A 69,112-nucleotide genomic window follows, 5' to 3' on the forward strand; every position below is an offset into this window, starting at 1 on the left:
CGGCTTCATACCCCCCTGACTCCACAGTTGAAAGTCAGCAAATCTCCTGAAGCTGGGATGCCAGAAGGTCCGGGTGCTCTGTATCTCCTGAAGCTACTTCTTAGGATTTTTAAAAAGAATTTATTTTTTAAAGAGGGATGGAGAAAGAGAGGGAGAGAAACATCAATGTGTAAGAGAAACACCAATTTGTTGCCTCTTATACATCCCCGCATCGAGGGGACCTGGTCTGCAACCCAGGCATCTGTCCTGGCCAGGAAGTGAACTGGTGACCTTTTGGTTCACAGGCTGGTCCTCAATCCACTGAGTCACATCAGGCAGGGCAGGATTTTCTTCTTTGTCAAGGCTGCAGGATATCCTGTGAAATGAATGTTCTTTCTCCATTCGCCTGTCGATGGGCATTTGGGTGGTGTCCTCATCTCGGCTGTTGTGAGTAATGGTACACGCAGTGAACATGGGTACAGAAAGAAATGTCTCTTGGAGAGGCCGATCTCAATTCTTTTGGGTAAATACCCAGAAGTAGAGTTGCTGCATCACAGGGCGGCTCTACTTTTAATTTTCAGAGGAACCTTCATAATGTTTCCCATAGTGGCCACACCATTTTATACTATGACCAACAGTGAACAAGAGTCCCAGTTTTTCCAGATTCTCCCCGATACGTGTTACAGTTTAGTTTTTTTTTTGGAGTAATAGCCAGCTTCACCGGTGTGAGGTGACATCTCATTGTGAGTTGGATTTCTGTTTCCTTGTTGATTAGTGATGTCGAGCATTTTTTCCATATACCCGCTCACCATTTATATGTCTTATTTGGACAAGTGTCTATTCCAGTCTTTTGCTCATTTTTTAAAAAAGATTTTTCAGTTTTCCCAACACTGTGTGTTGAGGAAACTGTCCTTGCCCCCTTGAGTATTCTTGGTGTCAATGATCAGTTGACTTTATATACTTGGGCTTATTTCTGGGCTCTGTGTTCTAGGCATTAAAAAATATCAGCCACCTGCCTTGGCTGGTGTGGCTCAGTGGATTGAGCACTGGCTTGAGAACCAAAGGGTCCCAGTTTGATTCCCACTCAGGGCGCATGCCTGGGTTATTGGCCAGGTCCCCAGTAGGGGGCGCGTGCGAGACAACCACACGCTGATGTTTCTCTCCCTCTCTTTCTCCCTCCCTTCCCCTCTCTCTAAAATTAAACAAATAGAAAAAAGGTATAGAGTGCTAAATCCTGCCCCCATCCCTTCTTATAAACACAGCAACTACACTACGTGGCTTGCGTTGTCTGGAGGCTTTTGTACAGAAACAGCAAATGTGAAGACACATTGTTTTCCTCTCGCCTTGAGCTGCGGGGCTGGGCTTCTGCCGTAACAGTGTGTCTCCTTGGCGTTCAGAACACTTGGTGAATCCTTTAAAACTCTTTTTCCTGTTACAAGCATCGGAGACCTGTAATGCCTGGTTTAGTTCTCCAGGTTTGTGAAACACTGTTGAGATAATTACACACCGTATAAAACAATGGCTGGCGTGAACATGACAGATGATTCATGATGATGTTTGCCGCTGAAGTCTTTCGGTCTGGGAGAGGTCAGTGGGAGGCGTGCTCCCTCCCCCCCTCCAACCCACCCAAGGGACATTGTTACTCCTTTGGGCCAGAAAAAGGATCCTGAAAATACAGCCAATACGATCGAATGCAAAATGCACATAGGAAGACCAAGGATGATGACAACTAATTTTCCTGGAGCGCTTCTGATGTACCAGACATGCTTTTATTATAACATTTTGTTCTGAAGTAGTCCAAGACTCACAAGGAGTTGCAAAATAGTACCAGGCGCTCACATAGCCCTCAGCGGGGACACCTTTCACAACCACAGTGCATTGCCAAGACTAGAAAATTGTCACTGTGACAGTGCTGTTAATTCAGATTAATGATCTTATTTTAATGTCACCATTCCTCCTTCTCTCTCCCTCCCTCTCCCTTTCTCTCTCTCTCTCCACCTCAACCATTACAAGAAAAAATGCCCTTGGGTTATTCTGTAAGAATCCCACCAACCACACCCTTCCCCCAACCCTACGCCCTGACTTTGAGGATGTTGTAGAAATGGCATCAGACCGTCTGTGACTCTTTGATATGAGGGTCTCTTTTCCCACCCGGCACCATATCCCTGAGATCAAGCTGTCACACGCATCTGTGTGTATTCCAGATTCTGTAAACACTAAAAAGATACTTTGTGCATGTATGCACCATCATTCACAAAAGCCTGCAAGTTATAGGTTGTGTTAATAATTTTATTCACAGGTGGGAAAACCGAGGGCAGAGCAGTGAAGTAACTTGTCCAAAGGCACACAGCAGGTAAATGGTAGAGCTGGGATTTGAACCCAGGCAGCCTGACTCCGGGGGGAGACAGAGAGAGAGAGAAACCACACTTGCTACTAATGAAACTTGATGGCTTAGTTTCCTTCTATATAACTAAAGACCTGCTGATTTCACTGATGGGCATATATTTAATAGGATTGAAAGCAGGGTCTTGAAAAGATTATTTGCACACCCAGGGTCACAGCAGCACTATGCCCAACAGCCAAAAGGTGTGAACAACCCAAGTGTCCAAAATGTGGCATATGGATGCGATGGACTGTTTGTTGTTCAGTGTTGAGAAAGAAGAAGGTTTCGTCACATGCTACAATATGGATAAACCTTGAGGACATGATGCAAAGCGAAAGAAGATAGCCACAAAAAGGTGAATACTGTATGATTCCACCTACATGTGCTGTTGTAAAATAGTCAGCCCTGGCTGGTGTGGATCCGTGGATTGCGTGCCAGCCTGTGAACCAAAGGGTCCTGCTGGTTTGATTCCCAGTCAGGGCACATGTCTGGGTTGCAGGCCAGGTCCCCAGTAGGGGGCGTATGAGAGGCATCCACACATTGATGTTTCTCCCTCCCTTTCCATCTCTCTAAAAATAAATAAACAAAACCTTTTTTTAAAGGTTTTATTTATTTATCTATAGAGGGGAAGGGAAGGGGAGAGGGAGAGAAATATCAATGTATGGTTGCCTCTCATGAGTCCCCTGCTGGGAACTGGCCTGCAACCCAGGCATATGCCCTGACTGGGAATCAAACTGCAATCCTTTGGTTCGCAGGCCTGCACTCAATCCACTGAGCTATGCCAGCCAGGGCTAAACAAAATCTTTAAAAAATAAAATAAAAGTAGTCAAATCCACAGGGATAGGAAATAGAATGGTGGGCACCAGGGGTGGGGAATGAGGAATGGGGATTTAATGTTGAACAGGGTACAGAGTTTTAATTCTGCAAGATGAAATAGTTCTGGAGGTCAGTCAGGCAACAATGTAAGCATGCTGAACACTGCTGAACGGCACACGCAAACAAATGGGCAGAAGGGTACATGCTCATGGTGTATGACTAGTTAGCACACTTAAAAATTCAGTGTGAAAAAAGACGCCCTGCTGGGTGAGTTGGTTGCAAAACCTGTGACACCTCATGGGGTCGGTTGCAGAAGCCGTCAATGACTAACTGTGGAAGCCGGTGATGGCTCTCGTAATCGTTATCACTGGAGGTGCATGACACAGCCCTCCCTGAAGCTTTCTCCAACTTCTTTCTTAAGGTGCATTGTTTAAAAAAAAAAGCTATTAAAAAAACCAGCACGAGTGTCTGATTGTGACATTGAGCAATTTCATCACTCTCTGCCTACTCCCTCGGGCCTATGTTTGGGCAGAGTGATTTCTGGATGATTTTTCCATAACCCAAGTCCAAATTACAGAGCATGGTTGGATATTTCATTTCACTGTCTTTGAAACCACCCCACCAGACTGTGCTGTTATTCTTGCCATTTCACAGACAACAATGTTAACATTAGGACCCAGTGCTTTGGCCTTGTTAAACAGTTAATTAATTTACTTTTTTAGAGAGGGTAAGTGAGGGAGGAAGAGAAGAAGAGAAACATCCACGTGTGGTTGCCTCTCGCGTGGGGACCTGGCCTGCAAGCCAGGCATGTTTCCTGAGTGGGAATCGAACCAGTAACCCTTTGGTTCACAGGCTGATGCTTGATCCACTGGACCACACACCAGCCAAGGCACGTTGGCTTTTGATAGCTGTATGCCTATAGATGTCTGCTCCGTTATGTCTTTCTAGTGTACACACAAGAAATGTCAACATTGGTTTATTTTTTAATTTTTAAAAAATGTATTGATTTGAGAGAGAGGAAGAGAGGGAGGGAGGGAGAGAGACAGAAAGAGATTGATTTGTTGTTCCATCTATTCCTTGGTTGATTCTTGTATGTGCCCTGACCAGGGATTGAACCTGCAACCTTGATGTATTGGGACGACATGCAAACCAACTGAGCTACCCGGCCAGGGCCAACACTGGTTTATTTTTAATGAGAGACAAAGACAGACATTTGAGAATGGAGCCCGGTTCTCGTCTTCACTTCACCTGGTAGGGTCCTGACACAGGCTCCAAATTCCCTCGACATTTTCACCCCCCCACCCCCGCCCTGGCTAGTTCAAGTTCACAGGAGTTAAGACTCAGTTCAAGCTGCTCCTGGTTGTTTTGTTGACCCCTCACTTCTCATCACAACCGTTTCTAGGGGTTTCACTCTGAGTCCTTAGGTCTGTAACTTACACTTTCTGGCTCTCTCTCTTTAAAAAAATTGTAAAAACTTTTTTTCACTTACAGTTTGCATTCAATGTTAGTCTCAGGTGTACAGCGTAGTGGTCAGACAATCATATGATTTACAAAGTGTTCCCCTTGATATTCCAGTGCCCAACGGCTGACGACGGCGTGTATTTCTGTCCAATGTTGTTGGCTCCAAATGCATCTCTCAGCCACCCGGCGCTGCCCCTCCTTGCTTCCTTCCTGCGTTAGAGACTGAAGTGCTTCTCAGGGTCCCAGGTCCCTTCCACAATCCCCCTAACTGCGCCCCCCCCCACGCACCCCTCACCCTGTCAGTGTTATACCCATCCCCCAGCCGGGTCTGCGACTGTGTGTGTGAGTGTGTGAGGATGCGTATGAGTGTGAGACTATCTGAGTGTGTGTGAGCATGCTGTCAGAGCGCATATGTGAGTGCTGTGTGCTTTTGCGTGAGTGTGCATCTGTGTGTAAGAGTGTGAACACGGGCGACGAGAAACCCACCTTCAGCCACACGGTCAGAGACCAAATTCTGGCCTGGCCAGTGACCCCGCTTCTAGCAAGCAGCTGCCCCTCCCTCCCTCCCTCTTCTCCAAATGCATTCGTTGATTTATATTTCTTGACAGAATTCCTCAGAGCGACGTGCCCCAGCCTGTGTTGCAGAAAAGACTCAGGCACAAGGGGTGGGCCCAAGAGGCTCTGCCCGATACCCTCTTCCCCTGCTGGGGGTGGGGACTCAGTCCAGGCTCACCCCCACCAACCACCCTGTCCCTCCGCCCCCCAGTCCTCCCTTTGTGAGAATCCCCGCTGCTGCCAGGTTTAAAGCTACCACAAGAGTTCACAGAGGCATTTTGATGAGGATGGTGAGGGGTGCAAGGGGCTGGAGTGTCTTCCCACTCTTGAGGGCAACGACCCAGTGTTTTCATCCTCCCTTGCACACTCCACAGCGAGCCCTTCTCGGCCTAACCTCTGCTGCCGGGAGCTGCAGAACCCGAGGCCCTTCCTTGCCTGAAACCAGTCCCCGCCCCTCGCCGCTGAGTGGAGGAGAAATGAGGGGCGGAGCAGGCAAAAACCAATAGGGAGCAGAGAGGCCTTTGCAGTGGCCCAGCAGGGGGCGCCGGCCTCACATTCTGGAATTCTCTTCCGGCCACCACCTCCCGGGCTGTCTCCCACGCTGCTTCTCCTCTGTGATCTCAGCTACCTGCCCAGAGAGGCCTCTCCTGATCAGCCAATGAAACCGCTCCCAAGCACTATCTTCATAATATTTAATGCACCCTCCCCCCCAAATATTAAACACGTATTTATATGTGTTGCCTTTCTGTTTCTCTAGAAAGGAAAACAGGCACGTGAAAACAGACTTTCTATGACTTGTTCAATGGTGTCGTCTGGGAACTGAGGACAGTGCTCATAGTAGGTGCTCAATAAGTATTTGTTGAATGAATGAATGAATGAATGATTGTCTAGGGGTGAGAGGAGAACAGCTTAGGGTAAGCTGGTGGCAATGAAGATGGGGAACTCAGCCACTGAGAATTTCGCCAGGCACATGTCTGATGTCCCTCCCAACACTCTTATCATGAACATTTTCAAGCATCTGGTACAGTTAAGAGAAATATACCGGCAGCCCTGGCCGGTATGGCTCAGTGGATTGAGCATGAGCCTGCAAACCCAAGCGTTGCTGGTTAGATTACCAGTCAGGGCACACATCCTGGGTTGTGAGCCAGATCCCCAGTAGGGGGCGCACGAGAGGCAACCACACATTGATGTTTCTCTCCCTCTCCTCCTTCCTTTCTTCTCTCTCTGAAAATAAATAACTAAAAGCTAAAAAGAAGGAAATATAGAGCAAATACTCATGTACCCACTACTTAAATTCCACCATTAATATTTTACTATACTTGCTTAATCCCATGTCTGTTGACCTTGTATCTTATTATTTTTTTTTAATTTTTCTTTTCATCTTCATCCGGGGATCTGTTTTTAATGATTGTAGAGAGAGGAAGGGAGGAGGAGGAAGAGGAGGAGGAGAGAGAGACAGGGAAAGAGAAACATCAATGTGACAGAGAAACACTGATCAGTTGCCTTACATCCATGCCCTCAACCTGAGATTGAACCCACAACTTTTTGTTGTATGGGGCCACACTCCAACCGACTTAGCCAGGGCCAGGGCCATCCATTTTAATTTTGACACATTTCCTTAAAAGTCACAGACATTGGTACACTTTGTCCTAAACTCTCAAACACATGTCACTTATTACAATTCAGTTTTTTTTGTTTATTTTTTAGGTGAAATTCACATGCAGTGAAATCCACAAAACTTAAAGCTTCCTTTTCAGTGAGGTTTGACAACCGTACACCCCTCCGCACCCTGAATCCCATCAGTGTGGAGGACATTTGCCATTAACCCAGGAAGTTCCCTCCTGCCAAGTCCCCATCGGTCCCCACCCCAACCTGAGGCAAGAGGGATTCCACTTTCTTCCCACCATAGACTACTTTTGTTTGCCTTGGAATGTCCCATTAAGTGGAGACAAAAGGCTTCTTTCTTTCGTCTGAGGTTCGCTCAGGGAGTAGCGATTTGTTCCTTTCGACTGCTGAGGAATATCCATTATTTGAACACAGCACAGCTTGTTCATCCTTTCTCCTGTCGATTAACACCTGGGGCTACTACAAATAAAGCTTCCACCAACAAATGTTTGAGTAAAAGTCTGGGTGGGAACCTGTGCTGGCGAGTTTCCTTCGGACAAATGCCTCCAAGTGAGGTTGTTGGGCGTAGAGTAGATTCTGTTCAGTGTTACAAGAAAGTGTCAAACCTTTTCCCAAAGTTGTTACACCATAGTAGGCTCCCCGCATCTCTGGAGGGGAATTCTGAGTGTTCTCCATCTCTGCTTCCTTTTGGAGTTTGGGCATTCAGCCATTGATTGCATGGTTTTAAGCTGCATTTCTCTCACGCCTAATGATAATGAACAACTTTTCATGTACTTATTGGACATCTGTATATTTTCCCTTGTAAAGCAGACCTATGTATAACTTCTTCTTCGAGAGTAAAGGGGTCCTGAGATATTCTTATTGCCTTCATCTAACTTTCACAGGAGAACAACCTTCTCAGGTGTATTAGTTTCCTACGGCGGCTGTAACAAAGACTACAAACTGAGTGGCTGAAAACGGCACACATTTATCTTGTCACAGCGCTGCAGGCCAGATGTCCACAGTCAAGGTGGCGGCAGGGCTGTGCTCCCTCTGAGGCTTTTTCCTTTCCTCTTCCAGCTCCTCGTGGTGGCCCTCAATCCTTGACCACTGGAGAGAAAGAGAGAGAGAGAGAGAGAAGAGAAAAGAAGGGAAGAAAACATTGATCAGATGCCTCTTTGTATACGCCCTGACCAGGAATCGAACCCAAAACCCAGGTATGTGCCCTGACCGGGAATCGAACCTGCAACCAGCGTTTTGGTGTGTGGAATGATGCTCCAAGCAACTGAGCCACGTGGCCAGGGTGGTCTTCCCTGTTCTTTTATCTAAAGACACTGGTCTTGTTGGATTCAAGGTCCACCCTGCTGCAGTGTCACCTCCTTGCAGAACTGCATTTCCAAGTAAGGTCACATTCTGAGTTCCGGGGGATTAGGACCTCATCATACTTCTTTTGGGGGACGCAATTTAACCCGCTCTCTGAATTACCCCCTGGGCTCCATCTGGAAAACAGTGATGCCTCCTGCAAGCGTTAGAACATTTCTCAGCACCAGCTCTGGGGCAGGTACTGGGCATGAGGTGGAATTGTCATCTCGGCGTTACAGGTAAGGCTCCTGACCCTTCCATGGGTACAGAGGTGAAGTAGCTCGTGCACAACTGGCCTGGGAACAAAGGCTGCGAAACTCCAAACCTCACGCCACGCCCACGGCTTTCCCAGGGCGGTTCTTACAGGGGCCTCAAGGTGGCGCCAGAGAGCAAACGACGGATTCCAGCACCTGGCGTTTAAAATTCCCTTCTTTGGGGCTCCTGTCAAAGTTGTAAGCGTGCACGAACAACTAGGGTATTTTGCTAAAATGCAACTCCTCATTCAGTTGGTCTCAGGGGGAGCTAAGAATGTTCGTTCCTAACAAGTTCCCTGGGAATGTACGAGAGATGGGGCCCAAAGGCTCTCTTCTAATATTCCTGATGATCACAGAAGCAACTCGCAGGCCCAGTGCCCTGGCCCTTCCGCCCTTTAATGCTCACGGTTGTCCTGCGAGGTGGCTCCATCCACAGAGCAGGAAATAGATGCAGATCTGAATCCAGCCAGTCGCTGCATGCGACACTTCTGTGGTACGGGATGGGCACTGTCCGTGGGGGCCCCACAGCCAGGGTCTGGGGTGGGGAGAGAAGTGGGGGGATCTGGAAGTTGGGGGGAGGAGGTAGAGGGTCAGCAAAAAACACTCCTCCACCTTGGACTGCCCCTTCCCCCGCAGTTCTCACCACGGAATTCTCTCTCTCCGTATACTTGTACATGTATCTCTATCTTTCTAATTTTAGTCCGTCTTCCATCTTTCTAAGTTTTTCTTCAGAGCCTTTCTCTAGGATTCTGCTTCAGCCTCTTTTTTTTATTTTTTTAAATCTTTTTTTTTTAATTTTTTAAATTTATTTATCTTTAGAGGGGAAGGGAAGGAGAGAGAGAGAGAAACATCAATGTATGGTTGCCTTTCATGCGTCCCCTGCTGGGAATTGGCCTGCAGGGGACTGGCCTGCAACCCAGGATTGTGCCCTGACTGGGAATCGAACCGTGATTGTCTGGTTCACAGGCCTGCGCTCAATCCACTGAGCTACACCAGCCAGGGCTCAGCCTCTTTTTTAAAGTTCCCCAAACTGCAGGCTCTCTCTCTGTCTGTCTTTCTCCCTCTTTCAATCTGAGTTCTCCTTTCAATAGTTTCTAGTCTTTTTTTAATGCTCTCAGGCTCTTCCCCTCCTTGTCTGCCTCCCTCTCCCTCGCTGTGGCCCTCCGTCCCCAAGTGCGATTTTTTGTTGGCTCGGGGGTGTTGTGGTTTCAGAAATGGAGCCGGATACCCCCAACCTCGCTGCCCCTCGGCCTGCTGACTTGGGAACCTCCTTCCTGAGGTTTCTGTCAGAACCTGGAGTGGCAGACACAGTGAGGTGTCTGGCACTCAATAAATGGGAGCTGTCGTCATTGTTACTATGATTGCTAACAAAAGATAAACCCACAGCCAGCCTCTCTGCAGCCGGCAATTCGATACTTATCTGGTGTGTGGAACGCATGTGGAAAATATTCCCACTAACAAAACTGAGGCCACTCCCTGACCTCGGTTGCTAGCCAGGATCAACCACCCCAACAGCGAGGACGCGGGGTGGAGGACGCACCAGGGTTCCGGTGCGACCACACCCCATGGGCCACACCCCAGGGCGCTTCTCGCGCTTTGTCGTGGTGTCCCAGAGATCTCGAGCCAATTCTGTGCACTCCAGCGGGGCATGGAATCCAGCCAGAAGCAGCCACAATTCGGTTAGATGAAGTGGTAATTCACTAAATCAGGGGTATAAAATAGTATCCGAAGGTGGCCACACCGAGTGCACCACGCCGAGCGCGCATGCACGGTGCTCTCTCGGTTTTCCTAACCCCGCAGGGGGCTCACCCCCAGGACACAGTCCTTGCGAGGTGTGGCGGTTTTACAAGCTTCTTTTTACTCTTTTTATACCTTAGGGGCAGAGGCTGAGGAGCATATGCATCTTTATCATCACTGGTGTGTACAGAATCCCTTTTCACTTTACTCCCCCTTCCTCCCTTTCACAAAATGGGCAGTGCGGTTCTTATGGGCCTGTAATTTTCATTGAAGTCATTGGCATTAGATCAGGTATCTCTTACGTTATGTCGATTTTCAAACACCGCTGTGTTTTTTTTTTTTAAAGATTTTATTTATTTATCTTTAGAGGGGAAGGGAAGGAGAGAGGGAGAGAAACATCAATGTGTGCTTGCCTTTCCTGCGTCCCCTGCTGGGAATCGGCCTGCAGGGAACTGGCCTGCAACCCAGGCATGTGCGCTGACTGCGAATCAAACCACGACTGTCTGGTTCGCAGGCCCGCGCTCAATCCACTGAGCTACACCAGCCAGGGCAACACCGCTGTGTTTTTAAGGCCCGTCAACTTTTCTGTGTGCATGCGTCTGCCCTGGTGTATCCAAGGCCACGGTGCCGCCCACACATTTATCAGACAGTCCCCCCTCCCCTTCCCCCATGAGACGTGCAGGCTGCCGGCTCCCAGCCACCACAGAGAACACTGCCAGGCACATGCTTGCACATGTTTCCTTGTGGGTGTGTAGGTATTCCTCTGGGACGTGTTGCCAGGAGAGCAATTGTTGAATCAGAGGCCGAGTCATCACGTAATTCCGTGAAATCGGGCCAGATTTTTCCTCAGAACTGCAGGCACCACCTGAGTGTTCTAACATCTGTTCATCTCTGACCTCGCCTGACCCTCTCCCAGCACAGTTGCCTTTTCCCCAGGCTCAGGGGTGCAAAGGGGCATCTCTTTGTTTCTATCTACTTTGCCCTGATAACCCATGAGTGTGAACATCTCACGCAAACGCTAGCTCTCGAAGTTCTGTTTCTGCAAATTGCTGGTGCCCATCCTCGACCCACTTTTCTTCTGATTAATTCTGAAACATAATTTAATTTTTTAACCTTCACCCAAAGATACATTGTTACTGATTTTTGTTACTGATTTTTAGAGAGAGAGAGAGAGATCGGTTGCCTCCTTCATGTGCCCGGATGAGGGATTGAACCTGCAACACTCTGGTGTAGGTTCTGGTTGGTTGGGCGATGCTCCAGCAAACTGAGCCACCTGGCCAGGGCGATGCGTCTTGCATCCTACAGGTTCTAGTCCTTTGTCCATGTCTCACATTACAAATAGCTCCTCCAGTTCTGACAAATGCCTGTTAATGGTCCCTTCTACCCTCTAACTCTGTCTCTTAATTTTGACGTAATCAAATCAAACCATGTTTCATCCTAGGATCAGGGCTTTTGAAGTTTTACAAGTCATTCCTTGTCACAGAGATCCAGAGATGTCCTCCCCGATTTTCTGCGATTAACTTTCACCTCTTGGTCTTTAAGACGCATGGAGTCTTATCTTCATAGGTGCTGTTACAGAGGAATCTAGGTTTATTTCTTTATTTTGCACGTTTATTTTGTTTTTTAAACTTTATTTGTCTTTTCCCCATGTTTGAACTTATTTTTCGGCTGTGGCTGACATTCAGTATTATTTTATATTGGTTTCAGGTGTACAGCAGAGCGGTCAGGCATTTAAATAATTTACAAAGTGTTCCCCTCAGTAAGTCTAGTACCCACCTGGCACTGGGCATGATTATTACAGTGCTGTTGACTATATTCCCCAGGCTTATTTTCCTCTGCACAGTGAGACAGTTTCCCCCGCACCACTTACTAAGCAGACTGCCTTCCTCCTCTTCATTTGGGTTTCTACTTTATCAGACTTCATATATTGTAGATACCATTACATTGAGTTCTCACGGACCTCTTTCTGAGCTCCTTCTTCGATCAGTTGTTTGCCTTTGCATTCACACCACACTTTTTTTTTTTCCCCAACTACGTGACTCGTGTTTTGTCGTATGTCTTAACATCTTGTAGGGCAAGAAGCTTATTCTCTTGCCACTTACATCACCAGGCAGGAAACACATCCATCCTCCCTACGCTTGGTGGAGACGGCATCCGGGTTCCCCATCCCCTCCTGTTTCTCTGGAGGTGGCCTCCGGTACTGGAAGAGACACAGACGCGGAGACGCTGTCAAACCTACCCTGGAAAACTGGCTCAATCTCGTGGCTCCACTTTGAGTTTCTCAAGATGTCATTTTCCCCGATCTTGGTCCGTCTCAGCGTGTGGAAAGCCGGAGACAGTGGCCCAGGTCCTGGAGGATTTGTCCCTGTTTCAAGCCCAGATATCGGGAGTCCATGCTGGGAGTAGGTACGTAAGCAAGCCAGCAATTAAAAAAATATTTAAAAAACGTGGGCTTCTTCTTACTGCTTGTGGTTCCATCTTTATTCTGTACCTTACATCCTCAGGAAAAACCACCTCTGGGCACCCACGTCCCAGGTGAAAAGGAGGGGAGGTCCCCAAACACATGCCCTCTCTCTTTTCTCAGCAAAGCAAACACTTCCCAGGGAAACCCAGCCACTAGGTTTCAGCTTGTATCTCTCTGCTTAGAATCAGGTCACATGGCCACCCACAGGCAGGGTGACTATCTTTAACTGGGGTCACGTGCCACCCTGAGTAATAGTTGGCCTCAGAGGGCAATGCACTGGGGAGAATCATCGCCATGTCTCATATTTCGCCCAACTCGCCCTGTGCGGAGTCAGACTGGTTCATCCACTTCAGCTTTCCCTGTGATGTCTCCTTCACCCCTGAGCCTACACCTGACCCTGGGTGGGCCTGGGTTCTGTTGTGAGGAGGCAGAAACACGGAGATGAAACAAGCAGAGAATTAAGCTCACTGCTTCTCCCATGCTTTTCGTCATCATGGACACAAATGTTACGTCAGCTCGTTACCTTTAAACTGGGCAAAGGAACTAGACGCTTCCCAAACGCCCATTCACAGTAAACCTCGTTAAATAAATCGCAGCACCTTTACCCAATAGGCTACCCACAACGATGGGACGTTCACAACTGCAGACGAAAATCTAGAGGAACCACACAAATAAAAGAGAGAACAAAACAAATACAGTGTGGTTTTACTGAGATAGGTTTATTATATGGCCGTTAATCTACCTAGACAACACGTGGACATTTCTTCATGGGAAACTCAACTGGTGTTTGCTCAGGGGATCTTCAAGGCTGGTCTGTGTGTGTGTTGGATTTTTTAACAGGTTCCTGGGATCCGCCCCCGCTGTCCCCACCTCAGAGCCTTTGCCCCCGTCCTCCTGTCTGCCTGAAAGTGAAAGCCCCAGATAGTCACGAGGTAGTCACTGCCACCCTGCAGGTCTCGGCTCAAATGCTACCCGCTGGTGTCCCAGAGCTGCTGTAATAAACGACCACAAATTTAGAGGCTTGAAAGAACACAAATTTATTGTCTGACAGTTCTTGTGGTTGGAAGTCCGAAAGGGGTCTCTGTGGGCCGTAGGCAAGACTTTGGTGGGCAGGGTGGCGGCTTTTGGAGGCTCCAGAAAACAGAGTCCCTTCCCCAGCTATTCCAGCCCCTACAGGCCAGCTACATTTCTGGGCTCAAGCCCCTTCCTTTATCACCAAAACCAGGAGTTTACCACTATCTAATCTTATTCTGACTCCCTGCCACTCCCTTTTGGGGTTATAATGGCCATATCCAGACAAGTCTTCTATCTCAAGATCCTCAAAGTTAATCACATCTGCACGGTCCCTTTGCCAAATACAGTCCTGTTTTACGGGTTTAGGATGGGGGCCTCTTTGGGGGTGGCTGTTACATCCCCCTCCACCCCCTGCACAACCACCCAGTGTAAACAAAGCCCGTCTCCCCAACATTTCTTCTCTTTTCTTTGTACCCCTATCCTTTCCCTATTCACAATCGCACCTAATGGATCTGTCTATCTCCTTATTGTCTGTCTTCTCTGCCTGGTAAGGGAGTTTTGAGAGGCAGAGATTTTTGTTCTGTTTGGCCTGTTGAAGGGTCCCCGGGACTCGGAAATGTTTCTGGCACACAACAGCCAGATGCTCGATCAATATTTGTGAAGAAAAGCAGCCGGGATGGAAATCTGTTTCTTATCACTGCAAGAACCTTGCAGAGCAAGCACAGGACTAGGTAGGGAGGGGGGAAGGGACTTGCTCCGGGCCGCCCAGCCATCCGGGGAGTGCGGCAGGGCGGAGACCACACACACAGGCCACGTCTCCTTGCACGCTTTATTGCTGGCCATTCTGGGAAATGTCCCCAGGATCTGATTGGAGAGGCAGGAGCCGTCCACAGACCCTGGAAACTCGGGGGACTGGAGCTTACCATCCCCAACATCCTCGGGAAGGAATGGGGGTTCTGGGAGGAGTGTCGGGTCCCTGTAGGGGTGAGGACTTGCAGGGGGTGGGAGGCCCCAGAATGCAGGGTGCTGGGGTGACTCAGGCCTTGGCTTTGATGGTGTCCTGGATCCACTTGGTGAACTTGCAGAGGTTGGTGTAGACCCCGGGTTTGTTGGGCTTACCACAGGGGAAGTCTCCCCAGGACACGATGCCCTGAAGGGTTGTGCCGCAGACCACGGGGCCCCCGGAATCACCCTGTGGGGGGGGAGGGAGGTACAGAGAGAGTGAGGAGTGTGGGGAGGTGGAGAGAGGGGGACCCACAGGTGAAGAAGGACCAGACAGCGAGAGATAGAGACACAGAGATGGAAATGTAGAGAAATGAAGAGACACAGATAAAGACAGACAGAGAGAGAGAGAGAATATTAACACTTCACCAAGCACCCAGTTACACCCCTCTCTACCCAACCCCTGCATGTCTCTCTCATTGCACCTTGCTATTGCCCTCACTCTCTGCTCCAGCCTTGGGGTACCATATTCCTCCTACTATACACTCATTCCTTCCCCCTTCTCCCCCTTCACCCATCCTTAATGCCAATCCTTCTTGTAGTTAGACCTTATTTTCTCCGAGAGGCAGTTCTCAGCTCCTGGAAGAGAGTTTCTCAACCTGGGCACCTTTGACAGCGGGGCTGGCTAATTCTCTGTGTTCTGTGTTGTTGTGAGATGTTCAGCAGTGTTCTTGGCCTCTATTCACTAGATACCAGTAACTGCCCTCCCTTCCTTACACTCCCATCCCCTGCACAGCTGTGACAACCAAAAATATCTTCCAGCATTGTCCTGTGTCCCCTGAGGGTGCAGAATTACCCCCGGTTAAAAGCTGTGAATGAAAACCGGGCTCCGTGGCAAGTCTGAAAAGCCCAGTAACTGAAAGCAACCCCATGGGATGTTCTGATCATTAAAAAGAATCCTAACTGAGTGGGTTATTGCAAGACGTCATGTCTCATGTGACAGATTAACCTTCACCTTGAGCAGGCCCTGTCTATTGGTTTTGTGCATTTGGGATAAAAAGATACTTAATATGCCAGAATGATCTCCTCTCCAGATCTGCAGAGTAATGTCCTGATACCATGATGAGAGGACCGCAAAGTTCCTCATTGTTACCTTTTACCCCCATAGCTCAGTAACTATGTATATGAGATGGTACCTATCCTGCATCCACCGTGTAAAAGCAACATGTATCTCCCCCTGTTACTTTGTATTCCATCCTAGAGGTCACCCTCCCTTTGATTTCTCCTGCTTCCTTAACCTACCACCAAGGGACATCATGCAGTCTTCCTGAAATCTTCTCCACTGATTCTAACAATGAAAGAAACCACAGCCCTGCTATTCCCTGGAGTGTTTTCTCAATCTCTAGAGATGCGCTTCTGGGTCTGGCGGCTCCAATAAACTCTTTAAACCGCCGTTGAGGTCTGGAACCTCTTTTCGGAGACATTACTGCCCCCTTGGACTAATTGGGGTTGCTGCTCCTTAATTCCCCACAGCTAGTCATTGTTCTCCTATCCTAATACTTGCCACTCTTTACTGTCATTTCTTATTTATGTTTCTACAAAATATGAGTGAAGACACAGACCCTGGCATCCACTCTAAGGAAGGCTGGCTTCAGGCTCCTTTCCCCACCCACAGACACTGTTTTAAGGCAGAAGAGCTTTGCTCCTCGGAACTCTAAATTTCAAGTTTCTTGTGGCCGACTCTTTGGCCTGAGTTTTGGTTTAAGATCCCTGAAGAGTTTCTTTGGGGAGGGAGTCAGTGCATTGAGCCTTGACTCCTTGTCTGTCCAATAAAACTAGTAATAACAACACTTAAATGACTTACTCAGCTGATACACGTGAACTACTGAAAACCGTGTCCCACCATTTAGCTGCTGTCCTTACTAGACTATTCATATCAATATTGTGGTTGTTATTACTTCTTGCTTTTAGTGGCCAAGCCAAGACCACGTGCTGGTATGAAGAAGCAACTTGTTAGTCTGCTCACAAAACCAAAACGAACCCCCAAAATAGAATAACCCGAACACAAGCACTAAGCTCGCCTCAGAGCAAGGCTACATGGCTTAAAATGCTGCCATTCAAATTAGATCTGTTTTCTTCTGATAACCCCCATTCCCACTCCTCTGTCCAGATTTGTGTGCTTCTACTGTGAAATTGGGAGACCTGGGGAACTGTTGAAAGAGTCATGTTTGTAAAATTTGGGGGGAGCCGGTTAAGAGCTTGATCATTCACATCCCAGTAGAACCCTTGAGGGCCTGAATATAGGGGAAGGCTCCTGATGGCTGGACCGGTTTAACTTTAATTGCTGTCATCCTCAGTGTGTATGTGACTTTCATGAGAACACAGGGAAGCTTTGTGTTGGAGATTAGGAAGTATCACTGAACACTGGCCTCCATCCATCTCTCCAGACTCAACTCCTACCAGCGCCATCGGCCCCCCAACACTGTCCCCAGACACAGTGGCTTCTTTCTGTTCTTTGAACCAGCCAATGTTCTCCCTGCCTCAGGGCCTTTGCACACGCTTTCCTTGCCCTTTAACCTTTGCAAGGCTGGCTTTCTTGCATCCTTCAGTCCCTGCTCAAATGCCACCTCTCCAGGAAGGGCTCCCAACCATCATTTTGAATATTGCTCCTGTCACTTGCTATCATAAAACTATGTTTTATTTTCTGCATAGCTCTTACCACTCTCTGAAACTACTCTGTTTAGGCAGTTTCTTGGCCATGTTTTTTTTTCTCCTTCCTACCTTTTTGCTCCTCCAGTCCTTCCACCAACTTTTTGATTGATATTCAGTATTAACAGTTCCCTCTCTCTTTTAAAAAAGTACCTGGCATGGGTTTCTGTCTTCCTCCCTCAAGACGTCTTACCAGCATTGGCTGAAAAAACTTTCATGCTGCAAGACACATAACTGCTGTCTGCTTGAAATTTGCCACAATAAGGAGGCAAAACTGACACAATAGACGTAATATGTCTCTTATATGAAAGGTGCCCCCTTCGATTTCATCTCCGTGCGGTGCCCAACCTGCCCAACCACACAAAGCAGACCTATGCTCTCTCTCTCTATCTCAACTGTCAGGCAGTAGCCACCAGCTGCATCAGATGGGGGTAAGTGGGAGTGGTCAGCCCAAATCGAGATAGACTGTCAGTGTAAAAATCACACTGGCTTTCAAAGACTTACTATTGAAAAAAAAAAGAATGTAAATGATCTCATTCATAATTAGTTCATATTAATTACATTTGGAAATGATGGCACTTGAGAGACATGGGGTAAATATGCTATATTATGGATATTGTTAATTTTATAACAATATTGAGCACTATTTCGTCACCCGTTTATTTTTACTTTAAAAAAATGCTGCTACTGTGCCACAGCTGGATGGCTCAGTTGCTTAGAGCATTGTCCCATACACCGGAAGGTTGCAGGTTCGATCCCTGGTCACGGCACAAACCTATCCCAGCCAGGGTGTGTATGAGAGGCAACTCATGAATGTTTCTCACATCAATGTCTCTCTCTCTCTAAGATCAATGAACATATCCTCGGGCGGGGATTAAAAAAACCTTGCTACTGAAAAATTTTAAACTACATGTACGCCTCACACTGGATTTCTTTTGGACGGTGCTGTTCCACACTATAAGCTCTGTGAGGACGGGGCCCTAACTGATCTGGTCATTCATTGTTGGCTTCTCAGCAACTCAGCCAGGTTCCTGGCTCTGTAGCTGGCACACGGCATATATCTGATGAACGAACAGAGACTTCAGAGTCCTCACCTGGCAGGAGTCTCGGCCTGCTTCATCGCCAGCACAGAACATGGTGTCATCTATCTGTCCCGGGTAGGACTCCTGGCACTTTTCGTGACTCAGCACGGTGATGTTCAAGCACTGGAGGACCTTGGGGAAGTTAACTGTCAAGAGGAGACATGCAGAATAGGAGCACAGTGAGTGTCCGAGACAGACAGGGAGGGACACAGGGCTCAGACGGAGAGACAGGGAGAGGAGTGACACGAATGAGCCTCAGAAGGGACCTGGACACTCACCCTGGGGACTGGTGGTTGTTCCCCAGCCAGACACCAAGCAGCTGGTCCCAGCAGCTGGACAGTGGGAGGAGATGTTGATGGGCTTCACGTACGGAGTCTCATGGACCCTTCTGTTCAGTTTGATGAGCATAAGGTCATTGGCGTGGGCCGGGTGGGAGTACTGAGGATGAGGGATGGTTTCAACCGCTCGAAACATCTGCTGCCCATGCTCATATATGGGTGACGTGGAGTGGTGGCCAAGGCGGATTTTGACAGCTCTGAGGAAGACGGTGCAGGTTACCACCGACCCTGAATTCCATACCACATCTAACGCCAACCACAGCCACAAAACTAGTCCCGACCCCAGTCCACCCCATCCCCAACCCCAACCTGAACCTTTTGCCTACAGAAGCCCCCAACCTGTGCATCCCAAACCCCAAATCTACCCACCCCCAACCTCAAATCCCACCACCTCCAACCCCACCTGTAACTAACCAATCCCAGCCCCATCCTCAATCCCACACCTATTCCCAATGTCAACTCTACCCTAACCCCACCCCAATTTCCATTTGTTTCCTAATTCTATCTCAGGAATACCCTTCCCCATTCCCAACCTCTAACTCAACTCTGAGTCTGTTTCTAATCCCTTCCCAGCCCCCAAACCACCAACTTTCGCATTCCTAACCCTAAACCCGACCCATTCCTAACTCCATCCCTCTCCCCAACTTAACCCCTTCCCCAACCCACTCTTTTCTCCCAACTGCGTCCGGACTCCCGTCCCCAACTCCACCTCCAAAGTCTCCCACAGACCCTGCCTCCTCCAGACCTCCTTCCCGTTCCCCCTTCCCCGGCCCTGCCCAGCCCCTCCTCTTGCAGCCCCGCTCACTTCTTCCGGCAGTGGGCCGCGGTGAGCAGCCACTGCGGGTGCACCAACACGGCCCCGCAGTAGAGTGAGCCGGGCTGCAGCAGCAGGGAAGCCTGCCAGGGCTCGGCGTGCAGCTTGCAGTCGGTGCCGTTGACGATGCGGCTGCTGCTGCTGCTGCTGCTGCTGCTGTCGTCCCTCTGGGTGTCCCCTCTGGCCTCAGCCCCCGAGTCCTGGGTGCTCCCGGCGGCCCCCGCGGCAGGGGAGTTGTCGCAGGAAAAAAAGTCATTGGCAAGTACAGGCTCTGGGTGCAGAAAAGGGGCGGAGCTTGAACTCAGAGGGCGGAGCTTGAACTCAGAGGGTGGGTCTTAGGATGTCAGAGCCTCCCTCCCTCCCTCCCTCCCTCCCTCCCTCCCTCCTTCCTTCCTTTTTTTGGATGTCTGATTTCTGAAGGGCGATTTTGTGGAGAAAGCAGGACCAGGGGTTTAGGGGCGGGGCCAGGGCTCTAGAGGCAGAGCTCGGAGGAGTGTAGAACCACAGAGAGGGAGTGACGCTTAGAACTCAAGGGCAGTACCCGGGTTCCCGTGGGGAGACCGGGCTCGGACTGGCCCTCAGTGTTCCCAGGAGTGGGGACAGGGGACGGTAAAAATTGAGCCTTGGGGTGGGGCGTGAGGATAGGCCCGAGAATAGGGCTTTAGAGGTAAGACCTGGTTTTAAGAAGTGTGGTCAGGCCTCAGTGAATGGGGTCAGAACTGGATGTGGGAGGGGCTTGGAGCCGACTTGGGCAGGGCCAAGACCAGGGGCACGTGGGGGAGTCCTCCTATAACATGGGGGAGCCTTGAATTTGGGAGAAGATGTGGGGCTGGGTTCTAGGGCCTGTTTGAAATGGGGGGGAGTGATAGAGGCTGGACCCCGCGAGGGGGGAAGGGGACGGGGGTGGGCAGAACCCAAGGGCCCCTGACTGGAGGTGTGGCTGAGGGCAAGCGTCCGAGTCAGAGTACACAGGCGGGGGGAAAGTTCAGCTTTCGGGGGCTCCGTGGAGGCGAGAGCAGAGTTGGTTTTCTGCATTCTCAAACACGAGAGCATGGCTGCTGAATGCGCCTCCCACGCCCGCACCAACAGACACCCGGACCCCCTGAGTTTGTTCTCTCGTTCATACTCTTGCTGACGACCCAGAGAAGCGTTATGGACACACGCACCATGGAACACGCACACAGCAGCTGTCACAGACAAGCGCACACGCAGTTACACAGAGACACGCGCCGTCGCCCCAGGGACAGCCACACACCCAGCTCTGGGTACCCACACTCAGGGGCGGCCCAGCCTGATCTCACACGCACGCCGCCTCGCCGTGAGGTGTCTATATGCCTCCTATGCACACCTGCGCACACGGGCGTGACGGCCCCGTGACAAGATTACGCTCCAGGGCCCCAGCGTGGCACACCTGGCGCCACCCACTGTCACACGGCCACTGCCTCAGAGAGACAGCCACTTCTGCACACTCGGTCCGCTGAGGCAGGGACGGCGACTCCACGCGCAGCTGCACCGCCACGCGTGCAGCCCCGCGCAGACACGCAGTCACGTGTGACCGCCCGTGGGCAGAGAGCCTCAAGCAGTCCGACGGTCGCCGGTGGCGCCACGCAAAAGCTCGCACCCAGTCACACTCACACAATCAAAAACACGGATGTGGACTCAGGCCCACCCAGTCCCGGAGCCCGCCGCAGGCAGCCGCCCCTGGGACAGGCCCTCCGGGGCCGCACAGTCACCCACAGCTTCGTCACGCGCGCGCAGGGCTCTCGTTACCTGTCACCCTCAGAATCAGAGCCGTGATCAGGGCGCCGACTATCCACATCCAGGGGCGTCCTGTTGTAGCCATGGTCACTGCGCCTGGCGGGGGAGGCCAGAGAGGGGCGAGGCGCAAGAGATTGTGGGCACCCATCCCCCCTTACCTTTCCTCCCGTACCCCTTTTCCCCAGGGCAGAGAGGAACCAGGTGGACGTTGCCCACTCTCAGCGCCGGGCTGAGCTTTGGGGACCTCCACATCCAGATACCCAGCACCCCTCCAGTCCGGGCGAGGAGGGAGGGCAGAGAAGAAAGACCAGCATCCAAGACCAGAGCCAGACGCGGAGACTGGTGGCTCGCAGGCCCCCTCCCCTAGCCTCACCTGCGCGTGTCCCCCGGGTAGGGGGTGGGGAGCCAGCTCCCAGCTCAGCCGCAGACTTCTCGGGCCTGCGCCGTCCTGCCACCGCCTCCTCCTCGGCTCCCGCACCGGGCCTGGGTTATAACCACCCACTGCCGCCTGGGGCGCATTCCCGGGTAGTGAGGCGCCCCGCCGGGCCTTAGCAATCACTCCTCCGGCCTCCCCACTACGTCCACCCCCAGAGCACCCCCCACCCAGTCCTGACAGTCACTCCCTACCTCCCAGGCCCCGGGGATGGGGAGGGGTCTCCACTCTGGGGGCGCTTCTCCGCGCGAGGGTTTTTCTTTCTTCCCCGCGCCTTCACTCACCTTCCGTACCATCTTTCCAACCTCTGTCTCCGCGTTTTCGGACTCGTCTACCCTTCCTTCGACCTCTTTCTGCTCCCCTCTGGGTCTTTCCGAGTCTCTTTCAGGATAAGGCACCCACGGAGTATCACTGTGAGTCTCTCTCTCTCTCAACTTCCCTGCCCCCACCCGGGCGTAAGGATCCTGTCGGTCCCCACCTCTCTGGGTTCTGCGTCTCTGTATCTTGCTCTTATCTGCGTCTCCACGATCCTCCCTCTTTTTAATGGTTCTGAATACTTTGTATGTCAGATATACTTTGGAAGTCTCAAGTCTGCTTTATTATTATTATTTTTAAATTATAAGGTACTTTATTTTTTACATTTTACTTTGTTGATTATGCTATTACAGTTGTGCTGATTTCCTCCCCCCCCCATTCGTCCCCCTCCACTCAGTATCCCCCCCCCACTGCCTCAGGCCATCCCCCCCACCGTTGTTCATGCCCATGGGTCATGTGTATATGTTCTTTGGCTATTCCATTTCTTATACTGTACTTTATGTCCCCAGGGCTATTCTGTAACTACCTATTTGTACTTAATCCCCTCTCCTCTTCACCCACTCCCATCTGGCGACCCTCAAAATGCTCTCTGTATCCGTGGTTCTGTCTCCGTTCTTGTTTGCTTAGTTTATTTTTCAGTTGCTGAGAGATACGTATTTTTGCCATTTCATTTGTCTGTAGATTTGATCTTCTTTTTCTTAAATAAGTTCTTTTAACATTTCCTATAATGATGGTTTGGTGGTGATGAACTCCTTTAGTTTTTCTTGTCTGGAAAGCTCTTTATCTTCCCTTCGATTTGAACTGACATCTTTGCTGGGTAGAGCAGTCTTGGCTGTAGGTCCCTGCTTTTCACAACTTTGAATATTTCTTGCCAATCCCTTCTAGCCTGCAAAGTTTCTCTTGAGGAGTCAGCTGATAGTTTTATGGGAACTCCCCTGTAGGTAACTAACTTCTTTTCTTCTTTTGAGATTCTCTCTTTATCTTTATCCTTTGACATTTTAATTATGATGTGTCTTGGAGTGGGCCTCTTTTCATCCATCTCATTTGGGACTCTCTGTACTTCCTGGACTTGCATGTCTATTTCCTTCACCAAAGTAGGGAAGTTTTCTTTCATTATTTTTTTCAAATAGATTTCCAATTTCTTGCTCTTTCTCTTCTCCTTATGGCACCCCTATTACATCAATGTTGGATCTCTTAAAGTTGTCTCAGAGGCTGCTTATACTATCTTCAGTTTTTGGGGTTGTTTTTTCTTCTTCTTGTTCTGATTGGTTGTGTTTTGCTTCCTTATGTTCCAAATCATTGATTCGATTCTTGGCTTCATCCACTCTACTGTAGTTTCCCGGTAAATTTTCCTTTATTTCAATCAGTGTATCCTTCGTTTCTGACTGGATCTTTCTTATGCTGCTGAGGTCCTCACTAAGTTTCTTGAGCATCCTTAGAACCAGCGTTTTGAACTCTGCCTCTGAGAGATTGCTTGTCTCCATTTTGTTTAGTTCTTTTTCTGGAGTTTTGATCTGTTCTTTCATTTGCGCCATGTTTCCTTGTTGCTACATATGGGCAGCCTCCCTGTGTTTGTTTTTATATATTAGGCAGGGCTGCTTTGACTCCTGTGTCTTGGTAGTGTGGCCTAATGCGGTAGGTGTCCTGTAGGGTCCAGTGGCACAGCCTCTCCCATCACCCAGGCTGGGTACCGGAGGTGTGTCCTTTGTGTGGGCTGACTACACCCTCCTTTGTAGTTGAGCCTTGATTGCTGTTAGCAGGTCAATGGGAGGGATTTATCCAGGCCAGTCAGCTGCAAGGACTGACTGTGACCACTGACCACCACCTTTTTCCCTCTGTGGAGGATCAACCATGCAGGACCAGGGTGGTGGTGCTCCAACATGGTCTGTAGGTGTCCACTGAGTACACTGGCCCCTGGGGTTTCCTGGGTGATGCAGGCCAAGGTCAGCCCCGACCTATGTTTTGCCCGGGGCCACTCTGCCTGAACTATAAAGCCATCTGAGATGGCTGCTACTTGTACTGGAGATTCCCAGAGGAAGCCAAGCTGTGAATCCAGGCTGGCTGCTGCTACAGCTGGGCCTGGGGCTCACTGAGGCCAGTGATTGTTTGTTTGAGAGGATTCAGGAAGTTGTGAAGCCTGAGCCAAGACCAGCCATTCATATGGTCAAAGCAACTCGAGTGGGCCCTTAAATTGGATGGGGTGGAGCCTCTGGGCATCTCCAAGGCGGGTCACACAGTGTTAGCCATGTTGATGGAGTCTCAGACATGGCACCAGATTGCTAGCTTGGTGGGGGGAGGATTTAGGAAAGGGACAATGGCCTCTGCTCGCCTTGATGACAGACACTTCGGTTCCTCCCAGTATGTCACTGGTGCCTTTCAAGCTGCTACCCTGGTGCTGCAGCTCAGAGGGAATGAGTCTGAGTAGGTGAGTCCATGTGTGGGTTCTCTAAGGGGAACTGCTTGGGGCTCCAGCAGTTTCTCCCACCGACTCAACCCCCACTGGTTTATGCAGCCAGAAGTTGTGGGGACTTATCTTCCTGGCACTGAAACCCTGGGCTGAACACAGTGGTGTGGGACTCAGACTCCTCACTCCCAAGATATCCCTCCCAAATTTTTAAAAAGATTTTATTTATTTATTTTTAGAGAGAAGAAAGAGAGGGAGAGAAACATCAATGTGTGGTTGTCTCTCACGTGGCCCCCACTGGGGACCTGGCCTGCAACCCAGGCATGTGTCCTGACTGGGAATGGAACCGGCGACCCTTTGGTTTGCAGCCTGCGCTCAATCCACTGAGCTACACCAGCCAGGACCCTCCCAAATTTTTATCCACTATGTGTGGGTGACGGACCTGCCCATTCCATGCTTGCACCCCTCCCACCAGTCTGGATGGATATGGCTTTCTTTAATTCTGCAGCTATACGATTTCAATTCAACTCAATTTCTGATGGTTCTGAATGATGGTTGTTCTATATTTTAGTTGTAATTTTGATGTGGTTGTGTGAAGAGGTGAGCCATGTCTGTCTATGCCTCCACCTTGTATCTCTGTGATGCTTCCTTTTTTAGAAGATTTTATTTATTTATTTTTAGAGAGAGGGGCAGGGAGGAAAAAAGAGGGAGAGAAACATCAATGTGTAATTGCCTCTTGTGCGCCCCCTACTGGGGACCTGGTCTGCAACTCAGTCATGTGCCCCAACTGGGAATCAAAATGGCGACCCTGTGGTTCTCAAGTTGGCACTCAATCCACTGAGCCACACCAGCCAGGGCGTGTCTCTGTGATTCTTGACTAATCTCTCTACACCTCTGGGTCTCTATCTATCCTCCCCTGCCTCTCTTCTTGATCACCCTGTCCTTTTCAATCTCTTTCTGTTTCCCTGTTGCTGGTTCTAAGTATCTGTATCTCTATATCTTTTTGTCCCTCTGTCTCCTGCACTCTGCATTTTGGGCCCAGAAGACTCAGGCCACTTTGCTAAGAACCCCCCCCCCCCAACCTTTTCTGCCCTTCACCCTGGGGCTGGGACTACGGAGCAGAAAAGGGCAGGGATCCAGTCTGTGCGGTGGCCCAGCTGCACAGTCAGGCGTGGGCGAGGGTGTTGGGCAGGGCCACCCATCGCTGAGGAAACAGGCCAAGAGGCCAAGATAGGGGGGCGGGTGGCTCTTGGCCCGTTCAGAAATGGGGCACTGGGTGGGGAACCCAAAAAGTGGCTTCTCCCTTGCTGGTGCTGGGCCATCTGAGATTGCCTCTCCTGACCTCTTCTCCATCCCTTCTCTTTCTGCGTGCCCACAACTCTCTGCATCCTTTTCTTTTTTTAATGCTTAATTGCTTATGCTATTACAAAAAAAAATACAGAATGCTTCATGAATTTGCATGTCCCCCTTGCGCAGGGGCTATGCTAATCTTGTTCGTATCGTTCCCATTTTAGTATATGTGCTGCCAAAGTGAGCCCTCTGTGTCCATTCTGTGACTCCCAGTTTCTGACCTGCCTAGGGTGTAAGAAGAGCCAAACACTCATTTAACAGGTATTCGCTGAGCACCTACTGTGTGCCAGACTCAGATCTGTCCATGAACAAAATGGACAAAGACACCTGAGATGCTACCCCTGTAGAGGTCACTTTCCTTGAAGGGAAATCCAGAGTGGCCTTGCTCACTTCTGTCATTCAGCACCTGTTGAAGAGAGGTTTTAGAGTCCGTGAGGCTGGCTTAGTGCACCGGGGGGGGGGGGAATAACTAAAAAAAAAAAAAAAATTAAATTCTGAGCCCTGGCCAGTGTGGCTCAGTTAGTTGGATCATTGCCTGTAGACCAAAAGGTCATGGGTTTGATTCCTGGTCAGGGCACATACCCAGGATGTGAGTCTGATCCCCAGTTGGGTATATGTAAAAGAAGGAGTCAATGAATGTCTGTCTGTCTGTCTCTCTTTCCACTTCCTCTCTTTCTAAAAGCAATGAAAAAAATGTTCTTGAGTGAGGATAAAAAAATAAAATTCTGAGGTTTATTTTGATGATTATGAGGAATATCTCTTGTGTTAAAGTGATAAATCTAGCAACCTAGTACTTTCTTAGTCTTTTAAGTTTAGCTTACAAGCTTTTTCATTTTAGACATGTCTTAACACACTTTTATGTTTTTTAAAATAATAATGTTTGGTCTCCTTTACAAACTGGGTACTGTATCCTGAAACATCTTAAAGTACATTTCTTTTTAAATAAATTTTTAAAAGACTTTATTTATCTTTAGAGGGGAAGGGAAGGTGAGTGGGAGAGAAATATCAATGTATGGTTGCCTCTCGTGCATCCCCTTCTGGGAACTGGCCTGCAACCCAGGCACGTGCCCTGACTGGGAATCGACCCACAATCCTTTGGTTCGCAGGCCTGCACTCAATCCACTGAGCTACACCAGCCATGGCTAGAGTACATTTCTAAAACAAACACATCCAGTCTCTTTTGGAAGTCTTTCATTTGTTAGACAAACCTCCCAGCACTAAAATACACTTTTACGTCTCTGTATGTTACATTTATAAAAATGACCAAGGTTGCATTTTTTCAAGGTTCCCAACATTGGATATTATAAAGTTGGTACGACTCCAACTGAAAAATCACAGATCAATGACACATTTCAAGCTGAAGTCACAAGGCTGTCCCTAAAACAAGTAACATCCTCTTAAACATACAAGCACCTTTGGCACCAACTGTGCAAAGATTCTACTTCAAAAACCATTTGTGTTAAAGACTGGGCCTTAAATATTTCTCTGCTCAATTTGAAAACATATCAGAATTAAAGGAAGACTTTAAAAAAATATTTTTTAATTTAATTATTGTTCAAGTACAGTTTTCTGTCTTTTACTCCCATCCCAGCCCACCCCCCAGTCCTCCCTACCTCCCTCCCATTTCCACCCCTGTTAGTTTTTGTCCATGTGTGCTTTATACTTGTTCCTGTGAATCCTTCCCCTTTTCCCCTGAAATTCCCTCCTTTCTTCCCTCTGGTCCCTGTCCCCCTGTTCTCTGTTTCAGTGTCTTTGGTTATATTTTGCTTGCTTGTTTGTTTTGTTGTTTAGCTTCCTGTTAAAGGTGAGTTCATATGGTATTCGTCTTTCAACGCCTGGCTTATTTCACTCAGCATATTGCTTTCCAGTTCCATTCATGCTGTTGCAAAGGGTAGGAGCTCCTTCTGAAAGAAGACTTTCATGTGGCAGAGCATTGAAGAAGGCTGCTTCCTGCCATTCAAATCCTGACCTGGCCACTAGTACCTATAAGGCTTTGGGCCAATCAGGGAGCCTCTCTAGCCTCAGTTTTCCTATCTGTCATTAGGGAACATAATGGTAGCCAGTGCACAGGCTTGCCCTGAGGATTAAATGAGTTAATATGTACAGCCCTTAGGACAGTTCCTGGCATGTGCTAAGTGAGTGTTTTATTATTATTATTATCCATGAAGGGAGAAGAAGAAAGGAAGTTGGTTTTGGTCTGGGCATTGATGGATTTTCTTCCTCCTGCAGATCCAGGGGCATTTCATGGCCCTAATTTTCATTTATAACTTGTACAAGGGGTTGGTCAAGGCAGGCCCAGAACTGTCCCATGACTCAGCATTTCCACGGACTCATAAAAGGCAACCACTGCTTCCTATCACCTCCTTTTGATAAAATTTCGTATTTCCTTGGTCCTGAAGACACGTAAGTGCTTTTTCTCCAACTCGAAAGATCTTGGGAACCAAGGGTCTCTGTTCTTCTCAAATGCTCCCTCTGTCTTGGGACCCCATCATCCTCCCATCAAAAACGACAAAGGATTGATTTTGTTTAGTAACTGCCAGTTTCATTGTACTCTGTCCTGGGCAAAAAAAAAAAAAAAAAGGCTGCCTTGAATATTTGGGAAGCAGCTGGATTATCTTCCCTGATCCTCCCTCTGTTCCTAATATCTCTGCTCCTAACCCCAGCCCCATGTAGGGCCTTGATCCCCTTTCTCTGGGGAGCTATTACCGGTCCCACTCATCCTCCTGGGAAGACATGTGACTTAGATGTTATTTTTGTTTTCCTCAGGGATGGTGCAGGCGGGGCAGGGTGTAAGAGAAGAGCGCCTCTGTGAGGACAGACACAGCCCTGGGGTTTGGGGGGCAGAGGGGTGTACCTCGGTTCAGGGTCACGTGTGGTGCACGTTGGTGGGAGAACCCCAGGAAGTACGTGGAAGCCTGGGTCCTCCCCCAGCTCTGCCTGTCCACTCCCCTCATTTCTCTGAGGGCCTCCAGTCTCTCCTCCTCCCTGCCCATTCCTCCCGCCTAAAATGGACTCCAGTGAGATCTTCCTAATAGCCAGATTGGATCTCCTGCTTCCTTTCCTCAAGGCCCTCAGGGTCAAGGCCAAATTTTTCTGCTTGGCATTCAAGACCCAGCACCATCTTCCACTGACCTACATTTCCAGTCATGTCCCCACTTCTCCTGCCTCAAGCCCCAGCCGCCACCATCCTGAGCCATGTGCCATCTCTGGGCACACCCCCAAGCTTTTCTACAGGTTGCTCCCTCTATGAGAATGCCTTCCTCCCAAACTTCTCCTTCAGTGAATTAATATTCAGCCTCTCTTCCCCAGCACTCCAGCTCTAGGCCCAGCTCAGCCCTCATTCTCTCCATGCCCCATCACTTTGACCTTCTTCTGACCTCCAGCCTCTCCTACTTGGTCCACCCTACATGTCTCCAGTGCTGCTCCTGCTCACAACCCTTCCATGACTCCCCATTGCTGTCAGGAGGAAGCCCCAGCCTCTCATCCTGGAGTTTGAGGTTGACCTGGTCCAGGCATCCTCTCCCATCACTTTTACTACACACAGTGGTCTCCCAACCCTCTCGCCTTCCTGCTTATACCCCAACAAAGGGGAGAGAGCCACCCCTGAGGGACAGCACAAGGCAAAAGACTCAAGGAGGTCTCCCTGGAGCAGAAAATATGTCAAATCAGGCTGTTAAAATAACTAAGAATATCTGGGTTTCAAGCAGCAGACATGGGAGGAAAACAAAAAAGCATCACCAACAGTGAAATTTCCTCTTTATTGAGCAGGCAGGTGTGCCAGACACCAGTGCACATGTTTCAGTGTGTTGGAGACCTTGAATCCTCCCAACGGCAGCCACAGACTTATGAGGAATTCACTGTCATGATCCCCATTTGGCAGATGAGATTCTGCGCAGTGAAGGAGGGCACTTTCCAAGGGTGCATGAATAGCAAGGGGCAGAGCTGCGTTTATTTCAACGCAGGTTTTTCTAGACTTGTGACCACTCCTCTGGAGGGAGACACCAAGCCCATGGGCTAATCAGGGAGAGAAGGGATTCTCCTGTATTCTGTTAGTGTCGGGGGAAAGACCTCAGCCTGTGTCTCTTCTTACCCCCAGGGATGCAGGGATGGAGCTGGGGTCGAATCAGGCAGAATTAAGCACGAAGGGTCGGGCCTGGGAAGGTGAAGGGAAGGCATGGTCTTGGTCAGAGATATTTTAGAGCCAACGAGTGGGAATCAAAGTCAAGAGTTGGATGTCCCACGTCAGAGCTAGCTGCCTTGAATGACTTTCCGGATCCACTGGCAATATCTGCAGACATCGGTGTAGACGCCCGGCTTCTCCTTGGAGCCGCAGGGGACGTTACCCCATGACACAAGGCCTCGGAGACGGTCTCCGCACACCAGTGGGCCCCCGGAATCACCCTGTGGGGAAGAGGGAGAGAGTCAGAAATGCAGGGAGAGAGACACAGGGACAGAAGGAGACACACAGACATATAGAGAGGGAAAGAGAGACACTCTGAGATGGAGACAGACACACAGTCATACACAGGGAAATAGAGAGACCAAGGGAGCATCAGGAGCAAGGAGAAGCAGAGAACACCAACATCCAGAGAGGCATCGAGAGAAAGATAAGAACAGAACAGAGTCTGACAGGTGGGGGAGGTGGGGAGGGGGGTGAGGGGGATTGGAGAGATGTGCATGCTCTTTCTTTTCATCCAGATCACATGTATCACTTTATCTTGGTCCCTCTCTCTCCTTCTTGGCTAGTCCAGAGCCTTCAGAGTAAGTTTTGGCATAAGGTAGGGAGACCCACTGGACAACAGTGGAGCAAAGCCAAGTTAAAGGTATTTGGGAGTGGGGGGTGGAGCCCCTTCTCACTCCAGCTTGGCTGTGTCTGAGCAGGACTTGTGAAGTCTCTCTCTGAAGAAGGACAGTTCCCTCATGCATCTGCCTCCATGCTGTGACTCTTTGGTTCTTGACCTCTCCATCTCCATCCTTGCCTGCATTTCCTGTCTCTGCTGGCTGTCCTTGTTTCTCTGCCTGTTCCTGACTGTGTCTCTGTGTGTCAAATTGAGTCTCTCACCCTTTGCATGCCTCAAAGTCTCTCTCGGTTTGTTAAGCTCTGTGTGGGTCTGCGTGTGTCTCTCTCTTCCTGCCTCGCTCTGTGTTTTGTGTCTCTGTCCTTTGCTGTGTAAGCAACTGGCAGGTCCGGTAATCCACCTCACCTGGCAGGAATCCTTCCCGTACTTCTCATCCCCTGCACACACCATGTTCCGGGTGATCTGGCCAGGGTAGGCACGCTCACACTCCTCTTGAGGTACCAGGTGGATGTATGCACACTGGATGGTATTAGGGAAATTACCTGACGAGAGACAAGGGCCGGGCTCCATTCACAACCTACCCTTCCCACATCTTCTGCAGCCATCCTCCAATGCCTCAAATTCCTCCCTCCCCTGTTGGTTCTCATTCCCCACTAGTTCCCTTCTCCCTAAGAATGAGTCATTCTTATGACCCATTTCTATTGGCCCTGACTCCTGATTGGCCCCTCTTTTGGTCATTCTTCTCCCCCATTGACTTGTCTTTCTCATTGGTCGCCTCTTCTCCATGAGTCATTTTTCTGTTGGTTTTTCCTTTCTCCTAGGCCTTGCCTCCACTCCTCTCTCTTCCATCAACCCCACCTTCTCCAGTAGTTACAGCTGACCTCTAGACTCTCTTCCTGGAGTAGTGACCTCCTCTATTATACCCCTTTGTCCTTCATTGGATCATTCTTCCCGTTGGTTCATCCTGATTGGTCACCAGTTGACCATTAGTTTTTTCCTTACTGGTCCCCTTTCCCCCATTGGCTCTCTCCTCCTATTGGCCCTTCATCAATGGTCCACCTCTTTCATTGGTCCTTTCCTAAATGCCTGCCCTCTCCCATTGACTCTACCCTTCCATTGGCCCTTCATCTAATAGTCCACCTTCTTCTTTTGGGCCTTCACTTACAGGCCCACCTTCAGTGGTTCCTGCTGATTTATTGGATCGTTTCTTCCTTTGGTCTTTCCTATAGTGACTCTTCTTGATTATTCACTCTTTCCTAGTGGTCTTTTCCCCATTAACTCTCTCTCCCCGTTCACTCTCTCAATTCATTCTTCAGTTGGCTCTCCTGCTTTGTTAATCTCTCTTCTTTCATTAGTCCCTCTGCTTATCTCTTCTTGATCATCAATTCATCCTGATTGGTCCCGATTTGACAACTGGCCTTCTCCCTCATTGGTATCTTCCCATTGACCCTTCATCTTATGGCCCACCCACCCCTACCATTCATCTATTAGTCTACTTTCTCCATTGGCTATTCACTCATTGGCCCAATTCCTATATTTGCTGTCCTTCCCCATTGACCTTTCACCCAGTGATCGATGGTCCCACTGGTCTGCATCATTGGATCACCTTCATCTTTGATCCTACCTTCCCTATGACCCATCGCCCATTGGCCTTCTCCCCCATCGTCCTTGTCCTACTGACCGTATTCTGTCTTGCCCCAGCCTAGGATGTGGCAGCTGGTGCGGTTGGCTGAGCAGTCTCTCTCCAGGGCCAGGGGCTGGATGCGTTCAGAGAGATTGGCTGGGCGCTTCAGGCGTAACAGCATGATGTCCTGGTCATGAGTGGCAGCATTGTAGCCAGGATGGACCACAGTGCGGACAACAGAGCTCTGCTCCTGGAAGTGCTCTGTTTCATAAATGTTGTGCTTCCCCAGGTAGACCTGAAGATTCCTGGGAGAGAGGAGGCCTGGGTCACACCTTTAGCTCTTGGGTTGCAATTGAGACTCCAGATGGGGCCACAGTGGGAGGTAAAGTTAGCCTGGTACACCATGAACTATGTGTCCTGTTTTAGCTCAGTAAATTACAGTTCTATCCTTCCAGAATAAACTTGGTGACTGTTCCTGACTTTTTATTTCATGCCTCACATCAAAGCTGTCCAGAAATCCTTTTGTTTCTCCAATGTATATCCATAATTTGACTGCTTCTCACCTCCTGCACTGCTACCATCTTGGTCTGAGCCAACATCATCCTTTACTCAGACTATGGCAGTGGCTACCTCATGGACTCCTTGCTTCTGCCATTAGCCCTCTATAGCCTATCTTCCACAGAGCAGCCAGAGATGCTTTAACAACATAAGCCAGTTCTGTTCTTTGTCTTCTCAGAGTTTTCTGATGACTCCCATCTTACTCAGAGTAAAGACCAAGGTAGTCACCATGTCCCACAAAGTGCTGCCCATCACCTCACAGGTATCTCCTCCCACTCTCCCCCTCTCTTCTTCTGCCCCAGCCATACTGGTTTCCCTGCCTTTCCTTGAATACAGCGGTCATTTTCCTGCCCCAGGGCCTTTGCACTAGCTGTTTCCTCTGCCAGAAACTTTCCCCCCCCAGATATTTGCATGGCTCACTCCCTCACCTCCTTCAAATGTCATCTCGTTAGTGAGGCCTTTCCTGGTAACCCAATTAAGATGTAAATAGCCACCCCGACAGGCAATTCCTACCTCCCTCTCCTGTTTTTCTTTCCATTAGAAACCCTGTCATTATTATTTTATGTATGAGGTATGTGTTGGATATTTACTTGTTTTATTGTCTCTTCTCCTACCATAGCATCGGTGCCTGATAGAACTGTGTGCAATGGTGAGAATTTCTCTATCGGTGCTGTTTGACACAATGATCAATACCCACAGGGGGTTACTGAAAGTAGCTCGTGAATTTGAGATTTCATTTCATTAATGCAAATTTAATTAGCCATATGTGGCTGATGGCACAGCTCTAGGATATCAAGGTGGAGTTTTTGTTTTGTTCAGATACAGCATCCTCAGTGCCTAGACCAGTTTTTGGAACATGATGGATATTCAGTATGTATTTGTGAAATGGATCGAAGAGCAACTTCCTTGCTCAAAATCCTCCCAGAGCTCCCCACTGCCCTCAGAACAAAGCCCAAGCATCTCATCCCCCTATTCTCTGCCCCCTGTCAACTGGTAACTCTCCAGATTGTTCTTAATTCATGGCCTTTCTCCTTGTGTTTCCTCTGCTTCAAATGCTCTCCCACCAACTTCCCTTGGCAACTCTTCCTTGTTTTCCATGCCTCAGCTTAAATTTCATCCCATCCATCAGCAGTGGGTACCTCCGCTCTTTTCTCTTGGGGAGCCATCCCTGTCCTCCCCCTTCACTGGATTTAGGGTAATTTGCAATTGTATGATTTTTTTTTCCAGGGGCTGGTTGGTTAAGGAACTGTCTTTCTGTCCTTATGTCCCCAAAGGCAGGGTTTCTCATCCACTCCTGACTCTCCACTGCCCAGTTCCAATCTGGCCCTTAGCGGATGCTCTCAGTCAGCAGGCTCCGAATGAATCAGGATGGTGGGAGTCAGGCCAGGTCTCCCTGAGCTTGGGAGAGACCACCATGGGAGTCCCTGAATCCATGACCCTGCCTGACAAGACCCCTCCCAACAGCGACGTGAGGCACCTCTTGCTTTCCACATGCTTGAGTTGTCCCTTGTCATTTCTCTGAGCCTCAGTTTCCTCATCTGCAAAATGGGGCCAACAGACCCTTACCGTGGAGTTCTACCCAGGAAAAGGCATTTTACTGCCTCACTGGCCTCCAGTGAGCGTTGAACAGCGGTTGCCAGGGTAACGTGGTTGTTAGTCCCCTGTGGACTTGTTCCAGGTCCCCTATGCTCCCCTATCTCTCTTTTTTTGGGTGATCTCATCCCACCCCATAGCTTTAAATATCGCCTGCTTTGCAGATGAGCCCTAAAATATTTACCTCCATTTTTGACCCCTCTCCTGAGTACCAGCGGCCAACCTGGCATCTTTCTTGGACATCTCCCAGGTATCTCAGACTCATCTTGGTGAAAGCAAAAAGTCTGATGCTCCCCCGCCTACATCCCAACTGTTTCTCTTTCCTGTTCCCCTGACTCAGCAAAAGACACAACCCAACACCCAGTCACCCCAGTCAGACACTTGGAGGTCAGCCCTGTTTGCTGTCTTTCCCTCCCATCCCATATCATTGAGCTCTGCTGGCTCAGTCTTAACTCCCAAGGTTCCCCACTTTTGTCCATCCTCACTGCTAGCACCCTGGTCCCAGCTACCATTTTACAGCTCCAGACAATGGCAACAGTTTCCACATGTACCCCTTCATCATCTCCTTTTGCGCAGGCCCCTTCCCCCAAGGTAGCTGCAGTGCCTTCAGCAATGAAATCGGATCTTGATGCTTCCCAGATAAAAACTCTCTCTTTTTTTAAGGAATTGGCGCTATATTTATTTATCTTTAGAGGGGGGCGGGAAGGAGAGAGGGAGAGAAATATCAATGGATGGTTGCCTCTCGTGCGCCCCCTGCTGGGAACTGGGCTGCAACCCAGGCATGTACCCTGACTGGGAATTGAACCGCGATCCTTTAGTTCGCAAGGCCTGTGCTCAATCCACTGAGCTACACCAGCCAGGGCGCAGATAAAAAAAACTCTTTAGTGTCATCCCACTGCAACCTAGAACTAAATCCATCTCTCTCAACAAGACCCTGGTAAAAAGGTCAGTTCACAAAAACAGCAATTCTGCTTGCTTTTTCCTCCTCTTTTGGACTCCTCCCCCCCCCCAGCAGGACCCTAAACAGTGCCTGGTGCATATTTAATGCTCAATTAAATGTTGCTCAAATGAGACTGGTTATCCGATGGCCTCTCACTAGCACAGGGGGATGAGTGCGTCATGTCATGCCTGAAGTCTGCAAGACGTCGGTGGGGTCCCATTGTAGCCACTCCCCATCCACAGCACGGAAACTCACGGTTTTCTGCAGTGGGCAGCTGTGAGGACCCACAGTGGGTGAATGAGGACCCCTCCACAGAGCACGTGGCCTGAGTGGTACAGGGCAGCTTGGTAAGGGTGGGATAGCTGTTCACAGGGTCCGCCATGCTGCACCTTGTCCTTCACCTCTGCCTGGGCTGAGGGAGGGAGGGTCTGGGTCAGAGAGGAGGTGTGTGCCCCAGGGCGAACCAGGTTCTGTCTTAATCATCAAGGTGATCACTATCCCCACCCCCAAAGTTATCTAGTATCTCTCCTGAAGCCAACCCCATCCTCCATCTGTTCCGCACCCTCACTCCCACCTCCCACCCCACCCCCCACCCTGTCTGCATTTGTTTACTCCTCACCGAGCCTCCTCCGACATCTTCCTTATCCCAAACCCACTCCACCTGGGGCTCCCGTAGCCATTTCCAATCTCTGCCCCATCAGCAACCCCTGCCCTGTCCCCAACCTCCCCAGCCCCTTCCCTTTCTTCCCACCTGCCACAATCAGAACCAGTGCTGCAATCAGCGTCTGCATGGCCGGTCCTGGGAGGGGAAGCAAAATGCTCCATCAGTCCCTGTCTCAGGCCCTACCCAGGCCCCTGCCCCTCTTACCTCCTCGTTGTTGGTTCCCTCCTTCCTTGGCTTTGCCATGCTCTCCCAACCCTTGACTTCTGGTCTTTGTCCAGCCTCCCCATCGCTTGCCCTCCATCTTCCATCTGAGGGTCCCAAGAACCCAGCACTGCATGGGGTAGTCCCAGGATCCTCTCGCTGTGAGAGTCTCCTCAAGTCTTTCCACTCCTCTCGGCTCCAGTTTGCCTGCCTAGCAACAGGCAGGGCTGACCTGGGAGATCCTTGATGGTCTTTCTCCTGATGCATTTTTCTCTGCACCTTGGCTCTGAGCTCACCTGTTGCTCACTGCCCACCCCCCACTTGTAGGTTCTGGGGTGCCATGTGGTCTTACCTGCTGGGGGGGCCACTGCCTACTGGTCCAGGGGTTCTTGGGTTGGGGGCAGGGACAGCACGTGACACAGGCAGATGAACAGGGAGACAGAGTCAGAAACACAGGGAGCTGAGGGGAGAGAAGGGATTGGCAAAGTAGTGAGGACTCCTAGGAAGGAGAGAGAGAGAGGCAGACACAGAATGACAGGGAGACTGAGCAAAAGATGTAGGAGCTTTGGGGGCCCAAGACATCAAAGGCTGCCTGACAGATAATCCAGGGCTCCGGCCTCCCTGGAAGACAGAGGCTGGTCTTGTCCTCAGAAGCTCCCGGTGCTTCCTTTTTAACCTCTGTTTCTCCAGGTCCCTGAGGAAACTACCCCACCCTTTTCCTCCTCTCCGGGCCTCCCACGCACATTCTTCCCACCCCCACAGCGCTGCTCCTGATGACCCCTGACTTGAGCTTCCAGGAAAGGAAGCTCTGGTCCCTACGTGCACTGGAGGCCTGGGCTCCTGGGTCTGGGGGAGGAAGAGACTGGGGGCCTGGGCTCCTGGGTCCGGGGGAGGAGAGGCTGGGGGCCTGGGCTCCTGGGTCTGGGGGAGGAGAGGCTGGGGGCCTGGGCTCCTGGGTCTGAGGGAGGAGAGGCTGGGGGCCTGGGCTCCTGGGTCTGGGGGAGGAGGAGCTGGGTGCTGACTCCTGAGGGGTCGGGAAGGGAAAGACCGAAGCTGACCCTCTTTAACTCCTTGGACTCCCACATCCTTGAACAAGAAAGTGTCTGAGCACCAAATGCAGGCCTCCGGGGAAAGTGACAGTCGCGCTGGCCTCCAAGGACCCTGCCACCTCTGTCCGTGGGTGCGCCGGACCCACAGATCCTGGAGTCCTGGGAGCCAGGCAGCATGGGTTAGTTGGGTTGGGGTGACTCACGCACCTGCCTTAAGTCCCTGTGTGAGTGCTGACGACCTCCTCGTCCCCACGAGAGAGTGAGCCAGCTAGTGAGAAAGCATGTGTCACCAAGCTGGCACTCGACCCCGCCCCAGGCTGGGGCGCAGACCCAGGCACTGTGGGGACAGCCAGGCACTCGGAACAATCCGGCTTTGTCCGCCCCCAGCAGTCGGTGCCACGCTCCTGGCAGCCCCGTTTCCCAACCTCCCAGGAAGGCCGGTGGCAGCCGGCTGCGTCCATAAGTTCCTCTTTGTCTCTGCCTGACAGTCCTGCGGCTGCCTTTTGATTGTCCACCCACTTCTGCCCCGATATCAGGACTCCTGACCCTCCCAGCCGCCCTCCATCCAAGCCGGCCCACCTCCGAGGTCTCCGTCCGCTCGCTTCCCTGGCCCTGGCGCGGCGTCTCCTCCACGTCTCTTTCTGGATGTTCCTCGGTGTTCATCTCAGTCTCTCCTTCTGTGCGTGTGTCTCTCTGCCTCTTTCTCCATCTTTTTCTCCGAGTCTGTCCTTCCCCTTGATTCTCTGAGTCTCTAAATCTCTCTCCACCGATCTTCGCCTATTCCCAGGAGAAGCGCGTGCATGCGCGCAAAGCGTCCGGTTCCTGCGGAGCTAGAAGGGGCGACCGCAGGCCGGGCGGGGCGCGGGGAAGCCGGGGGGCCGCAGGGGGATTGGGGGGCTCGAAATTCAACTCCTAGGGAGCGATATGGAAATAAGCGGGGCTGCAAGAAAACTCGAGCGCGACGTGGGCGTGTGGAATGGGGGCCCTTTGGCTACGGGGGACCAGAGAGGATGTGAGTGGAGGGGGCTGCGTGGAAGGAAACTCGGGTGGGTATGGTGGTCACAGGGACGAGAGAGCAGCAGGGCGTGAGAAGGAAAACGGGGTTTTCAGGAAAGTTGATGGCAGTGGAGGCTTCTGATTTTTTTTTAAGGAAAATTGGAAAATGTTTTATTTTGGTTTTTTTTTAATTACTTGATTGTTGTTGAATTACAGTTGTCTGTGTTTACTCCCCACCCCAGCCAAACCCTCCTCCCTCCCCTGCTTCCACTACCGCTTGGTTTTGTCCATGTGTCCTTTATAGTTGTGTCTGAAAACCTTTCCTCCCATTATCCCCCCCTCCCCTCTGCTTACCGTCAGATTGTTCTTAATTTCAATGTCTGTGGTTATATTTTGCTCGCTTTTTTTCTTTTGTTGATGAGGTTCCACTTCAAGGTGAGATCGTATGGTATTTGCCCCTCACCGCCTGGCTTATTTCACTTAGCATAATGCTCTCCAGTTTGATCTTAATAATGTCTGCCTGCAAGATGGCTTGGGCCTGGTGCTACGGTGTTTTTTTGTTTTTTTTCCTGCATTAAAGCTAATTGTCGCCACCTTTTCTTGGTCCTCATCGCTTCCAGGATGAAAACCAATTTGGCATTTAACGTACTCTCCGGGGCTGCTGGTCCCTGCTCCGTCCCTTTTCTTCGTGCCCTTCACAGGCCGAACTTAGGACCCACCATCCTTGCAGACAGCGGGCTGGATCCCCAGTCTCCACCCCACCGGCCCCCTCCCTGTGTGGCTCCCTCCTCTCCATCCCTACTTGCTTGGCCTCAGCTCAGACCTCCCATCTTACCCACATAGGCCATCACTCCAGGCTCCCCCCACTCCCTGCACGCTTCACTCGACCCCAGAGGGTTCTTCTTGCATCCAGAACTGACCCTGTCTCTCTCTCTCCTGCTCACAACCCTGCCTTGGGTACCCCATCACTCTTGGGACCAAGTCCAACCCCTCAGCCTGGTGTTGGAAAACCTTCAGCATCCAGAACAGTGCTGGCAAGTGGAAATATAATGCCAGGTACACGTGCACTTTTAAATGTTCTGGTAGCCACAATTGAAAAAAAAAAAGCAAAAAGAAGCAAGAGCTACTACTACCAACCCATACTTCTCAATCCCTTCAGCTTTTTTTACCTAGTCCTAGTCATGGGGATGTAATGTAAATAGAGCATAGGAAACATGGTCAATAATACTGTAATCAGCCCCCGCTGCTGTGGCTCAGTGGATTGAGCTCTGGCCCGTGAACCCAAGTGTTGCAGGTTCAATTCCCAGTCAGGGCACATGCCTGGGTTGCAGGCCAGGTCCCCAGTGGGGGGCATGTGAGAAGCAACCACACCTTGATGTTTCTCTCCCTCTCTTTCTCCCTCCCTTCCCCTCTGTCTAAAAATAATTAAGTAAAATATTAAAAAAATAATATTGTCATCACTATGTATGGTGTCCGACAGGCATGGGGGACACCAGGGGATCACTTTGGAAAGTATATGACTGTCTAACCACTATGCTCTACACCGGAAACCAGTACAAAATAATATCGAATGCAAACTGTAATTGAAAAAAAATAAAATTTAGAAGAAGAAATGAAAACCGCAGAAAACAAGAGTTTATTTTAATATTTCATTGACCGCAATACATGCAAAATACTGTCACTGCAGCATGAGGTCAAAATAGAAAAAATTTGAAGAGCGTGTGCTTTGTCACTGTTTGCACAATGAGTGTTGGGGACCCGAAGTGTCGTTTCCATGTCAACAGCATCCTCAGTCGGATCTTGGCCGCGGCAAGTGGCTACCATGTTACCGGGAGCTGTGCCCACTTGTCTCTTTGCACTCTAGCCCTGGAGATTATTTCAAGGTTCCCCGAACCATGCCATGCCCTCTGACCTCGAGGCCTTCACCCATCCTATTGTCTCTTCCCAGAATGTGCTTGCAACCCGTCCATCAAGTTGCAAGAACTGCTTAGATATCACCTCCTTCAGGAAGCCTTCCCTGAACACCACCCAATTCCCACTCCCTTGCGGTTGGGTTAGTCACTCTGTTATCTAGATTCCCACAGCAGGTGCCTCCCTCAAGTCACCCTGCTCCGTGACCATCTGGACTCAGGTCCGTCCCCCTCCCCCAACCCCCACTGGACCACAGGTTCTGTGAGGACAGGCGCTGGGGCTGACTCACGCCTGTGTCCCAAGCTCTCGCACAGGACCTGGCCCAGCGGAAGCCTCAGGAAATGTTGACCAACCGACTAAATGACTTCATTCTGCCCACTCCTGTTTTGGAGATAAGAAGACTGAGACACAGAGGGATCAAGTTAATTAATTGCTCAATGTCAAACACTCAGGAAACAGTGGAGCCGGGATGGAAACTCAGCGTCCAACATGGCGGTAGATTTGAGCTATCTGTTTTTTAAAAATAGTTTTAAAGATTTATTTTATTTAGTTTTAGACAGAGGGAAGGGGAGGGAGAAGGAAAGGGAGAAAAAACATCAGTGTGTGGTTGCATCTCGTGAGCCTTCTCCCCCCACTGGGAACTAGCCTGCAACCCAGGCATGTGCCCTGACTGGGAATTGAACCAGCAACCCTGGATTTGAACTATTATTCTTGGAGCCTGCACCAGGTCTACCTTACTGCTGTCTGGGGTGGGTGGATTTAGGAGGAATAGCTGAGAGCCGAGGGGGAGAGCAGGGAGGTGGTAGGTAGTGGGGAGTGGCGGAAACTCTGAGAGAGAAGTCCCCAACTCTGGGGACTTGTCATTGACCTTCCGGGATTTGTCCCCACCCCATGCCACGCATGCTTAATCATGGCATGTTTTTCTCCTAGGTGACATGCTCTGGGAAGTCTTCAATAAAGAAAATGTTTTATAAGATGCCTCGGCTGGTGTGGTTCTGTAAATTGAGCACCGGCCTGCAAACCAAAGGGTCTCTGGTTCCATTCCCAGTCAGGGCACATGCCTGAGTTGCAGGCCAGGTCCCCCGTGGGGGCCCCATGAGAGGCAACCATACATTGACGTTTCTCTCCCTTTCTTTCTCCTTCCCTTCCCCTTTCTCTAAAAATAAATAAACAAAAAAAATCTTAAAGAAAATGTTTTATGAGAAAACCTTATGAGAGCGTAATCAGGAAAAAGTGACTGAAGTTCCAAGCAATGAACAACCAACACTCATTGAGGCTCATTCTGTGTCAGACAATGTGCTAGTCCTTTCTGAACGTTGTTCAATCTCTGTAGCGCCCTCTTCTCTTCTTTCCAGGTGCTTCTCTTTCTTTCCAGGATGAAGGGACAGGGAAGTAATGTGTTCAAAGCCTTACAGGAACCAGAGCTGGGATTAGAACTCACAAAGAACCCAGTTCCTAGAATTAGCCCCTTGAACTACTATGCTATCCTGTCTTACCCAAAGAGAAATCAAGTTGTTTTTAGAAATTCAACAAGAAGAGTAACCTGAAGTCATTGCAAAGTAACCCACACCCAGACTCGCATCAAGAAGCTGCGGAGGAGCCGGACCAGGTGCCTCCAGCTGCACTTTGTGCAATGGCTGTGTTTTCTCACTATTTAAAATTTTGGATGGAATATTGATTTGGGGTGGCATGCTGGAGAGAGGAGAAGTTGATGGAGCTTCATGGGGGTGGGTGGCCCAAAACTCCAGACATTCCTTCAACTTGTCACTGTCCAGATGGAGGACAAGGCTGAAGGCCTGGACTCCTGGGTCTGAGGGGGGAGGGGGCTGGGGACCTGGACCCCTGGGTCTAAAGGAGCAGGGGCCTGAGGGCCTAGAGCTCTGGGTCTGAGGGAGGAAGGGGCTGGGGACCTGGACTCCTGGGTCTGAGGGGGGAGGGGCTGGGGGCTTGGACTCCTGTGGTTTGTGGGAACAGAGGTCTTGGTTTTCTCTGTGCAAATTACTGGTGTCTGCAGAATTTCTGCAATATGGAGAAGGGTGGGGAGTGGGGTTCAAGGGAGACTCAAGAGGGAGATAAGCTGAGGTGAGGAAGGATCTGGAGCATATTGGCCAGAAGAAAATTCTGGGAGAGAAACTGGAAAGGCAGGTAGGAGGATTGAGTCCTGGGCTGAAAGATTCCACCGTCAGCAGTCTGAGGTGTGATTGCTCTGGGAGCCTCTGGAAGCTGGAGGCTCTGGGGGTGTGGCCAGGCTCTGAGTCACAGGGACTCCTCCCTCTTCCCTCTTCTCTCCCAGAGATTCCTACCCCCAGTTCTTTCAGAACAGGAGCCTGCCTACCTGGGTTCCCAACCCCATCTTTTTCTCCCACCTGGGACATGGGATGCTCGCTTGTGGCAGACCCTGGCGGAACCTCAGTGTCCTGTCTACCTGCCAGGCCTAATCTTCTAAAGACCTTCCCTGGTGAAATGCTCAGAACCAGTTTCAAATCCATTTTAACACTAACTAAGTAGGCATTTCTCATTTCCCTTTTCTCTTTCCTCCTTCTCCTTCTCTCTCTTTCTCTCTCTCTCCCCCTCCCTTTCTCTTCCTCCCATTTAATGGATGAGGAAAACTGAGATGTGCATAATATAGAGAAACACGTCACTGGACCAGTGCAGGTGGGGGGTGGGAGACAGAGTTGAAAGCTCAGAATCAGATACCTAATCCTTTCCTGTCTCCCTCTTTAAGGTCTCTTCCCAACCTGAGCTCTTCGGAGGTCCCCACCTGCATTTTTCAGGTTATAAACGTGCACAGGTGCAGAAAGGGAAATAGAAAGAAGGAGGCACTCATGACTGTCCACATACAGTTTGGTGCATACTATGTTCAATTTTATTCTGTGACTATTTTATTTTACACGGTGAGGATCACATGCGTATACATTTGTCTCCCTTTATTTCATTTAACATCAGATAACATCAACATTCTTGCATGCCACTGACAACTCTGCATAATTATTACCCAGAACAGTTTCGTGAATATCCTTTTCACAAATCTGTGGGTTGTTCACATAAACAACCCACTAATTCAAACCTCGTTCTACATTTCTGGTTTACTAGAACTACTAAGTCCAAGGTGGTGAAGGGTCTTGATGTACTTTGCCCAACTGCCTCCCACAAATATTGTGGCAGTTGACAGTTTGAGTGGTTGAGATTGCTGGTCTCACTGCATCTTTACAAGCACTGAGATTTGTGCGTGTGTGTGTTTGTTTGTTTTGAGCTTGTTTTTTTTTTTGCTTGATTTTATCAGTTTACACATATGTAATATTGTTAAGGTTTTAATATGACTTTGAGCAAAGGTAAAGTCAAATATGACTACAGGTCCTCTGTGTCCTAATTTCTGTAAATTTCCCATTCAACGCAGAGTTGGAGAGGTGGGAGTTTGGAGAGATTAGCGATGGCTTCTCATGGTCTTCTTTATCCAACTGTTGAACTTGCAGACTTGGGTATAAACCCCTGGGTCGTTGGGTTGGCCACAAGGGAACGTTCCCCAGGACACCAGGCCTTGCAGGGTACCTCTGCACACCAGTGGTCCCCCTGAGTCACCCTGGAGGGGAGAAAGCAGATCAGTTTCGACTTCAGAGCAACCAGCACTGAAGTCTAACACACTATTAAGTCTTTGGCCCACGAGAACACGGCCTTCCACCCTGGCCAATGGGAAGAGACTCATTGTCTCTGTGGACCAATGGGAGAGAAGGAATCAATGCTACCATGCTAAGGACAAACCAGGTTTTCTGAAGACATTGGCTTGAGCCCCTTGCCAATGAGACCAGTGACAGGGAGGGGGTGGGGCTTCCCAGCAGTCACAGCCCCACTGAACCACTCTTCGCCAATCCACAAAAAGAAAAGTGTGTTTTCTCCAGGGAATTCATATATGCCCTTGTCCAGGCATCCAGGACAGGGTAGTGCTGGGAACCAGGGGCAGGACCAATGACCTAATTCACAGGGTCGAGTGCAAAGTGAAAATGCAGACCACCTGGGTCAAATACATAAATCTCAAAACAGCAAGAAGAGTGTGTTAAACCAAGTGTGGGACCGTCCTGAATGTGGGACTCTGAGTCCCTGGACAGCTTACACAATTATAAATCAGCACTCACTGGGGGATAAGAGGGAACCTTCTCATTCTTCAGGACACACAGCCCTGTCTCATTACCCTTCTCCCTAACACACACCACCCCGTGGCCCCTGAAAAAGGAGAGTGTAGGTGGAAGCAAAGAGAGTAGAAGTACCAAAGGGCAAAGGATGAAAGAGGAAGAGAAAGTCAGAGAGAAGGATGGAGAGAAGAAAGGGTAGGAAGAGGGGGACAGAGAATTAGACATGTTGGGGGCGGGGAAAGAGGCAGAGATGGAGGAAGTAACAAGCATTCCAGCGGCAGATGATTAATGGGTAGATAGATTCCAACACAGAGAGAACACAGAGGAAAACAAAGAAAATGAAGTGAGACCTGAAGAGCAAAGAGGGAAGATGCTTCTCACAGACGAAGAGGGGACAACAGAGATGAGGCAGCGGGGACAGAGAGGAGGAGGAGGCTCCTTCCATCACCAGAACCAGGGCCCAGGTGAGGTGACCGAGACATAAGCTTCTGGCATGAACTCAACCTCAGTGATTGCAATAAATGATATTTTAATGCAATACCTTAAAAAAAATCAAACTTAATGCGAAAAAATCCACGACAAACAACTTATCCTAATTTTAGATACACGGAGTCAGTACTGTGTGGTGCTGCACCATTAGGGAGCCAGAGGCAAATAGAAAATTGGGTAACATGGATGGTGCTTTACTGAAAACTCCAACATTTTGTGCACTGAGGACTTTTGCACAGATTTTAAAAATATATATTGCATTGGAATAGGGTTCCTCTTGGTCACTGAATGTTGAGTGCCTCCTTAAAGTTCATGCTTAAAGCCAGCGCCTCGTTCCTCTTTCTCTCAGTCCCTGCCTTGTCTTTCTCACTTCCCTCCCTTCCAGTCCCTCCCTCTCAACTTCATGTCCATCCCTAGGGCCACACCAGCCTCCCTGGGCTCCCACTATAAGTGAGGCAGAGAAATGAGTACAGAGAGCCAGGAAAGCAGGACTGGTCAGGTGTGAGGAAAGGCTGGGCACCAGGGTCAGGCCCCCAGACTCTGGATGGAGAAGAATGCAGGCTCTGGGTTAAGAGAAAGCAGGACCCAGGGCCAGGGTGGGGCGGGGGGGTGTCTCACATTGCAGGCGTTGGACTTCGAGTTGGGAATGCCGGCACATAGCATGGAGTTTCCCAGAAGGTCCTTGTAAACCTTCTTGCACTCGTCAGAGGAGACGAGCTTGACATCTGTACACATGAGCTGCGATGGGAAGGTCACTGTTGAGTGGGGGAGAGCAGGTTGGTCAGAGGCCTGGGCTTGGGGATCCCTGGGTGCTGACGGGGGGCACGTGTGAGCCCTAGATCTTGAATTAAGAAAGAGCTGTGGGGCTCGATACTTGGAAAGGGGGATACCCCCTGGTCTCCGGGGGGCTGGGGGACAAGGGGGCAGGGGGCCTGGACTCCGGGCTCTCTGGGAAGCCTCACCATCTGGGCTGGTGGTGGTGCCCCAGCCAGAAACTGTGCACATGGTCCCCGGTGCATGGCAGCGGGAGGGCAGGTTGATTTTGTTCACAGAGGATGACATCCTGGCTGGGTGGCTTAGCTTCACGAGCATGATGTCATTCTCATGGGTCTGTGTGGAGTAGCCCGGGTGGACAAAGGACTTTGTGGCCCTGATCCTCTGAGCCCTCTTGCTGTCCAGATGATCACTGCCCAGGTGCACGTTGTACTCACTGGGAGAAGAGAGACGTGCAGACAGACACACGGTCACTAAGGGGGGGGGACAGGTCTGCAGAGATCAGGGGATGGGGACCCAGAGGCTCAGCTGGCGGGACTGTGGCTCCCCTGCCACATACCTCATCTCGCAGTGGGCGGCGGTGACCACCCACTGCGCGTTGACCAGCACACCCCCACAGTGGAGCTGATCGCCTTTGAGCAGGGCCACCTGCCAGGGGTGGGTGTTCCTTGGACATGGAACTCCGTTAATAATTCTGTCCCCGGTGTCCTCTCCTGGATGGAGACATGGAGAAGAGCATGGGCAGAAAGCATGCAGGCAAAGCTGAGGAATCAGCCGACAGATGGGGAGAGACAGAGATATAGAGAGACACACAGAGAGGCGTGGAGAAGAGCAGGGGCTAAGAAACTGAGCTCAGTGCAGAGAAAGCTGCAGACGGAGATGGGGACCCATGGGGGGGGCTGCTCAAAATGCAGGGTGGGGGCGTCTGGTCTGGAGGCAACCCCAGAGGCTGATGAGGGAGAGACACGGAGGGCAGGGGGCAGCCTGGAGGGCACAGGGGCCCCAGGAGTCAGAGGGAAGCAGGAGAAAAGGGGCCCCAGCAGGAGAGCCCAGTGCGTCTGGGAGAAAGCTGCTGGAAGAGGGTGATGGGGTGGGGGTCCTGACTTCGGGATTCTTTGGGGAGAGGGGGCCTGGAGAGAGAATGTGGGTGATTTTGAGTCCCTGGAGCAAGGTCAGGCCTCCCGGTCTGGCCCTCACCTCCTTGTCCAGCAGCTCCCAGGGCTAAGGACAGCAGCAGGGTCAGCAGGGGTGAGAGATGGGGACCTGCCATGTGGTCTCTGGGAGCCTCTGGGGGTTGCCACGTGGAGGGAGGACGGGTGTCTTCTGCTGGAGCTGGAAGGATGAGGGTTTAGGAACCAAGAGTCCTGGTCCTCAGGCCCTTCTGCTCCCTCAGACCCAGGAGCCCTGGTCAGCACCCTCCTCCCTCAAACCCAGGAGCCCTGGTCTGCACCCTCCTCCCTCAGACCCAGGAGCCCTGGTCTGCAACCTCTTCTCTCAGACCCAGGAGCCCTGTCCCTCAGTGTCCTTCAGCCTCAGACCCAAAAACCTCACTCCCTCACCACATCCCGTCCCCCCAGACTGAGCTTTTCCGACAGCAGACCCCCTTCCTCTGAGGACCTAGAAATCAGGCTTCCCACCCCTCCTCATTCATGAGTTGGTTTCCCCAGTTTTGCTTCTTTAAGAGACCCAAAATTGCACCCCCAACTCCTCATCTCTTAGAACCAGGACTCCAGAGCCCCCAACTGTGCCCCTCCCTTCAAGCCGTCCAGCCAGCCTCCCCTCGTACCCCCTAAGGCCCCTTCTCACCTGCGGCGGCGGGTCTGACTTGCTCTGGGCTCCAGACTAGGTTGGGAGCCAAGCCTGTCCAGCCCTGTGCGGGGCGGCCCTCTTATGGCGCACCGTCCCCGCCCCCGCAACCTCGGGTATAGGTGGAGCCAGCTCTGAGACACCCCCTTCCTGAATGTGCAGGTTACCTGGAACCCCTGAGGCAGTGAAAGCAATAGACCTGCACCTTCTCCACCCTCCCTCCGGAGGCTGTGTGTGGGCGGCCCCCAGCTGGCTCCCCCGCACGCATTCTGGCCCTGGTGGCAGCTGCCCAGGGAGGGGCCGGGCGCTGGGGCTGAGGGGCAGGAGCCAACGTCAGGCACCTGCACAGTTCAGGAATGGACTGTGTCCTTGTTTCTCCTGCTTTGGCCAATTTTCTTGCCCTCACCCCGTCTTTTGCATAGTCTAAATCCTGCACCTGAATTCTGACCAGCCCGTGGGAACCTTCCCGGGCTGAGCCCCACACGTGGCTTTGAGCCTGAATGCAATATTCAACCTACTAGAGGGTTGTGAGTGAGTAAGGGAAGGCTTTTCCAACTCCATCTGCTAAATGTTTACTTTTACCACGTCGTCTGTCTCACGTTGTACATAGATTTCTATACATACATTGTGTTTGCAACAAAAATATCTTACTAAACGTGATGTGATGTAACCTTTTGTTTACTCTGTAAAATATCCTGAACAATTGTTCCTCTTAGAAATTGAGATCAGTTCTCCTTCTTTTATAGGGTTGTATAATATTCGACACTATGGTTTTTATTCTGATTTTATGTGATCTGCTTCGCACTGAAGTGTATTTGAATGGTTTTCATTATGACAGTGGTGGGAAGGATTTCTTGACATATTCACCTTTGGTCATTGTATTCCTTCCAGTCATCTTCACTGAGCATTTTACTCTGAGCCAGAATCTGTTCTGACCCCCGGGGACATGGCATCAAGAAAACAGCAACAATCTCTTCACTGAAGCTCTCGTTCCAGTGGGTGGAGAACTTGAGTTGCAAAATTAAAGCTTAAAATATGTCATCTGTTTTCTCCTGTCTTTTTATTAAATTTATTGGGGTGACATCGGCTAATAAGATTATACGAGGAGAGGCAAAAGTAAGTTTACAGTTGTTCACTCGGAAAACAATACGATAACTACTAAATAATAATTCAAGAATAAGCTTTGTTTTGAGAATTCACAACTGTAAACCTACTCTCCCCCCATGTTGCATAGGTTTCAAGTGTATATTTCTCTTGATACATGAACTTCATGTTGCATTCTGTGCCCACCACCCAAAGTCAAATCATCTTCCGTCACCATACATTTAACCTCCTGAGTTTTTGTTTGTCTGTTTTTTTTGTTTGTTCATCTGTTGCTTTCAGTTTTATATTCCATATGAGTGAAATGGAATGAGTCATATGGCTCTTGACTTATTTTGCTGAGCACGATATTCTCAAGGTCCATCCATGTTGTCACAGATGGCGGTATTTCATCTGTTGTAATGGCTGAGGAGTAGTCCATTATACATATGCATCACTTCTTCTTTATCCAATCAGCTATGAAAGGACACTGTACTGGCCATCCCAAGTAATGCTGCAGTGACCGTAGGAGTGCATGTGTCTTTGTGAATAAATGTTTTCACTCTTTGCAGGGTAGATATACACAAGAAGGATTGCTGGGTCATATGGTAACTCATTCTTAACTTTCCATAGTGGCTGTACCAGTTCAAAAATGGACAGTCATGCAATTCCGGGACAGGAGAAGAGTTCTCTTTTAGTCTGTTAGGTGGTGTTCTCTCTGGAAATAAATTCTCAAGGTGTGGCAGCCCACCCGGAACCATGGCAGGAAGTAGCAGGTAGGCAAAGCCGAAGAAGCTCTACAGGTGGCCAACAGAGATGGAGATAGTCGGGGTCTTTGGTGAGGTTGCTGAGCTGGTGAATTAATGCTCCACAGAGCTTCTTCATCTCATATCATCTTCCAGCTTCCTTCCTGGTTTGGAGATTTCCAAAAGTGGGATGGCTGGGTTGAAGAGCAGATCCATTTTTAATTTTTTTAAGGTATCTCCATACCGCTTTCCACAGTGGCTGCACCAATTCGCATTCCTGCCAACGCTGCAAAAGGGTTCCCCTTCCTCCACATCCGTTCCAACACTTGTTGTGTGTTGATTTATTGATGACAGCCATTCTGACAAGTGTGAGATGATATCTCATTGTCGGTTTTTTTTTCAATATTTTATTTATTTATCTTTAGAGGGAAAGGGAAGGAGAGAGGGAGAGAAACATCAGTGTATGGTTGCCTTTTGTGCATCCCCTGCTGGGAACTGGCCTGCAGGGAACCGGCCTGCAACCCAGGAATGTGCCCTGACTGGGAATCGAACCGCGATTGTCTGGTTCGCAGGCCCGCGCTCAATCCACTGAGCTACACCAGCCAGGTTCATTGTGGGTTTGATCTGCATTTCTCTGATGATTAGTGACATTGAGTATCTTTTCATATGTCCATTGCCCATCTCTATGTCCTCTTTGGAAAAGTGTCCGTTCAGATCTTTTGTCCACTTTTAATTGGGTTGTTTAGTCATTTTTTTCTTTTGGTGTTGATTTTTGTAAGTTCTTTATCAATTTTGGATATTAACCCTTTTTCAAATGTATCAGCAAATATGTTCTCCCATTCTGTGTTTTTTTTTTTATTTTGTTAATGACTTCCTTTGGTGTGCAAAAAATTTTTTTAGTTTAGATGTAGTCCCAACTAGGCAGCTAGCACAAAGATTAAAAGCCAAAAATAGAAAGATCATACATAGACCCCCATCCAAGATGGTAAACACACCGTGTCTCCTTGAATAACCAAAAGAAGGACAACAATAATTTAAAAAAAGACAACCAAAACTGACAGGAAATTGAACTGTATGGAAGTCCAACAACCAAGGAATTAAAGTAGACACATTCATCCAGACCGGGTAGGAGGGGTGGAGTCGGGGAACCAGGACAGAGAGGGCTCTGAGCAGGGCAGCTGGTGGACCCAATGAGGCAGTGGATTGTGGAGGGGCATGGTGAGCAAGGCAGTTGGTGGACCGGGCGGTCTTATATTTGTGTGCAGATAAACCAAGCAAAACTGGGGAGTGAGACAGACCTTGGAACCCAGGGTCCCAGCATGGGGAAGTAAATCCTCAAAACACTGATTGAAAACACCTGTGGGGGTTGAGGTGTCAGGAGAAACTTCCAGCCTCACAGGAGAGTTCGTTGGAGAGACCCACAGGGTCCCAGGATGTACACAAACCCACCCACACGGGAATCAGCACCAGAAGGGCCCAATTTGCTTGTGGAAAGTGGAGGAAGTGACTGAAATCCAACAGAAAGCTGAGCAAGCGCCATTGTTCCTTCTCAGACTCCAGCCCCACATACAGCGTCACAACACAGCATTGTGGGTTGCCCCACCCTGTGGGTTGCTCCATCCCTCACTAGGTAACAGGCGTGTCAAGCCAAAAAAAATGGCCCAAACAAAAGAACAGATCAGAGTTCCAGAAAAAATACAACTAAGAGACAAAGAGATAGGCAACCTATCCAGATGCACAGTTCAAAACACTGGTCATCAGGATGCTCACAGAATTGGTTGAATTTGGCCACAAATTAGATGAAAAAATGAAGGCTATGCTAAGTGAAATGAAGGAAAATGTACAGGGAACCAACAGTAATGGGAAAGAAATTAAGATTCAAATCAATGGAGTGAACCAGAAGGAAGAAAGAAACATCCAATCAGAAAAGAATGAAGAAACAAAAATTCAAAAAAAAAAATGAGGAGAGGCTTAGGAACCTCCAGGACATCTTTAAATGTTCCAACAACCAAATCAAAGGGGTACCAGAAGGAGAAGAGGAAGAGCAACAAGTGGAAAACTTATTTGAACAAATAATAAAGGAGAACTTCCCCAATCTGGCAAAGAAAATAGACTTCCAGGAAGTCCAGGAAGCTCAGAGAGTCCCAAACAAGGTGGACCCAAGGAGGAACACACCAAGGCACATCATCATTACATTACCCAAGATTAAAGATAAGGAGGGAATCTTAAAAGCTGCAAGAGAAAAGGAGACAGTTACCTACAAAGGAGTGTCCAGAAGACTGTCAGCTGATTTCTCAAAAGAGACCTTACAGGCAAGAAGGGTCTCGAAAGAAGTATTCCAAGTCATGAAAGGCAAGGACCTACATCCAAGATTGCTTTATCCAGCAAAGCTTTCATTTAGAATGGAAGGGCAGATAAAGTGCTTCTCAGATAAGGTCAAATTAAAGGAGTTCATCATCAGCAAACCTTTATTATATGAAATGTTAAAGGGACTTATCTAGAAAAAAGAAGATAAAAAATGTGAACAGTAAAATGACAACAAACTCACAGCTATTAACAACCAAACCTGAAACGAAAACCAAAACAAACTAAGCAAACAACTAGACCAGGAACAGATTCATAGAAATGGAGATCACATGGAAGGTTATCAGTGGGAGAATGGGAGGGGGAGAGAGGGGGAAAAGGTACACAGAATAAGTAGCATAGGTGGAAGGTGAAAAAGACACAGGCGCGATATTTCTCTCCTCTCTCCTCCCTTCCCTTCCCTTCTAAAGAAAAAAAATTAAAAAAAGAAAATAGACAGGGGAGGTTAAGAATAGTATAGTTAATGTAGATGCTAAAGGACTTATATGTATGACCCATGGACATGAACTAAAGGGGAGTTGTGGGTGAGAGGGGGTGTGCAGGGTGGAGGGGACTGAGGGGGGGGAATGGGAGAACTGTAATCAATAATCAATAAAATATATTGTAAAAAAAGAAAAAATATAAGTAACCCAAAATGACCCTCTTCAGCCAAAACAATCTTGAGAAAGGAGGACAAAATTGGCAATATCACACCAAAGTTGGCAGAAGATATTTACTAATAAAACATTCAATAAGGAGCTAATATCCAAAATATCTAAGGAACTCATAATTCATACAACTTAATACAAGAGAAACAAAAACTCCAAATAAAAAAGGGGCAAAGAACCTGAGTAGCCATTTTTCCAAAGAGGACATACAAATGGACGATAGACATATGAAAAGATGTGAAGACCCATTGATTTTTTTTCTTTTTTACCTCCTGGATTCTGTACCCACTTCTTCCAGGAGAGGGCAGAGAATCTTTTTCTTCTGGGAAGCCATCCTCTTATATGCTCTGGTGAAATTGTCAGTCTTAATTCCCCAACCCCTCCCACACACTGGGGTGGACACCTGACTCAGGCTAAGCCCACAAGGGCACCACTTACTTCCTTAGTAATAAAGATTAATCCAAGGGTTGGGCCCTGTTCACGCTGGGCCAATTGGAGCTCATTCAGGAATGAACATCAGGGTGTCAGGAGAAAGAGGTCTTTATGTCCACTGGGTGTGTGTGTATTTGTTGCTGATAGTACCTGCTATGTTCTCATCAGGTGAAGAAGTCTTTCTACAGAAGGTGGAATGACAGCCCCAGGAGAAGGAAAGAGATAAGCAATGATGAGAAACACTGGACACTTGTGGACAGAGAAACAGGGACAAAAGGGTGAAAGGAGCCAGGCAGAATGACAGAGAGACGAGAACAAGCCGATGGGCTACAGTCACCACTGCAACCTCTTGAGACCCTAACATAACGATTCAGGCCCATGGCCTTCTTAGCCACCTGAAGGAACCAGTCCCTCTTATGGTCAAACCAGCTTGAACTGGGTCACTGACACTTTCAGGCACATGCTCCCCGACTACTCGAGACACAAGTTGCTGCCTAGGACGACGGTCACTTCAGTTACTGTCCACGCCTGGGGCTCTGGTCCTCTGCCACATGCCACAGTCAACGATTCTATTCCTGAATTTTCGATTTACTGGAACAAGTTATTTCCTTTCCGTCACGTAAGCCACCCAACTTCTTAGAACAGAAATCACTCTCCACGTGTATATGGATGTCTAACAGCCACAAGGAAAATCCTGACAAATGAGAGAGGAGAACGGTGACTTGAGGGTGTCATCCAGAGAACAACAGAAAGCGGGGGCTCAGCTGTTATCATCTCTTTCCTGACTTCTGCGGAAGAGAATATCGAATCCAGGTACCAAACACAGGAGAAAAAAGCAGTCTTCTTTGCACACACACACACACACACACACACACACACACACACACACACACACATATGCCCCGGTGGGAGGGTCTCAGGGAAGAAAACGATGTTTCTGCGAATCATCCAGAGAGATTGGACTTCAAGGCAAGAGCGCTGATGGAATGACAGTGATCCTGGCCACTAGGGAAGAGCTCATTGAAGCATCATCTTCAGGGACCAATCATTGACAAAGGGGTGGGGCTTTTGTGAAGGGAACAAAGCCAGTGAGAGCCCTGAGGACTGAAGGTGCAGCCAATGGGAAAGAGAGTGTTTTACCTGTGGGGGAAATCCCAGGATGTGTCATCCTGGGGATGGGACATCTTTGAAGGAGCAGTGGAATCCATGACACTATTCCCTGAAAACTAAGAAGAGGGCATTGCTCCCCAATAACCAATTATAGGAGCAGACAGCTGAGCCAGGGAACCCAGCCAGAAAGAAGGGACTGACTAGCTGATCGACGGCAGAGTCAGCACAAATGTCAGAGACTGACCCTCAGGCAGGGAGAGGAAGGTTGTGTGTGGTCCAGCCTCAGACCCTCTTTTTCATGGGCATCTCCTCTCACCCCACTTAACTCCCCTGCCCCCAACCCTCATCAAGCACACAGGTGTTGGCAAGGCAACAAAAGCAAACATTTAACACCCCTTCTCCCTGTGCTGTGGGACCCACAGGGAAAGTCTCTGTCTGACACAGATGACCTCAGTGTGTGCGGACCCTTGAGAGCCCCCAGTGGCCACTCCTCCAGCCTCTTCAGGGGGTGAGAGGTGAGGGAGGAAAGAGGTCTCAGAGGTCGCTCACCTGGCTCAGGTCAGCCCCACTGACACCTCCTGCACAGACCCTTCTTGGGTGACTTGCCCAGGGCAGACGTCCTCACACAGCTTCCAGAAAAGATTTCTACTTGTGCACAGTTGAGGGCGTCAGGAGAGTTCTCTCAGGAGGCAGGGGTTGCATGTTCCCAGAGACAGCACTCCTTTCCCTCCACCCCTGTCTGCATCTGACTTTCCTGGTGCACCCACAGCTGACCAGGGCGGTCACAGGGCTCATTGTCCCTTCTCACCACTTTGAACAAAGCCCTGGTCCCTGCTGTTTCTTTTCCCCACCTGGCGTAGGACCACTGCATCTGCCTTTTGTGTCCCAACCAGAGCCATTAAGTATCAGAGATTGGAGGACTCAGAAGTGCCCCCTCGTGATACTTCTTCCCCTCTCCCTCCAATCTCCTCACAAACAGAAACCACCAGATTCTCCATCTCAGCTAAATCCTATTTTTTCTAAATGTCAACTCCTCCCACAAGCCTTCTCTTACCCTTTTATTATTTTCTAAATCAACACCCAAGGATACATTTACTGAGAGGGAGAGATGACAGAAACATTGATCAGCTGTCTCCTGTGTGTGCCCTGCACAGGAACCAAACCTGCAACCTAGGTTTGTGCCTTGCCCAGGAATTGAACCCTCAATCTTTTGGTGCACTGGAGAGTGCTCCAACCAACTGAGCCACATGGGCCAGGGCTGACCATTTTAACTAAAACACCACTCCTTCTCCAATCCCTGTCTTCTTACTGGGCATGGTATTTCATTACAGCTCATAACTACACATAGCATTTCATTTTAGGTATATTTATTTATTGTCAATTTTCCCCACCTGGTGGGCAACCCCATGGAGACTGGGACGCATCCACTACAGCACCTGGGGCCTGTTAGATCCTCACAAGTGTTGAATTAACAGCTGGAAGTAGATCTCCTATTTTTTCTTTTTTTTAAAATAATACATTTAAATTTTTATTTTCCAATTCCTGTTGACCTCAATATGAATTTATACTAGTTTCAAATTCTTCCAAAATGGTTAAACAATTATATAATATACAAATTTTCCCCCAATAGTTTGCTATAGGGCATAGGAGTAGAGAGGTGGGAGTGTGGAGAAATTAGGAATTTTCTTCCATGGTTTTATGTATCCATTTGTAGTTCAAGCATAGGTGGGTGTAGACGACTGGGTCAAATGGTTCTATAGAAGGAACATATCCATGGGACACCAGGCCTTGCAGGGAGCCTTCACACATCAGGGGACTCCCTGGGTCACCCTGGAAGGGAGAGAGCAGATCAACTTTGTCCTTAGAGCAACCAGCACTGAGGTCTCTCTCCTACACTCCGTGGTTATCAAGTCTTTGTCCTGCCACACCCATCTTCCACCCTGGCCAATAGGAAGAGACTCATTGTCTCTGTGCACCAATGGGAGAGCAGGAATTAATGCTACCCTGGAGAGAGGAGAAAGGAGGGTTTCTGAAGAGATTTGCTTGAACCCTGGCCAATAAGGCCAATCACAGGGAGGGGGTGGGCTTCTTGGAAGTCATAGCTTCATTAATGTTCCATCGTGAATAAGTCTTTGCCAAGCAATTTTGAGAAAGACCATTATCTCCAGAAAATTAATACATTTACCCATGAACTTACCCAGGGATGGGGGACAAGCTAGTCTGAAAAACTAGGGGCTGGACCAATGACCTGATTCACAGGGTTCAGTGCAAGATGAAAATGTGGACTACCAGGTACAAACATATACATTCTGACACAACAAAATGAGTGCCTTAAGCTAAATGTGTGACTCTTCTGAGTGTGGGGCGCTGTGTCCATGCACAACTTGCACTTTCATGAATCAGGCCTTCAAGGGACCAAAGGGGACCCCCTTTCTTTAGGACATACAGGTGTCTTCAATTGCCTCTACCCCTAACACACACAATCCAGCAGCTTCTGAAAGCCGAGTGTGCAGATGTGAGCCAAGAGAATGGGGCTACAAAGAAGCAGAGGATGAAAGAGAAATAGGGAGAGAGAGAAGGGTGAAGAGCAGGGAGGGAAGAAGAAGGGGGACAGAGAAGCAGAAATGTTGGCAGTGGAAAAAGAGGCAGAAATGGAGGGAAACAAAAGAGTGAGAGAGGCACAGACAGAGAGAGATCAATCCTAACACAGAGAGAATACAGAGGAGAACAAGGACTTGAAATGAGATGTGAAGGATGATGAGGAAAGATGATTCTCAGACATGGGATTACAGAGATGAGGAAGGGGGAACGAAAGGGGAGGATGGGCTCCTTCTTTTCCCAGGACCAGGAACAGATACAAACATAAGTAAAGAAGCCAAACATTAGCTTCTGGCACATCTCAGTGATCGCAATGAGAATTTTAACGTATACTTTAAAAATCAAATTCAATATAAAAAAAAATCCATGACGAACTTGGTATTCCAACTTTAGATAAACCCAAGGTTGGTACCATGCTAAGCTGAATTATATAGGAGCCCAAGGCAAATGGAAAATTCAGTAATGTCTGATTATTCTTTATTTTAAAAATTGATATTTTGGTCATCAAGGATTTTTTGCAAGAATTATTATTATTTTTAAAAGATTTTATTTATTTACCTTTAGAGGGGAAGGGAAGGAGAGAGGGAGAGAAATATCAATGTATGGTTATGTCTCGTGTGTCCCCTGCTGGGAACTGGCCTGCAACCCAGGCATGTGCCCTGACTGGGAATCGAACCGCAATACTCTGGTTTGCAGGCCCATGCTCAATCCACTGAGCTACACAAGCCAGGGCCACAAGAATTATTTTTTTAAATAGTCATTGGAATAGGATTCGTCTTGGTCCCTGAGTGTTTGGTGCCCTCTTAAAGTTCGTGCTTGGAGCCTGTGCCTCCCTCCCCTTTCCCCTGGTCCCTGCCCCATTTTCTCCCCTCCAGTTTCTAACCTTCAACCCTGTGCCCTCCCCCAGGGCCATGTGGGCTCTGGGGGAGCCACTCTGGGGCAGCTTCCAGCCAGAGTGGAGCCAGAAGGCACCCATAACTTTGACCCCTGAGGTAACTGGAAGGCAGCTGTCCCTGGTTACAGCTCCTGTGTGAGAACTCGGAGACGGTTCCCTCCACGCCACAGGCTCACGTCTGCCTGGACTGACTGTGGCAGCCCAGGAAGGCTGGAAACTGCGAGAGTGCTGACTTGTGGGAGTGGCAGGGGACTTGAGAGTGGGAAAACGCTTAGCTTCACGTAAACAGTCAATATAATAAGCCTAGTAAGTAACGGATGTGTTAACGCTATTTGTGTCAGGAACTGCAGGTGTGGCAGTTCCCTGCTCTCAGGAGAGCTGGTCGACCTCCTGGGGCACAGCTGGACACCACCACCTGGGGCACAGCTGGACACCACCTCCTGGGGCACAGCTGGAGACTTCGGATACATTCATTCTGTTCCAGGAGAACACAAACACCCACCAGCCAGGAGACAGCAAGAATGCGGCACTTTTCCAATCTAATGTTCCCCTGAATTCCAAACCCCTTCACTGCACCTTGTTCTCTGTTATAAAAAGGCTGGTTTGGAGGGCAATGTAAAAACAGTCCGTTAGGGTATAAACCCACCGTCTTGCCTGCCACCTGAATAAAACACCCATGAAGATATTCCTTCCCTGCCTCTAATTATTGAGTTTGGTTTCTGACAGGCAGCAGGAGAACCGGCTTTTCCAGATTCAGGAGGAATTGGAAAAATGGGACAGAGGAGGGGCCAGGCTGAAATTTAAACTAAAGGCGGGTGGCCACAAGGGATGAGGGACAGGAGACAACACAGGACTAGGGACTGACGCAGTGTGAGACTCTGCAGGCAGGGAAGGGACTACTCTGGGCCCCTCTGGCTGAGGCAGAGAACTGAGCAGAGAGAGACCAGCAAAGTGAGACTGGTCAGGTGCTGAGGGGAGGCTGGGCACCAGGGCTCGCGCGCAGACTCTGGGTGGAGGGGAACTGAGGGCTGAGAGGAAGCGGGACCCAGGGCAGGGGAGGAGGGGACTCACTCTGTAGGCGCAGGGGACTCTGGCAGGGGCAGCTGTGCACATCATGTGTGTCTTCGGCCGGGCACTGTGCAGCTTCCCGCAGACCTTGTGGGAGATGAGGGTGACGTTGGCGCACCGGAGCACTGATGGCTGTGTCACTGTCAGGCAAGGGAGGGGGGAGTCGGAAGCTTAATCTGGTGGCCCCCTGGGTGCCGATGTGAAAGAATAGCAGCCTCGGATATGGATTAAGGAGAGGCGGGGTGACTCAATGCTGTGGTCGTGAGCAGGTACCTACCCTTGGACTCCTGGGTATCATGGGAAAGGGGCCTGTGTCTAAGCTCCTGAGTCTGAGGGAGGGTCGTGCCAGGGGCCAGGCTTTCTGGGTCTGTGGGAGGACAGGGCTGGGTCCTGGGTCCCTAAGTCTCTGGAGATGATGCATCTGAGGACAGGAGTCCACCGTCTGAGTGAGAAGCTGGCTGTGCTCCTGGACTCTTGGGCCTGAGGAATGGAGACCTTAGATTTGAAATTATGGGTCTTGGTGGGCGGGGGAGGAAGTTCTGAAGACCATGGCTTCTGGATCTGAGGGTAGAAAACCTGGGAGCTTGGACTCCTGGGTGTGGGAGAGGATTGCATGGAGCATCCAGGTTACTCAGCCACAGGCGCAGCCTCACCTAGGTTCGTGTCTCTGCCGTCCCAGCCAGAAAAAGTGCAGTTGGCCCCAGGGTGTTTGCAGCGGGAGGGCAGTGTGACCTTCCTCACAGCCTCTGACAGCAGGGCTGGGCGGCTCAGCTTCACCAGCATGAGGTCATGAATGTAGTTCTGACTCTGGAACCTGGGGTGAACGAATGACTCCGTGGCCCTGATCTTCACTGCCTTGTCATCATCCAGGAGATCACTGCCCATGTGCACGGTGTACTCACTGAAAACCAGCAGCAACAACAGGCAGAGGGTGACGCCGTGGCTGAGAGAGGGGAATGAACAGGGGGGCAGACTTCCCGAGAGACCAGGGGACAGAGATGGAAGGAGGGTAGAGAGAGACCCAGAGTGTGGAGGAGAACCATACAGGGAGAGGAGACACTGCCACACACCTCATGTTGCAGCTGGCGACCGTGAGCACCCACAGCTCGCTGAGCAGCACACCTGAACACTGGAACTCTCTGTCAGACAACAGGGCCACCTGCCCGGGCTGGGAGCCTCTTGGACATGGAAGTCCATTAACAATCTTTTTCTCAGTATTGTCGGCTGCATGGAGACATGGAAAAAGCATGGGTAGCAGGCACCAGGAAAAGACTGAGGTCAGGGTGGATGGATGCCCAGAGACAGGGAGAAAGAGAGGCAGACAGAGAGATGTGGAGAGGGGCAGGGGCAGAAATTGAGTACATTGCAGAGAAAGCTGCAGATCGAGAAGGGGACCCATGGAGGGGCCTGCTCAGAATGCAGGGTGGGGGCGTCTGGTCTGGAGGCAACCCCAGAGGCTGATGGGGGAGAGACACTGAGGGCAGGAGGCAGCCTGGCGGGCACAGGGGCCCCATGAGTCAGAGGGAAGCAGAGAAAAGGGGCCCCAGCAGGAGAGCCCAGTGTGCTTGGGAGGAAGCTTCTGTGGGGTTGGGGGGTGGGCGGGGCTCTGACTCAGCTTCTGTGAAGAGGGGAATTGCCCTGGGGGGAGAAGGTGGGGACAGTGTGAGGCTCAGGGGCAAGGACAGGCCTCCCCATCTGGCCCTCACCTCCTTGTCCAGCAGCTCCCAGGGTTAAGGACAGCAGCAGGATCAGCAGGGGCATATGAAGGGAACCTGCCATGTGGCCTCTGAGAGCCTCTGGGGGCTGCCACGTGAAGGAAGGAGGATGGGCGTCTTCTGCTGGGGCTGGAAGGACAGAGAATTCAGGACCCAGGAGTCCTGGTCCCCAGCTTCCTCTTTCTCAGACCCAGGGTCCCAGTTTCCCCAATCCCTCTTTCCTGAGTCTCAGAAGTCCAGACTTGAGACGGCTCCTACATCAGCCCTGGGAATCTGGCTGCCTATTTCTATCCATTTATCATTCTGTGTCTCAAGTTCTTTTTCAGTGAAAAACCGGAAACATCACACCTCACGGGTCTCCTTTTCAGATCGGATTCAGGGTCCCTGTTGCAGCATGGACCTGTGGGCGGGTCCAGGTAAAGGGTCTCTCTGTCACAGTGGCTTCTTTGCCCGCCCCCAGGTGTTAGGAACCGTGGTTCTCAATGCCAGCGTTTGGTGGAAAGGAACAGGACTACTTATTCAAAAGTTGTACAGGTTTAGAGGAATGACAGAATGTCGCCATTAAAATGCCAAAGTCCCTTAAAACACCCACAAACACATGCAATCCTTCCTTCCCCCTTTTCCCAGTCAAGCCAGTCTCAGAACATGCCAATCAGAAAGTACCGTGCTCCAGAAGAAAAAGAACAGAAATCCGCACCTCGCTTTTCCTGGTTCCTCTCAGAAATTTGTGCTTGGCTGGGCAGGGTCCCAGCACCGTCAGCCCTGTGGTGGTCGGTGATCAGCAGTTCTCAGTCCAAAACCACTTGGCACCTTCTCCTCGCCTGATTAACACCCCTTTGCCCCTTCCTTTCTGTGGGGTCTCAGACTGCCCCAGTCCCTAGTCCTGCCTTGTCTCCTGTCCCCTGTCCCTTGTCCCTTGTGGCCACCCGCCTTTAGTTTAAATTTCAGCCTGGCCCCTCCTCCGTCCCTTTTTTCCAATTCCTCCTGAATCAGGAAAAACCGGTTCTCCTCCTGCTCCTGGCAGAAACCAAACCCAATAATTAGAGGCAAGGAAGGAATATCTTCATGGGTGTTTTATTCAGGTGGCGGGCAAGACGGTGGGTTTATACCCTAACGGACTGTTTTTACATTGCCCTCCAAACCAGCCTTTTTATAACAGAGAACAAGGTGCAGTGAAGGGGTTTGGAATTCAGGGGAACATTAGATTGGAAAAGTGCTGCATTCTTGCTGTCTCCGGGCTGGTGGGTGTTTGTGTTCTCCTGGAACAGAATGTATCCGAAGTCTCCAGCTGTGCCCCAGGAGGTGGTCTCCAGCTGTGCCCCAGGTGGTGGTCTCCAGCTGTGCCCCAGTGGTGGTCTCCAGCTGTGCCCCAGGAGGTCGACCAGCTCTCCTGAGAGCAGGGAACTGCCACACCTGCAGTTCCTGACACAAATAGCATTAACACATCCGTTACCTACTAGGCTTATTAACTGTTTACATGAAGCTAAGGGTTTTCCCACTCTCGAGTCCCCTGCCACTCCCACAAGTCAGCACTCTCGCAGTTTCCAGCCTTCCTGGGCTGCCACAGTCAGTCCAGGCAGACGTGAGCCTGTGGCGTGGAGGGAACCGTCTCCGAGTTCTCACACAGGAGCTGTAACCAGGGACAGCTGCCTTCCAGTTACCTCAGGGGTCAAAGTTATGGGTGCCTTCTGGCTCCACTCTGGCTGGAAGCTGTCATGAATACACAAAATAAGCGTTTTTGCATACCAGGTATAAAGCTGGCCTGCAAAGTAACTCTCAGAGGCTCTGCTCATAGGTCCCTTCCCCCAGCCCAGACTTGTGGGGGTGGGGATACCCTATATTTGTGTATTTTCTGGACACCCTGAGTTCTGAATTCCATTACGAACCCCTCTTTGGGGGAGCCTGGCTGTACTCCATTATGCTTTTCCCCTCCTCCCCTGAAGGCAAGAACCAGCTGTCCTTTCAGACTTTCCTACCTGAGCCCAAATGAGACTCCTCCTTGCAGTGGGTCTGATGGGTGGCTGCTAAAGAGGCTGGAAGCTCATTGTCCTGTGCAGTGTTCTTCTTACATCTCGCCCACCCTCAGTGTGTTCCGCACTCCTGGTGCCCACAGTCCTGGAGAGCCTGTGCACTCAGCTCCAAGGAGCCTCTACCTCATTTGCTTTTACCTGGAAGCCCCGGGACAGCTAAACCCAGAGGCCCACATTCTACCTCCACCCTTCCCTCCCCAGGATGGCGCTGGTGCTCTCCTGGGGGTTTGGCCCCAGCACGTTCTAGCTCGGAACCGGAAAAGCAAGCATTTGTGCTGCCCGTCACATACCAAAACCCTTCATCAGAGACTGGGATGGAATCTTTACGGGCTCTTTACTGAGTCAGATGGCCGGCGACCTGAGAAGGCAGCGGGTTTGATACAGGGTGCAGCCGGGGGGGCCCCCAAAAAAAAGATTTAGAAAGGTGTCCAGAATTCAAAGTGTATAGAAATATTGGAGAGACATATAAGATGTCCTCACCGCCCCACCCCCAGGGGGAAGGGATGAATGGAGCCAGGCCATTGAGAGCTATTTTGCATAGCAACAGTTTTGGAGCTAACCTCTGGAGGAATGGTTATTTAACATATCTATAACCTCTAACTGGTTTCATAGATATGTTAAATAGGAGTGGCCAAGTTTGGGGCCAGGGAGAAGGAAGGAGGTAGCAGGGACTGAGGATGGAACGAGGGGCTGCGCTCCTGAGTGAGAAGGGTTTGGACTCAAGATGTAACGAAGGGCTGCGCTCCTGAGTGGGAAGGCCTGGGAGAGAGAGCCACGCGGTTTCAGGAGAGTGAGGACCCCCTGTTGGTGGGGTGAAAGAGGGAGCCACGTGGTTTTGGCGGAGTGTGGACCCCCTCTTTCCCAGGTGAAAGGGAAAAACCACGCAGTTTGGCCAGAATGGAGATCCCTGCAGCCAGGTGAAGAAGACAGCCACATGCTTTTGGTGGAGTGCGGACTCCTGCAGCTTTGGTAGAAGAGGCCCACGCAGCTTTGGGGTGCCCCCTTTGGCTGCGGGGCCTGAAAAAGCAAGAGAGACTGTGACTGGAACTGGGTACAAAGGACTCTTGCCAGTGGACCATGAGAGGGTACCACAGTACTTTGGATTAACTCGAGATCCTGCACAGTGATACAGCTGACGGTGCCAGCGGCCTGCAACACAGACGTGTGCTCTTTTCCTGATTTACGGTACCCGGAGTTGGGACAGAGGGAGAAGGGAGCGCTGTGTGGGTGTAGGTGTACAACCTAAAGGACTTTGATATTTTAGTGGTGGCATTAGGCCTGAATAGCATTAAATAAACATTTTGTTTCCTTTTCACAAATCTCTGGCATTAAGAGATGTGTTTCCAATTGGCGGCGGACAGAAGGGCCCAGTAGATTTTAGTATTTTGGTTTTCGGGAGGGGCCCCTGTTGTACAGCAGTTTTGGGCATCCCTAGGTGGGCCAAATATTGTATTGCCCCTCCCTCGGACCTCCTCTTGTTGTTCGGTAACAGGTTCACACCCTAACGGTCCACCTTATGTTTCCTTCCAAGCCAGCCTCTTCATAACAGAGAACAAGTTATAGTGAGGGGTTTTTTAATTCAGGGGAAAATTAGATTAAAACACTGCAGCACTCTGACCCTGGGTGGTTAGCTGTCGGGGAGGGGCATCCGGTCTGTACTCCCTGGAACACAATGGCTCAGATATCTCCAGCTGTGCCCCAGAAGGTGGGCTGTCTCTTCCAGGAGTAGTGGGCCTTACCTGCAGTTCCTGAACCAATAGCTTTCACATCTGCATGATCTACTAGGCTTATTATTTACCTTAAACAAAAAATTTCCAACTCTTGAACCCCCTGTCATTCCCTCACTATCAGTTTTATAATATCTTATTTGCATAAGATCTGTCAGGTTGAAACAGCAAAGACCTTTAAATTCTTTGCATTCATGATCACGTCTCCAAAGAAGTTAGTCTATAGACACACAGTTCTCCAGGACTGCTTCTCTGACTTGTCCTAGTTCTTGACGGATGGCATTGGTGGCTTGGGAGGTGGCATTGAAAGCTTTTGCCATGGCCCAGGCTAATCTGCTTATTTCTACATTCGGATAGGTTACCGTGGCTGGCGTTACACATATTGTTAAAGACGCATATTCAGTGGGGTCTAAAAAGGTGTGATTTCACTCTTACAATCAGGCCTGTCAAGCCTGGGTCTGGTGGGGCTTCTGAGGCATAAGCACCGTCAGTCTTCCCAGAGGGCATGGTCCCCCAGAACTGTGGGCTGGAACATAGGAATAAAAAGTCCTTTCACATATTAAAAGCCATCCTGCAGGCAATTTTACGTGAGCAAAAGCATAAGATACATTACTGGTGGTGGTGCAATTCATTGTCATACCTGCTGAGAGCACAGAACAGTTTTAGGACAACTGGCAAAAGTTGCACACTCTCGAGCTGGGGCTACATTAGTGACCTTCAAGGAAAACATTTCCCTGTCCTTTAGAGTGGCCACTGGTCCTCAAGTGTAAATATCAGAGTAGGTCACTTTCTTTTTGATATGCTCAAACACAGTATAATTTCTAAGGCTTTCGAAAGGGGCACAGACACCTACCAGACATGAAGTGAAAGTCTGTTCAACGTAAGTTCCTCCTGTGAGACAAGAGTCAGACATATTGAGAACATTTTTGTTAAAGACACTGAAATATATTAATCTTGTGCGAAAGGGATAAGTTGTCCATAACAAGGAGTTAAGCAAGTAGTAATGAAAAGAACGTGAGTCATTGATTTCGGGAGATGACTTTCAGGTCTTCCTGCGGTTCGGCGGTCCATCGTTCCTCTGGTACTTGCTTTACTCTGGTGTGATGAGTCCCAGGTTTTACTCCTGCCAACTGCACCATGATGGGTATGGTGAGGAGTACGTCCCAAGGTCCAGTCCACTTTGCTTCTGGTTGGCTTTCCAGAGATGCTGTCATCCAGGTTTTGAGTAGCACTTTGTCCACAGGCTCAAAGGAATGCATTGCACCTGCAGGGGAGAAGCCTCTAATGAAGGTCAGGCCATTGGTTACAGCTAAGGTTTAACTTAAATGGTGTCCTTATTTCCTTACCCCTGGACAGTGTGATCTAGTGCCCCTGACAAGTATGTGATGGGCTGCAAATGTCACTAGGCATTTGGATAAGGACTCTTGGGGCAGTGCCGTGACTCTCATGCATGTATAATTGAAAAAGCTTCAGTAGGTTTGGAAGCCCCAAGGCTGGTGCAGAAGGCAGGTGAGCCTTCAGGGACTCAAAAGCCTGAGTGCACTCCTTTGTCCATCACTCTAAAGGGCTATATTCCAGTCCCTTCAGAGCTTCATACAGCGGTTTAGCAGTGAGCCCGAAGTTTGGAATCCAAATCGGCAGTTGCCTGCCATCCCCAGGAATCTCCTTAACTGTTTCCTGGTGTTGGGAGGGGTCCTCTGTGGGCTTTTGTTGCATGGCCTGCAGCATACTCAGACCTTTCTGCTCAGGGACGCCTTTCCCCACTCCCTCAAGGAGGCATCTCTGATAACGCTTAAAGAGAAGGCCATTCCTATCAGGGTTTCAGCTGAGCTCCGTTAAAAGCATTGCCCTGGTAGGATCAAGAGCCCCCCTCTGGATTTCCTCAGTTGAAACCTCTGCGCCTCTTCATTTCCGTTATTCAACACCGGTCTCTGCTCATCCCCCGCAAGGAAAATATTTAACAAGTCTCGTCGTGTGTCTGCCCAGCTGGGATGATGGGTGAAAAAAATGGGCACAACCAAATCAGTCATTGTAACAGGATCATCCTTCCCCAGGCAAACAGATCTGATGCAGAAAACAGAGTCTGTGCCCAATAGCACCCAGCAGACTGGCCCTCTGGCCCTACTCCCGCTGGAAGTCTCCACCGAGGATATGGCCCTGGGGCTTGTCCTCCACCGAATTTGCTTCCCTGATGGGTTCCAGTCAGCGATACCAGACCAGGCTCACTCTCCCAGTTCCCTCTGCTGAATGGCTGGAGGCGGCAGGGGGTTCTTCCTGGTCTCTCTCCTCTGAGCTTCGACTATCTTTAGAATTCCCAAGCAAATTCCCTTTTCTCTGAACCTGTCATTTGTTTCCTTGTAACTTTGCAGCTTTGTCATGTAAACTCGTAAAAGCTTCTAGGGAAGGCGTTTGGTCCTGCTTCCCGCCATCTTTGACAAAACAACTCTAGCTACGGTGTAATACAGTGACTTAAAGACCTATTCTGCCGCCAGCCCAGCGCTCCCCTGAGTGTAGATTAGACACCACAGAAGCTGAACAGTATTACAGTTGCAGATTGAACCTGCAACTTTTTGGTGTATGGGAATGAGAATCCAACCAACGGAGCCACCTGGCCAGGGCTCCCTGAGTCACTTTTAAATTAAGGATCAGCCCTGGCTGGTGTAGCTCAGTGGATTGAGCACGGGCCTGCAAACCAGACAATCGCAGTTAGATTCCCAGTCAGGGCACATACCTGGGTTGCAGGCCGGTTCCCTGCAGGCCAGTTCCCAGCAGGGGACGCGTGAAAGGCAACCATACATTGATGTTTCTCTCCCTCTCTCCTTCCCTTCCCCTCTAAAGATAAATAAATAAAATTATTAAAAAAAATTAAGGATCAAGTGATTAGTCGGCTTGGAGTGGCCCCCTGTTGACACTCTGAGCCTGAGTCTCCAATCTTTCTGCGCTGAGACACCCCGGTTCCCAATGTCAGCCAAATCCCACTTCTTCCGATGTCACCTGCTTCTAGAAGCCTTCTCTGACCTTCTAAATGAAATACCACGTCTCATCACTCCCGATCGTCTTACCATCCGTGATAGTTCAATATACACCTTCACTTTACCTCGTATTTCATTTTACATGTACTTATTCTTTGCTTCCCCTACCTAGCAGGGGTAGGGGAAGGGACTCATCCAGTACATCACCGGGGGCCTGCCAGAGCCTTACAGCTTGTTGAATTAAGGACTGAATGTGGGATTTATGTTTCTTATTCGAACTTGTCAGAGAACAGACTTGTCAAGGAACACATCTCTGCGGCGGCTCTCGGCACCAGAAGCTGTGTGCTCACATCTCGTTTAACCTTCACAATAGCTTTTTCTTTTTAACTGTGTGGAGTAAATTTTACTGATGCTGCAGGACCGGGCAGGGCTTCCTAAGCCCCTGTCCCTTTTCAGGGGATCTGGAATGAAAACTGTGGAGGTCAGAAGACTTTTAGTGTGTTGGTCAGGTTGATTTGGGCCAAGGACCTTTTAGTAGTTGGGGGGGGGCTCACCTCCTCTCCCTGGGGTGGGCGTCCTGTGGGGCTGTTACTCCTTGGGTGCTACCTGGACCCTGTTGTTGTAGCCAAATTCATGGTCATAACGGGAAATGGGCTTGACAGAGTGGTCACTGAGGGCAATGCCAGCCCGAGCATGGAGGCAGAAAAGGGGTGTTGCTGTTAAAGTCTCGGGGGACAACCCGGTCACCAGAATGTCCCTGGATGTCCCGGAGGGAGCCCCCTGGTGCCTGCTCCGCTATCTTCTTTATATCATCCTACTGGGCAGCTTTTTCCACGGGGGAGGCCAGATCCACCCTGGCTTCACATCAGAGGTGAATGTGTGAAAGGCCATGACAGTGAGCTTCCCATTCGGCTCAGGGATGACCTTGACCACAGCCTTGGCAGGGCCTGTGGAAGCTGAGAGGACGTTCTGGGCAGCCCCCCTGCCATCACACCACAGCTTCCCACAGAGGCCATCCACGGTCACCTGGGTGACAGTGAGGGCGTGCACCGTCATTATGAGTCACTGCTCAGTGCCTGGGTTGTCACGGTGACCTTGGCCAGGGGCCCATGCCCTTGGTGCAGGAAGCTCTGTTGACAATCTTGAGGAAGTGGTCATACCTGTCACGATCCACACCCATCACAGACATGGGAGCATCTGAGGATGAGGTGGGAAGGGATTTATACAAGGGTCAGAGCCATGGTTGGTGCAGATCCACCTGACGCATGAACAGGTGGATGTCCGCAGCCCCACTATGGGCTCCCTAGACATGAGAGTCGGACAGGCAGGAGCCTGACTCCTGATTTCACTGCTTCCTGGGGAATCATGTTGCCTGTCAGAGGTAAGCCTCACTTTCTTCACTATGAAGCAGGTGGAGAGGCTCTTTGTACCCACAAGCCCCAAAGGGAGGACCTGAGTTTTGGGTGAAGAATGAAAAGGGAACTGAAATCTTGACTGTTGAGTCCTGGGCCCACCTTCTCTCCTGGGTCTGATGGGTGAGGATCTGGGAGTCTTGGTGCAAGAAATTGTCTTGCTATTCTGTGTGCAGGGTGTCGGGGGCTGTAGAATTTGCACAACAGGGGCAAGAATGAGGGGCAGTTAGAAGAGAATGGAGAGTATAACGAGATGAGAAGAAATATGAACCAAAATGGGACCAACAAGTCCGACAAGCTCCGTAACTAAAAGTCACTACTACCATGGGTATTCTTACAAAAAACTTCCAGCTGAGCAGGTTATTACACAAAGCCATGTCCTAAACCCTCTATGATAGGTTAACCTTTACCTTGAGCAGCTCTGTTCACTATTTTCGTGCATCTGGAAAAATAACATGCTTCAAATGTCAGGATGGTTTCTTTTTCTTTTTTCTTTTTTTTAGATCTGTCGATGGAATATTTTGATACTGGGAGCAAATGACTCCAGCATTCCTCGGACTCATTTTTTCTACCCGTATCCTCACTAAAACATTCCCGTGAGAGCCTAGCTGTCTTGCATCGTCCTGCAAAAGAAGCACGTATATCTCTGTTTTACTTGGTATCTCATCCTGACTCAGCTTTTACTTTGTATCTCATCCTAGCTCAGCTTTCCTTCCTATAAATGCCACAAGAGGACTCTCACAGGTCCTGGCAAAGAATTCCACCTGCAAGCTTGCACAAAGGAGTAGAGAGTCAGGGCCGGGCGTCTCCAGCCAGACTTCATATAACCGTCATGTTTGGCTGCCTTTTAGAATTGTTACATTGAATGTTGATTTGGAGTAGCAGGCAGGAGACAGGAGACGCTGACGAAGCTTCACGGGGGTGCTCGGCCCCAAACCCCAGACATCCCTTCCACTTGTCCAGAGGCAGGATGAGGCTGGAGTCCTGCATTCCTGAGTCTGAGGGAGGGG

At 49.9% G+C, this 69,112-nt stretch overlaps 4 protein-coding genes, 1 long non-coding RNA gene and 1 other non-coding gene across 7 annotated transcripts; 1 reads left to right on the forward strand and 5 right to left on the reverse strand.

Annotated features, from left to right (window-relative positions):
* Positions 1–7,885: 7,885 nt before the first annotated feature.
* On the forward strand, positions 7,886–12,533 carry LOC128626608 (uncharacterized). Its single transcript, XR_008390576.1, has 3 exons — positions 7,886–8,016; positions 10,293–10,332; positions 12,263–12,533. It is a non-coding gene; the product is annotated as an uncharacterized LOC128626608 (long non-coding RNA).
* A 1,133-nt stretch (positions 12,534–13,666) lies between these two features.
* Positions 13,667–21,792, reverse strand: LOC119052035 (kallikrein-5-like). The gene is given in 8 exon segments (XM_037149026.2): positions 13,667–14,822; positions 18,376–18,509; positions 18,642–18,898; positions 19,507–19,786; positions 21,286–21,369; positions 21,647–21,713; positions 21,716–21,747; positions 21,750–21,792. Coding segments are annotated over 8 exon segments (1,053 nt in total). The 3' UTR covers positions 13,667–14,666.
* Positions 21,793–25,856: 4,064 nt separating this feature from the next.
* On the reverse strand, positions 25,857–25,963 carry LOC119052044 (U6 spliceosomal RNA). The gene has a single exon (XR_005083052.2). It is a non-coding gene; the product is annotated as a U6 spliceosomal RNA (small nuclear RNA).
* A 3,576-nt stretch (positions 25,964–29,539) lies between these two features.
* LOC119052018 (kallikrein-6-like) lies at positions 29,540–37,838 on the reverse strand. Of its 2 annotated transcripts, XM_053659773.1 has the most exons (8): positions 37,783–37,828; positions 37,411–37,471; positions 36,507–36,614; positions 36,041–36,088; positions 35,545–35,701; positions 32,256–32,503; positions 30,980–31,116; positions 29,540–30,176 (listed from the first exon to the last, which is right to left on the reverse strand). In XM_053659773.1, exons 4-8 carry the CDS (start codon positions 36,078–36,080, stop codon positions 30,024–30,026), a joined length of 735 nt encoding a protein of 244 aa, XP_053515748.1. In that variant the 5' UTR covers positions 36,081–36,088; positions 36,507–36,614; positions 37,411–37,471; positions 37,783–37,828; the 3' UTR covers positions 29,540–30,023. The 2 variants fall into 2 exon arrangements, with proteins under 2 accessions (XP_053515748.1, XP_037004897.2); XM_037149002.2 differs by lacking the exon at positions 37,411–37,471 and having other exon boundaries at positions 37,783–37,838.
* A 5,178-nt stretch (positions 37,839–43,016) lies between these two features.
* Positions 43,017–47,346, reverse strand: LOC119052019 (kallikrein-7-like). Its single transcript, XM_037149003.2, has 6 exons — positions 47,307–47,346; positions 46,698–46,832; positions 46,060–46,213; positions 45,689–45,936; positions 45,345–45,481; positions 43,017–43,690 (listed from the first exon to the last, which is right to left on the reverse strand). Exons 2-6 carry the CDS (start codon positions 46,768–46,770, stop codon positions 43,535–43,537), a joined length of 768 nt encoding a protein of 255 aa, XP_037004898.2. The 5' UTR covers positions 46,771–46,832; positions 47,307–47,346; the 3' UTR covers positions 43,017–43,534.
* A 10,004-nt stretch (positions 47,347–57,350) lies between these two features.
* On the reverse strand, positions 57,351–60,025 carry LOC119052002 (kallikrein-7-like). The gene is made up of 5 exons (XM_053659676.1): positions 59,947–60,025; positions 59,317–59,470; positions 58,900–59,147; positions 58,250–58,386; positions 57,351–57,410 (listed from the first exon to the last, which is right to left on the reverse strand). Exons 1-5 carry the CDS (start codon positions 60,023–60,025, stop codon positions 57,351–57,353), a joined length of 678 nt encoding a protein of 225 aa, XP_053515651.1.
* Between the last annotated feature and the right edge of the window lie 9,087 nt (positions 60,026–69,112).

This window comes from Artibeus jamaicensis, unplaced genomic scaffold (genome assembly GCF_021234435.1).
Source record: "Artibeus jamaicensis isolate MK-2021 breed Jamaican fruit bat unplaced genomic scaffold, CSHL_Jam_final scaffold_804, whole genome shotgun sequence".
NCBI classification, from domain to species: domain Eukaryota; kingdom Metazoa; phylum Chordata; class Mammalia; order Chiroptera; family Phyllostomidae; genus Artibeus; species Artibeus jamaicensis.

Coding starts and splice junctions, on each gene's coding strand:
- LOC119052018 (XM_037149002.2), bottom strand. CDS start 36,080: ATGCAGACGCTGATTGCAGCACTGGTTCTGATTGTGGCAG. Junction 35,702..36,040: donor ACTGGTTCTGATTGTGGCAG/GTGGGAAGAAAG, acceptor TCCCTCCCTCAG/CCCAGGCAGAGGTGAAGGAC. Junction 32,504..35,544: donor GCTGCCCACTGCAGAAAACC/GTGAGTTTCCGT, acceptor CCTCTCTCCCAG/GAATCTTCAGGTCTACCTGG.
- LOC119052019 (XM_037149003.2), bottom strand. CDS start 46,770: ATGGCAGGTCCCCATCTCTCACCCCTGCTGACCCTGCTGCTGTCCTTA. Junction 46,214..46,697: donor GGGAGCTGCTGGACAAGGAG/GTGAGGGCCAGA, acceptor GTCTCCATCCAG/GAGAGGACACCGGGGACAGA. Junction 45,937..46,059: donor GCCGCCCACTGCGAGATGAG/GTATGTGGCAGG, acceptor CTCTTCTCCCAG/TGAGTACAACGTGCACCTGG.
- LOC119052002 (XM_053659676.1), bottom strand. CDS start 60,025: ATGGCAGGTTCCCTTCATATGCCCCTGCTGATCCTGCTGCTGTCCTTA. Junction 59,471..59,946: donor TGCTGGACAAGGAGGTGAGG/GCCAGATGGGGA, acceptor GTCTCCATGCAG/CCGACAATACTGAGAAAAAG. Junction 59,148..59,316: donor GTCGCCAGCTGCAACATGAG/GTGTGTGGCAGT, acceptor GCTGGTTTTCAG/TGAGTACACCGTGCACATGG.